The 64293-nt window shown below is 36.6% G+C and overlaps 2 protein-coding genes across 2 annotated transcripts; one reads left to right on the forward strand and one right to left on the reverse strand.

Moving 5' to 3' along the window:
- Window positions 1-10719: 10719 nt before the first annotated feature.
- On the reverse strand, window positions 10720-46469 carry PDHX (pyruvate dehydrogenase complex component X). Its single transcript, XM_072338143.1, has 11 exons — window positions 46193-46469; window positions 38134-38217; window positions 34321-34421; window positions 30211-30404; window positions 29238-29336; window positions 25964-26144; window positions 25179-25326; window positions 20216-20274; window positions 16657-16815; window positions 15250-15314; window positions 10720-13839 (listed from the first exon to the last, which is right to left on the reverse strand). Exons 1-11 carry the CDS (start codon window positions 46329-46331, stop codon window positions 13575-13577), a joined length of 1494 nt encoding a protein of 497 aa, XP_072194244.1. The 5' UTR covers window positions 46332-46469; the 3' UTR covers window positions 10720-13574.
- Window positions 46349-55421, forward strand: APIP (APAF1 interacting protein). Its single transcript, XM_072338144.1, has 8 exons — window positions 46349-46548; window positions 46778-46878; window positions 47851-47899; window positions 49020-49137; window positions 49962-50097; window positions 52603-52770; window positions 53351-53467; window positions 54714-55421. Exons 1-7 carry the CDS (start codon window positions 46492-46494, stop codon window positions 53448-53450), a joined length of 729 nt encoding a protein of 242 aa, XP_072194245.1. The 5' UTR covers window positions 46349-46491; the 3' UTR covers window positions 53451-53467; window positions 54714-55421.
- Window positions 55422-64293: the final 8872 nt, after the last annotated feature.

Below are 64293 nucleotides of genomic sequence, written 5' to 3' on the forward strand. Positions count from 1 at the left end.
TAATCATATTACTTTAGGGATGACGTACAGTATCATGCATTTAGCTATTAAGGATAAGATCTTTCTTTCTCAGTTACCCACCCTGCTAATAATAATTCTGGAGGATTGTCTTCTATATAAGATCCAGACTTTTTTTCTCCAACCAAAAAGACAAATTCTATAGAATAATCTGCCATAGAGAGGACTGACATCTGAATAACAAATTTGACTCTGAAACATCAGAACTGAATAATGTTGCTGAAGAATGCAAAGGTACTGATTTGCTGAAGTGTACTCATCTTGAAAGCAGTGTGTAAGCGCACAGCAAGCTGGCTGTAGCAAGTTTTGATCAAGACCACTGGGGAAGGTTTCCATTCTGCTCTTCTGTTAAAGGAAGACAGGTTAGATGGGCCGCTAACATGGACATCAACAGGTGATAAATGTAGGCAGAAACTCATCGAGGTTCAGCTGCTGTTAAAACGGCAAGGAAACAACGAAGCTAACTCGTGGCTTTGTTAACAACAAGTTGTTAAAAGGAGTGTAAGAAATGCTCACTTGGGAAAAGCCTTGCTATTTAGCCCATGCACAATGGTGTATCAGAGAAATAATTACATCTGCCTTTGCAGATTTGTCCTCCGCTTGCAGTGGGCTGATGTTCCTATACTGCTGACTGCTCAGCGGGGAGCAGAGGGAAAAAGATAAACTCCTTTAAAGCACACTAAAGAAGGTTCTCTATCCTTCAGCACATCACACATGTACAAAGATTTCATAGGTCTCTATTGTTCACACATTTCCAAAGCCTTTCACCCTAACGATACAGGCAAAGGCAACCGTTTATGGCTCTTGAATATCTCCAAGGCATAAAGCCGTGACTTGTTCCTTCTGGGATTTTAATTAAAATGCTTTGGAAACATTTTCCTGTTTATTTCCCTGTGGAAACAGTCCCACAATGCCCGTAATGAATACCACGTGTTCACAGCAGTGCTCAGCAGACAAAGCATCTCACAAAATAACACACTGATTCCTGGAGGAGGTTACCTATTCCCTAGTACAACACTTATGCCTAATGCATTAAACACAAGGCACCAAAAGAGCTGAAGCCTATCAGCCTCCAAAATAAATAAATAAGTAAATAAACCCCTGCAAAATAGCAAATTAATCAGCCTAGATTGGGCATATGTATGCACTGAACAGATTGCCATTTTCCTTTAACCACAAAGTAACCTCCCATAATGCTCTGTAACGTGACAACAGAGGGCTACAATAGTCACACAGTAACACCAATTAATGGGAGAGAAGGGGTACAGAACCAGAGCTACTTCGTAAGAAATCTCAAAAATGTGTTAAATACCTGTAAAGGTTGGAGTGACGGTGATCATACACCTTATAACCTTAATGTGCATGAAAACACAGGATGCAGAAAAGGCACGGCTGGTAAATGCTCTGTCCTGGAAATCAGGGGACAGTTACTTAAACAAGGAGGCAGTCCTAAAACAGATTGGCTACAAGCCAGCAGACAAGTCCCTCCTCCCTCCATTCACCAGACTTGCTCTGCTACTTACCACGCTGCCTGCTTGGCCTGCAGCTCCACTTTCAATACCCATCTTTAATCTCTGGCATATGTTCCTCTGCTGGGAAACTGCATGCCCCTCTTCAGCATGGACTGTGGTCTCACCTGCTGGTATATGTTCCCTCTCAAGCCAATCTATCTTCCTTAGAAAATGCTCATCTGGTCTAATTTCAGGCTTAATTACTTGACTGCTTGTGTGAATTACAATCATATTAACTAACTATTAATTCTTATTCCAAACAATCGGCTGGAATGGGGCTGGGAAAAAAACTACTATATGGCTTTTTATTGCAGTTAATTCTCCTCAGTGTTTGAGATCAAAGGCATTGGTTTGATGATGTCATGCTTTTATTTTAAGATGACAAATCTATTGTGTTGTAACATGTACAACATGTACAAGCAACTCGTTTTCTTCTCCACATTTTTCCTGCTTCAGCGTTAGCCTGCTATCCATAAGGAAACGTTCCTCTTCTGAACATTCTTGTTTCATTTTGTACGTGCAAACAATTTAGGAGATTCCTACCAAATTACTCTTAGGTTGCTTTGGAAAGTCATGTATGCTCTGTAAAGTCCATATCCTTACAATAGGAAGAAGAATTTATTTTTATTGTCAAGGTTGAAGGGTTTTTTTATTTATAAGATAAAAACGTACAGAAGAAGCAACTGTGTCCTTTGCTTCTCTTTACAAGAGAGTGCTTTGCAAACTGACTCCTGACCTGTGCACAAAGCAAGTCTCTGCCAGGCACGTGGCAGTTCTAAGGGCCGTGTGTACCATATGTACCTTTATCTCTGGGACACGCACAGCTGGTGGTGTTGTTAGAAACAAGTCTCCAAGCCTATGGAAAAAATGATTCTCTTTATATCATACACTGCAGTGAGAGCACAAAAGTTCCTTTCAAAAAACAAAAACAAACATCCATTAAAAGTAATCATTCATGCTGTTTCTCTAGGGAAACAAGAAACAGCAAGCCAAAAATGAAGAGCAGTTTCTCTCTGTGCTTACTCATTGATGAGAGTCAGTCATTTACATGCAAGCCTGTTATTTTAGTCACTTTGGCTTTCCCACCTGCCCTCTAGCTTCTACTCCAAAAGAGCAGCTATTGTCCTCTATTGTTTTCCATTGCTTTGGTTTTTTTTTAACCACTTCTTAAAAGCCACTGTAGTACCAACATGTCACTTGAGGGAGAAAAATAACTAAAACCTTAAATGCAAATTATGTAACACTAGCTTCAGCAATACTGTATTTTACATATTCCTCCATAAACAGCTTCTAACAGTGATTTATCAATGGGAACCCTAAACTATAAAACACAGAGAGTGACTTAAATTAATGAGGCCTGCTTCATCAGTTGTTGAGGAACTATAACAGTTTAGAAGTGGACAAAGGAATTCTTTTGAAAGAGTGGCAAATCTTGCTGAATTAGTGAGCAGTTACAACTTCCAAATGAGCAAATACAAGTATAGCATTATTATAATATTTCCTCTTGCCTCACAAACTTACACTAGTAAGCTCAAAATAACCCATTCAAGGAATTTTCTGAGTTAGGCAAATGGCCATAGATTTACATATATATTTGTAAATGCTATCACCCCTTTCTTGACATTGGCCCAGAACACAGGTCATGAAGAAGCATCACTAGCAGGGATTATTCAAAGCCAATGGGAAGACAGAAAAGAGGAAAGATGACCTAACAGCTGAGAAAGGTTGGCAACCAAGGCTTACAGAGAACGAGGCAATAGAGCTGTGGTGTTCCATGGGGTTTTATCGGTTGTCTGATCTTGGTGTAAGCATATGAGTCACAAACTGTTTCAGATGTTGAGACTTCTCACTAACAAACAAGAGCAAGGGGACCCCACAGAACACCTCTACCACACTCAGAAAAAGTTCCTGTCTTAGTGTTTATGTTGGTGGGGAAGCTTATCTTTAACTGTAGAAATCAGAAGGAAAATGAAAATCTAACATTCTTGTCATATTTCTCACCTCCAATCTCTGGAATCTTTATAATATTCCCCAGTAGCTCAACCAGGTGCTTTTAACTTCTGTTGCATGAGTTGTTTTCTTCTTCTTCTCATAATACTACAGCTTGAAAAAGGTGAGACGACGCCAGGAGAAGCGAAAAGCATGAATACAAAGCACCACGTGCTTTCCTCATTAACATTTCAGTATCATTGGAAGCAGATGGCAGCTTTTTTAAGATTACATTGGACTCACTATTATAATCTTTTCAGTCTTGTGGCACGTTTGTGGACAGTTCTAGCAGCATTTTCATTTTATGACATTGGATTCTATTCACATATAAGCAGGAAAAGAATTTTCTAAGAAAGAATATTCAGAAATCTTAAAGTTCTATTTTAATTTAATGCAAATTAACATCTTTAAAATCTTCATAGCAATTCCAGGAAAAGCATTTTTAACTGCAGTTATAACTCCACAGTTGAAAACATTCACCTACTTAAACATGAAAACATTCACCTACTTAAAAATGTCTTTGGTTAAAGAAAATTAAATGTTCTCACCTTGTTGAAAGCCTAGAAAAAAAAGTCTTCACATTTCTTACCATGGGTGAGATGAGGAACCTACCCTAGAAAACATCTAGCATTTGCACACCTTATGGAAGGAAACACTATTTACAATTGCAATCTACAATTGCTTAATCTGTTGTTCACATACAAAAGTTGAGCTAACAGAAAGAATAATCACTAAACACGTGCAAACATTTCCTTTCAGTATCACAAGAACTTCAGAAGAAACCTTAAAAACTCCAGTCAGAAAAAAATACTCCAGAGTTGATAGTTAGAACTCGTGGTTGGTAAGGTAATTTCCTCTCAATTAAGACTTTTTCTGCTTGTCACTTAACAAGGAAGAGTTAAAATTTCCCATGTTTAATTAACCTGAGAAATGAACAACAACAAATTAAGAAAAGTAATGTCTAGGTATACAAGTACCTAGAGTTCTTGTGTTCACCTACCCTCATCTCTCTTGCTTTCTGTCATTAGACAGGCAAGATTTACATCACTAGATTAAGTATTATCCATTATTCTGGTAATTCAGGAATTTTTTAAAGCTGGTATTACATGAAGTACTGATGTCTGTCTACTCAGTTCTCAAATCAGAAGTTTGTAATCATATATAAAACACATCCACAAGCAGACGATCGCTATATTAAACAGCCTGAAAATTAAGTAGGATCCGAATTTAGAAAAGTGCAGAGAAAATAATGGCTAAGACTATGCCCGAATCAGTCCTGATCTCATGAAAATTCTAGACTGTCCTTTCTGGGTTCATAGACTTATCAACAAACCTAATAAAGTACTCTGTAAAAGTTACAATTTCTGCTTAGTTAGTTGTCTTTTGGTATACAGTTGTAACAAAATCCATCTCAAAGAGCACTAGACACTAATTTCACACAAGAATAAAAGGCTCTCCTGTTTCCTCCCTGCCAAGTTTACGTCAGTCCAAAACACTGTGAGAAGATATGTATAAGGGAAAGTCACCTTCTCACATGCATATTGCTTCATAGATTCTTTAGGATATCTCTCTGCCAAGAGTGCCCGATTCTCACTATCAACTTGCTCATCATTTTTGTTTGAGCAACGTATGCAACATTGCAATTATTTTCTTAAACATAATCAGGGCAGGTTTCTCACAGGCCTGCCCAATGTACCAATATACATACATTCACACGCATATATTGTAATGCATGCAGTATCTCAAAATGTATACAGTAGAAATGTTGGAGACTTGGCAGGAGAATTCATGAGCCTGTCTCCCAGTTCATCCCGCAGCCTGAATCCAAAAGTCTTTCAAACACTTGCTAAACAGTACAGTGGCTGGTCCTCTCTGCTAATCCATCTCAGTACAAACAACACATACACACTTTAAATGCTTTAAAAGGAAGCAGAAGTCAAATTCATAAATGTGCTATGGAATAAAAATGTTGGAGATGTATTTCCCTAAGAATTTACTAAAGATAATTCCATAGGCAGAGACCATCTGCTTATGCTTTACAGCTTTAAAAAAATCCAAGTATTCCTTGATAATTAACAAAACAGAGGTACTGTGTTACACAAAGACAGCTGACTAAATTCAAGTGAGAAATACGACTGACTTTCATTCATCTGCTCTACCCTACGCAATAGCAATTGTCTTCCAGTGTCTTCCCACAACGGCCAAAATGAATTATTTGGCAAAAACACCTCTCTCTCTCTCTCTCTCTCTCTCTAGGCTCTAGAACTCACCTGAGATTTAAGTCATATAAATACAACTTAAGACACTCCTGAGAGGTCAATCTAGTTTTGTAAATTCAAAGCAGAGCCTGTTAAAACTGAAATTAATGACTTCCAGGTAAACAGTATTGACCTACACATGCATCATTCTTCCCTTTAACACAGCCAAGTGTGTCACCAAGTACTGATAAATGCAGTTGTCACAGTAACAGGTGGTTGGGAAAAGCTCTCTCCTTTTATAACAGAACTATTAGCACAGCAGTAGTACATCGGTGGTCAAACTACAAGCGTGTTCATTAGCTTTCAGTCAATGAAACCAGCTACCTTGTGGCTACTAACAAAAATCTTATGAAAAGGAGATGATCACATATATTTTCCTTTATGAGTATTTGCTTATTTCAATAAGAGCACCCAGACCCTCTATTAGATTCCTCTGCAGCTGTGAGAGCAGTTGAAGAAGTACGTCAGCATAAGAATACACAGGGAAAGCAGCCAAGGAAGTGTCTTTGAGCACTGCTTAGGATAATCTGGCACATTCCAAAACATGACTTCTGTTCCAGGTTGGGAGTCCCTCCGAATCATTAGCACTTTTCATAAGCTTAATTAAGACATCACCTGCTTTGAAGACTATGAAAACAGATAAGGCTCAAAATAGGAACGGACAGAGGAAGGACTCCTAATCCGCCTGAAAAAGCCATGCTGTAACCTCTGTATTCATCAACAGGAAAATGCAATCTGTTACAACAGCCAATCAAGTCCTGTAAGTGAGATCAACTCTTTTGTGAATTGACTCCAAAATAAGCCAAGTACTACAATCATCATATGGCTGAAAGTTGAAATTTGCGCAGTAAGTGTTACACATTTCAGAAGACTAAAAAGAGTTTCAGAAGAGGATGAAAGTTTCTTGATTAGCCAGAATATCCATCATAGTTTGTATTTTCCATAAAGAACAGGAAACTGAGTGATACTGTCTGCTGACACAGAGAACCAAAGTATGCTGCTAATGTGAAGTGACACAGCAACTATGAGTATCCACACAGTCTTCACAGGTATTTAAGCTTATAATTTACTGGGCAGGGAAGAAATTAAGTGTAGCAAAGCTGCAGAATGAAACGTATTCACACATTTTCTCAAGATAAGCAGCTGAAATGGGAATTGTTTTATAACTAGATTGAGGGGTTCACTTGCTTGCACCTCTTCAAAGTGAAGTGAAAAGCACACTTGCAATGAATGTTACATAGACAATGCAAAAATCATGAAACTAAAGGTGATATCTACAGCACTAACAATTCAGAATACTTTTAACACAACCGTTAGCAAAATAAAAATGATCACAGCTCCTTTTCTTCCTATCTAGTTCTAGGCCACAGGAAAGGAACTTTTTAAAGTATGTAAGAGAATCTCGATCTCTAATCTTTAAGGTGATGACCAACAGTACTTATTGACATAGCATGAATCATCTTCCTTTAGTATCGGTAATGAACAAACAGAGAAGTTTGTCATTTTCCAGCTAATAATTTCTAGTAATGACATGAATGGTTAGCTTGCCAGGGCAATTACTATGGTGAGAGCGAAGAACAATATAGTTATTGTATTTGAATAATTATCCCCCATTACGCCTTCAAGTCAAACCAAATCTGACGTAAAAACAAAGAGCGTAAACTGAAAAGCCATCACTGTTTGCTTGAACCCTGTGATAGCATTTAAGCAGATTCTGCAAAGTAATCACCTGAAGCTGCCATTCAAATCTCTAGCAAACGTTTTGTATCATGGCATAACCAACCAATAGGCCTTCTCTGAAGTTTTTGTTTCCTGGAACATTTACCAGTTGGCACATTTCTACTAATCACCAGCAGGCAACTGTTACCATCCTCCTGCTTTACTTCAACAGGATTACAAAGCAAGAAATTAAAGAAATCAACTTGGAAGTTGTAAACATATGTCAGTTCTGAAGAAAACACCATACAGTGGGCACAGCCTCTTATTTCCATCAGACCAAGATAAGATACTATTTACTATTCCTTCTTTATTCATGTCAGGTGCTTTTCAAAATACTTCAAAAACTGAGCCATCAAGCCATTGCTTAAATTCAAGCATAATGCCTACACGCTAAAATACTTCACTGATCATATTCAGCGACCTTAAGAGAGCCAGTTAGAAAAACATACTGCTGCGTCTGCCCTCTGCTGGCCTTTCTTGTATTTCAGTTCTTCCTCTAGAACAAGTTTTTCCTTGACAGTAACAGTCAGAGATTACACCAAGCACACCTGCCAGAACTACATTGGTACTCTGATTCTTGTTTTTGCAGAATGATTCAGTGAGCAGCTGTATGTACAGAAAAGGATAGACTGCCCAATACAACTTCATGGGAATAAATTTTGCATAAACTTGCACACATTTCTGTTAATTGACAAAATACAAAGTCTTATAAAGCGTACTTCACACACCGTGCTGTTAAACACTGCATTTCATTTTTCATGTTAACACAATAAAAAAGGTAGTAAGAGACACTGTAGTATGAAAGAAATAAAGAAGTTTCCAAAATTTACCCAGTATGTGAAGGGTTGGAGTGTTCAAGTTACTAAAGCAGGTTTATCAAAACACCAACTATAATGTGGCTAATATTTGGAAACTTCAAAGATAATAAAAAAACATCATCATAACAACAAGAAAACACAACAATGAAAAACTTTTCTGCAAATACTTATATTGTGTCCTTTTGCTCACATCGTATTCAATACTTTAAATGTAAGATGCACAGACAAAACCAAACAACAAATAGCAAGTTTACAAATCCATATGGGAGTAGATAAAATTTCAGGTGTCAGGATACTTCTTGAATGATGGTGCTTGATTGCTTATTAGCAATCTTTCCTATTCAGGAAACTCAAATTAACAAAACCATACAGCAAGTTAAATTTCAGTTTTGCTGTACTACTACTTAAGTGGTAGTGAACGGATGTTTCATTTCAAAGCCTCAGAAAAAAGCACCTAAATAGCATGAGCTATTTAGGTAAGACAGACAGTTAGCCAGACAGTTAAGGGAAGGGAAGCCATCCACGAATGGGAAACTTAGCAGAAGCCCTTCTGCAACATGGATGTGGTACAGAACATAAGCTGAAATATTACCTGTGGAGGAAACATAAGTTACTCACAAACTGGCACAATGATGTAGTAAGTGATCTTGTAGGAATAAAAGTAATCATCAAAACAACCTCAATTTGAACAAATAACTGAAGTGTACTTTCATGTGGCCTATTTGTATGACACAGTCTCTTCCTATACTGTGCTACTGTGAATTATTCTCATACAGTTATGGCAGTTCCATTCAAATTCCCCACGTAGCCTGGCTCCCAGAAGTTTCCCTCTAAAAAAAAATAGCACCTGAGTTGCACTAACATTCAATGCCAATTTACAACCCTACATGCAATTTATAAAGAACCACCCAAGCGTGTGAGACAAAGGAACATTGCGTGCATTGCATTAGGCTGCAGATGAGACCACCACCACTAGTACCTGTTCCAAAGAATACTCGCTCTTTATCTAGCACTACCACAACATACAGCTTTGCCACTTACAGGAAGGGTTGACATGGCTCAATAACAGAAGACTGTCATGACAATCCAACTCCTGCATTCTTTCTAGCTTACGCAGATGTAATGGACCATGTGGTCTGGAAACAGATCAAAGAGGGTTTTGAACACGTAGACACAGCATTCCTTGATAAGCAAGTCAATGACGTGTTTCACTGTGAATTCTTGAGACAATACTTCTACATTTTAGGAAAGGAGAAAAAATTCATCATCAACAATGTAGAGCTGGTTAGAAACAATAATAAAAACAGTGAGGTTAAAAAAAATAAAATGAAATCATGGATTAAGCTGCTAGGTTCTGTAACCTATAGATCTGGTCTTGTCATGCAACTTGATTGCTTATGGAAAAAATCATCTGCTTGGTAGGAAGACTCCTTGTAACATGGATTTATTTTCTTTTTTTTTGCTTCAAGATTACAGTGAAACACTTTAGAGCCTTTTCCTACAGCATTTCCAGCTCTATGCTATGGATTTTCACCTTGAAGCAGAGTTATTGTGAAAGATACTGGGTTGTTCACCCAAAATTCTTCTCTGTATAGCAAATGACACATGTGAAATTAAGATACCCAGGGGCTACGTGTGGTACTGCCCATTTTTGGTAAAGCATACAAATAGATTATTCTCTTACCCTGATTAACCCATAACTGGAACAGCCACGATCATCTGAGTGGTACTGAATAGGGGTTGCAACATGTGTATCTGGATGAAAAATCACCAGCTCAATCCCGCTGGCACTCGTCATTGTGCAACCATTATTTCCTGCACCTTGTTCAGACTGCTTTCAAAGAAATTACAATAATGCACAACATTCTGAATGGACATTAGAGAGTAAAAAGCATTTGTTATGATCTGATACAATCCAGAAAAAGATTCCGTGGAAATAAAACACAGTCATAACAGACAAGCAAAGTAAATAAAAAAGACACTGGCTTCAAACCACCATAAGACGATTAATCCTAAAGGCAACTTTTTTTCATTGTTTTCATCTTTGTTTTATGACACAGGAAATCATACCAAGCATGACACTTTAGTCCAGTAATTCCGCATTAGTTTCCCCACAAACTCACTCAACAATCACATATACCGTAATACAATCAAAATGCAGCTTGCTATACAAAACAGTACATAAAAGCATTCATTCAGACTTTATCATGTTTAATGGCTCCCTGTTCAACTTTAAAATGCCATTGTATACAATAGGTATAGAGATAATCTCTTGATTAAATAAAAGCATCTATTGTATTTTGTGTTGATGGAAACGAACATGTGGACCAAAAGATTAGGAGGAAGTAGAACGGTGCGCTCACTTTGCAGGAGTGAGAATCTTTAAGGGATTACACTAGGAAGATTAATTCCAGAAATTTTATTGCAAAAGGGATACATGGAAGAAAAAAATAAAAGCCAAAGATTCTGACGGTAAAATCAGGGACTGAAATGTAACATGTACAGTTCATGGCTTGCCAACAATCACAATGTCCAAAATAGCTACCCTTCAGTTTTTCCAGCTGTGCCTCTTTCAAAGGAAAACTATATGAAGAAAGCAATTTTCACCAAGCATATCATGAAAGCAGACATTTCCCAGCCAACAATAACTGAAATTTTAATTTTTAGTGTTTCAACTCAAGAAAATAGAGTTTTCATGGTATTTCTTGCTCAGGTACCTAAAAGAGATGTTGGTAGATGTTATTCTAAAGAGTAAAACACAAAAGTTTGTACTTTTATTTGTGAAATTTTTACTCTAAGGCAAACTGGCTTCACATGTAAGCATGAACATTTTACATGATTCATTTTCTGGGCCATTTCAACCATTACCCTCATTACCAAATTCTTGAATTCTCCATAGAGTCACTGATTATTTTGATCTGTATCATCTGCATCATCATGAACTCGTATCATCTCACTTTCACTAAAGCTGTAGATGTTGCTGAATGGTACAATTACCTAAGGAGAGGCATTTATTTGGGATCTGACTTACTGTAACATAACTAAATTCCAGAGAGGCCCTTCACAGGCTGATGGCTGACAAATCACACACATCCTTTTTGTGTCAAATGACAAGGCTGGCTAGCAGGCATACGTAAAGAAAACAGACTTAAAACTTGTATTAGCTTTACTGACAGATCTGCCCCATTCAAAAGTTGTTTCAGGTTTACTTAACCTGGAAAAGAAGTTGCATTGTCTTCACCTATTTGTGTCAAATAGGAAAAGTATTAGCACTCACATGAATGAAACAGCACAATAAACGATACGTATACACACATCAGTGCCTTTCAGTGGCTCCAAACAAAAAGAAATACACTGACTTACACTACATGAACACAAACACACAAAATTACAGTTCTATATACACATCAGTCATGCAGCCCTTAGCTATGGTCAGGCAGGAAGTAGATTATAGAAGCGCTGGGGTTCACACACCAGCACTATTGAGAACACAGTCATGAACAGAATGATCAGTGAAAAACTCCTGGAAATACCAATGCATATGTCCATTATTACACAGTAGACTAAACCTGGTAATCAGAAACTTATTTTCCTTCCTACTGTTAGATTAACAATTTAGGAAATTTATGGCATCATAACAAGACAAATCAGTAAACATTTAGTGAAAACGCTGAACTCAGCATTAGCCAAAGTTTTTGTCTTGCAATTATCTTTTTAATTAGGGCAGCAGCTCAATAAACAAGTCCTACAAATATGTAAAATAACCAAAACTTAACAAAAACAACCAGGATAATACAGACTCTCAGAATTCAACTGAATTTATATCAGCAGGTTCTGTAAATGCAGTTACTTCATTACAAACACATACAACAAGTGGTTCCATATTTATCTATAGGAAGAAAACTATCCCTGCTCACTTAAGCTTCATCCTGCTGAAAATACTTCTCCAACTGACTTACCATTCAATATATGACTAACAATGACATATTTCACACCTACATCATTAATGCATTGGAAAAACAGAATTAATCAGCAAATTTTCAGTGTGCAAAAATTGACCTTTTATACTGCAGCCTCTGATTAAAGCCATTTTTTCCATCACAGTAGTGCTGACACCATTGCCTTGGGTTTCATGTTTACAACAGTATAACACTGAAAACCTGAAAATGGTATTTCTCATATTTTGTGGTACTGAAGAAGATTTCTTTTTTTTTTTTTTTTTTTTTTTTTTAATTAAGCCAAAGAAAACCTAATACCAATCAACTGCTGCACAACAAAATTCTGTTTTCCTCAGATGTTGGTGACATCAAACTAAAGGCAATGAAATCTAAAACCAGTGAGATATCATCCCTTTCAGACAAGTTCATTCCCATCTCCTCCCTCTGCATGGTATGAAATAAAGCAGCAATCTTAAAATACTGAATAAAGACAGATTCAGTTACTGCTTAAATGCGTATTAATGAGATCTGATTATATGAATGCAGCTGTAGATTCTATCAAGTTACTTCATATTTTGTGAAATTACATTTTTATCTAAGATCTAATTTAGTCTTTCTCAGAACTTCCTGTCATTTCTCTTCCCTACTCATCTTTACACTCATCTCGCTTTGCCCAGTGCAGCTTTAAAGAAGAACAGTTAAACCTGTGATGCAAATGTAACTACACAAAACCTTTAATTTGTTTGTAACTTCTTTGCTCTTATGTCAGAATTCACTGAAATCTTTGTTAAAAGTTCACAAACCTTACTTCAATCTAACCTGAATAGCAAAACGTGCTAGAAGTCTTGCAAACTGAAAAAACCCACTGCAGCAATGTAAGTTCACTACTCCACAACCTCAGTATTGATCAGGACTCATAGCAGCATATTGTTTAATTACAGTTCTTGCTTACCTCACTGTAAAAGCTAGACATTTAGCCCTTAAAGTACCTCAAATTCCCTTTTAAATTTTATATAGTTGTTTGTGTTTTTTTTAAAGCTTTTTTTTTTCAGAGGAAATTTAATTTCTAAGCACACATTATGTGCTGTTAGTACTAAACGTTTAAAGAAACGTAACATGCTAACTTCAAGGTCTCTAGCTTTACAGTATAAAAACTGGTCATTGGAAATGACCAAAAGCATGAAAATTTATATTTTCCATGTTAATTCAATAAGTTAAATTCTTTAACTATCTATCTCACACTATTTACTTTATTATTACTTGGGGTTGTTTTTCTTTAACAGTATTCTGTGCTGTCAAATCAGGAAGCAACCTTCACTGAGTTCAACACAAGGCGAGACGTATTGGATTCTCAATGTTGGCTTTGAAGGTTTCCAGAAACTTTGAGGCCAGTTCATCATCTACCACACGGCCATCACTTGAAAGAGTCACTGTCATAAGCTGATGCTGCTGAAGTTTCTCATTGCCTTCTTCATCTTCCACAATCTTGAGCTCTGGTCTTGCTCGACCCACAGCTAGGATGCAGGCCTGTGGAGGGTTTATGACTGCAATAAAATCGTTGATGCCAAACATACCTAGGTTGGAGATACTAAATGAAAACAAAAAGTTACTATTAATATCATTAATAAGACCTAGAAGAAGAAAGTCTATATTCAGTGATTACTATCAGCTAATTTCTTCCTGATGTCCAAACCCATAAACTCATTAAGAAGCTCTGAACTTCAGTTTCAATTTCAGTTGGGCACATTCAGACTCTCAGTGATTTGAGTTTTTTTTAATTACAACTAAATTATCTGTTCTCCCATAGGCAATTATTGTTGAAGATGTTATTCACATCTCTGATGCGGCAGCATTTCTATACACTTTTTCTACTGAAGAACTCGCAGATTTTCACATCCACTCCCCTCCAGCACAACACAGATACTTATTCTAGGCAGTTGCACCTCAGGCACTTGACTATATATTATTCGAACAATATTTCTGCAGAACAGACTAATTTCTAGTATTATTCTCATCCCTAACAATCAGTTATAAAAAAACATCAGTAAGGAGTATTCAGACTTAGCATCTGAAAAATGGTAATAGTGAGCTACGCTAAAATCTGTGTAACAAAAACATTGTGATAATCCTGATTATCATAAAATATAGCATATTAATTTTTGGAAATTGAAAGCCTGGAAGGTCAGTTAAGAATTTATTGTGCAACTGTGTCACTACTTTTATGGGTTTTTTTTATTTTATTTTTACACCTCAGGAGACGCTTTTCTAAGGAATGCATTCAAGACAAACAAGGAATCACTGAGTGCTGTGCTGCCTCTTCAACAAACCATTTTAAATGTTTGTTTCAAAAGGGAGCACATAAACAGGAGGGGGAACAGCTGTTTACAAGGACAAGAAGGAATACTTTTAAATTGAGACAGGGGAGATTTAGGTTAGATATTAGGAGTAAGTTTCTCACACAGAGGGTGGTGAGGCAATGGAACAGGTTGTGGATGCCCCATCCCTGGAGGCATTCAAGGCCAGGCTGGATGTGGCTCTGGGCAGCCTAGTCTAGAGTTGGTGACCCTGCACATAGCAGGGGGATTGAAACTCAATGATCATTGCGGTCCTTTTCAACCCAGGACATTCTAGAATTCTATGATAAAAATGTTTTCCTAACTATAGGATGGAATCAAAGTAAAACAAACTAACAAAAGTACATTCTTATGTAATTATGAAAAAAATAGGTGCAAAAGCATAAGTCAGAACTGTATGAAAAACCTGAGTTTCTCAGCAGGCTCTAGCGAATTTAACTTGCTGAAGACCTATACTAAGACGATAATTTTCCCAGATACATGGTACTTGGACTATGCTCATAATCATCCATCATAATCATGCCATGGAGTTTCATCCTGAATAGATCAATATTTTAAAAGGCATTGACACTTAGTAGAATCTCCAACAATAAAGCAGTTCTAAACCCATGCTGCTCATATTAAACACTGCCAGGGAGCATTACCTGAAAGTTCCTCCCTGGTATTCTTCAGGTAGCAGCTTTCCATCTCTTGCTTTCTTTGCTAAAGCCTAAGAAAAACACAAGAAAAAAAGAGAGAATGGTAAGAAATTCAAGTGTTGTAACAAGCTCCCATTCTTTCTACTTCATTAAGACATTTTAAGTATTGTTCAACTACAAAAGAAAAGTCACCTGATTTAAACGAGCAATTTAGTGACACTTCCTGTAATTGCAACGATCAGCCAGACAAGACCAGGACACAAAACTTCATTTTCTTAATTATACTGGGAATTCAATATAAGCTGTCCTCTCATTTGAAAAACCTTGCTATGGCCTTCAAAACAAACCAACCGACTTTTCTCTGTAGCAGTTTTAGTACAAAAAAAATAATCTAGTGACATACTGATGAGACAAATACACAGTATTGCCCTCAACATAACTGTAGGAAAAAATACCATGTAACACCAGAAATTTCTGTTTGCATTTTCCTTCTGGTTCAAAATAATAAAACTGATTAGAATTTCCAAGTGGATTCTATGAATATTTACACACTGTTCTAGAGATTTTTTGAAGCACCTTCTACAGGAATCACAGGTGTTTCCTACAAATACCACCATCCCATGAGGGCATTTCTATAAACTCTTATGCCCCTTCTTCCCTGCAGTGGATCTCAAAGAAATACCTCTCTGCTTCCCAGGAGTTTTCCAAAAGCACTTCAATCATTTTCTAGCAGTCTTCCTCCATCTGAGAAGCCTGTGCTAGCACATCACCACCCTTTGAGTAAAACATTTCTTCTAATCACCTAACCTAAATCTCTCAGGTTTAAAGCCATTCCCCCACATCTTATCACTATCAAACTGTAAACAATTTTAGCCTTCCTGTCACAAAACATTTCTTCTACTGTTGGCAACAACTGCCAAGAGTTCAAGTCACCGATGGGCACTTAACCTATGCAAAATACTGCTTGTTATTATAAGGAGTTTAATGTTATCTTTGGGGTGACATTCTCAGCTATATATTGAAAAGTTGTGGATGACACAGAGTGTAACAGAAGCAGCTACAAACAAATTCCTGGGATAAAGACCAAAAACCTCAAATTCAAAAACTGAAAATATAGAAATTAGCCTTGTGAGGATTACAGAAATACATCAATAGCAATGAAATGCAAAGTCTATACAGGTTTATTATTCAAACATTCTAGCCCAAATGCAATTAAATAACATGATGGTTAAGTTATGGTTAAGTAAAAATAAACAGTTGCAAAATTAATAATTAAATCTAAGAAACAGTGTTAGATCCATCTCAAAACTCCTTTTCTTGAAATTGATGTGTATCTGGGTCACATTTCTTTTTCCACTACAAGAAACTACACAGCTATTATATTCCCCAGCTTACTATACACTCAAGTTCTACCTTTGCAGAGGCAGCAATTTCCTGTATTCCTTTGGCAGGAACATCTTTTATGATTGGTGTAATGAGACCTCGGTCTGTTGCCACAGCAATAGAAATGTCAATGGACTGCAGCTGCCTGCAGCCTTCTCCATCCCATGCTGCATTCACATCTGGCATTTGCTAGAAAAAGAAAAAGGGAAAAAAGGACAGCTGGTAAAAGAACAGCGGTGCAATCAAATATCAAGAAAAAAAGGAAAATTCTGTGAGATACATAGCTAGACAGATACATGCGTGCACCAAATTAATTAGTGCATCAGATCATTGTCTGTAAAACAAGTCACATCTGTCCTCAGGACTGCCACAAGCCAGAAAAGCAGGTAATACAATGTACATTCTTAGTTTGATTTAAACTTACTTTGTCAAGAAGTATGAATGTATACTCCAGGAACTGAAAATACACAATTTCAGGGGACCCAGGATTTTTTTTGTACTATTGGAGAACTAAGAAATTAATGAAAACCTCCAGATTCCTTCAAAAGTCACTGATATCACCTTATAGACATTCAGCACACAAAAACTACAAAGCAGTGTTATTCCTCCCCCTAAATAAATCACAGGATATTGACTTGAGAAGCACAAAAAACAGAGATCGTTCTGTACTCATGTATTATTTTCCAGCCTTATCTCAAGTCTGACTGCTAACAAAGGAAGCCAGAGAATACACTGCAGGTACACTCAGTGTTACTGGGATGAACTTCTCCTAACGTGCATTGGAAGTCTTTCTGTCTAGACTCACAAAGAAGATTCAAATAAAAGTTTACTGATAAATGTAATGAGATTTTTGAGTTTACCATATAAAGACAATTCAACTCACTGGAAAAAACAAAAAGCAAACAAACAATAGAACAAGACACATAGGTGAAGTCTCAAGTAACTGGTCAGAGATACTGTGCAGATAATACAGATCTTTGTGAAAGTAGTAAGTGACCTTGATGAAAATAGGAAACTGAAAACCGACATCATATTGCAGGAGAAAAAGCAAGGGAAGAATCCTCAGCTGAGCTCCATTCATTGAGACACTAATTAACACCATCATGTCTCAATTTCTTCAACAGAAAAAAAAGGAAGAAAAAATCCAGTGCAGAGCTCAAAATGAAATAAAATCTAAACAACATCTTGTCTGTGCATTTATTCAACATTTTCTTCACTTAGAGAACAAAAGCAGTAACTCTCATCACTGTAGTATTATGGATGTTACCTCGTCAACTGTAAGTGTAATACTAAATGACTGAATGAACAATACACATAACACTAAGCAGTTACAAGCAACCTATTTCAGGCTAAGCATCATATTTTATTGAAAGAGGATGAAAACTGTTTCTGTCACAACCTAAGAAAATGCTGGAATCAGGAGATTACAAACTAAGATCAAGTGAAATATCAAGTCAATAAAACAACCTTAAAACCGGTTGACGAGAATTGTGGTGTCAATATTAGAATTTATCTTTTTAAAAAACCAAGATAGCTTTTTGGGGAAAAACAATCTCCTATCACATTATTTCAACTTCAAGCAAGAAAGTATCCAGATGCATTACAAAGGAAGTTAATTATCTAATCAATGCATTTATAAGCAATACGGCTTTATCATTTTACATGAATCAAAGCAGATTTCATATGTAGATTTTTAATAACAAATGTATGCTACTCTTCATGTACAAGTAAGGTCAAGTCTATTATCAAGTTGAATTTTTTTATTTCTTTTAATCGTAATTACTCAAAGATACGCTACTATCTTAGGTTTACTACTTCAGATGCATTTCTAGGGAAGGCTTTTCTGTTTAAAAAATAAATAAATAAAGAGAAAGAAAAGTAAATAATCAAAAGGAACTTCCATGTGGAAAACTGCTGGCTTTCTTTTTGGGATAATATGTCAAATATTCAAAGTGTGTAATATTACAAAAGGAAAAGTTATTGAAATCAGAAAGGGTAAAATAATAATTCTACAAGTTAACATGGAAAGTAAGAGCTTTTTGTGGAACTCTAAAACCCTCTGTTTTCCTTTGTCCGCAGTGACTCATATTCACACCAAGTACCAGCATATGATAAAGCACAGCAGTGTAAAGCGAACAGCAATGCAAAATTACTTGAGAATTGTTCTGATTTACTGTCTGTTACATCACAGCACAGAAATAACCTTTTACAGTGTTATGAGAACTGAAACAGAATTAACATATGTCCAGAATTAACAGATGTCCATATCTCCCTAATTTAGATATCATTTCCTCCTTGAAGTTTTAAATAATTAAAACAGTCCTGTCAAATGAAGAAAAATAGCTCTTGCCCTTTCTGATTTTTTATCTTATTGTGAGGTAATGCAACTGAGAAGAAACCTCACGCGAAAGTTTTAAAAGCTGTTGCTCAAATAATGCAATGATATAAGAAACTTTACTTATTCATTCACCATATGGCTAGAATGTGTGATCACTGTGTAATCAGGAAGCTATGGGGAACAAGTCCACAGCATGACCACATCAAAAGCTGTGTTCATTCATTACCACATGTAAGTATACTGCTTCAATAGCAAGGGCAAACTCCATAGGGATTCTTGAGGATTGTGGATTCTCCCCAAGTTATCTTGCTATAACAGATCTATTTCAGCTATGAGGGGTCAATGAACAATAGTACTGTTTCCTAATGAACCTCACAAACACTGGCTTTCAGATTAGAACTCACATCTCTGACATTCTAAAATTAAGTGTGAACTGAACTCAAACATTCCACATTCAAGTAAAATCATAACAATTCGTTCTTTTCTTAAGCTTAGAAAGAAACTAATTTCATATTTTTCCAAGTGATTTGACACCCTCTGGATCTTCAAAGTATGGGAGATCTTCTGAAGAATCATTTCTAAAACTTTTCGGTTTCAAAACTCCAAGAGGTACTGGGAATTTTTTCTAAGCAGAATAACTGACATAAACTGGAAGGTAACGCATTCAGTTCCACACAGAAAACAGGCAATTACCTTATTGAGACTGTGAAGCTACTATAGCTCAGCATAATAAAGTGTAGGTTATATTGAAACACGGGATCTTAACTTCAGGACACATAAGAACAGTTGAACCTTTACCCTGACAAAAGGAACAAATAATAACTTCCAGAAGCAAGCAAAGATTGGTTCCCTGAAGAACATTTAATTCTAAGCACAGGTGACCATGTACGTCACTGAAATATGTCTGAGCTAAAATACAACACAGGCATAAGACTTCAATAAATATTTGTTTAAAACTTTAAGAAAAAATTAGATGCAAATAATCAGCTATCCTGTCAATTGCCTCAGCCTGCTGACAAAGCATCTACTGCTATATCACCTGCAGTTTCTGCTCATAACTATACTATGATGATCTTTACTAAAAAAAAAAATCTCACTTTCACAGTCCACAGTACAGACAGACTGTGACACTAAATGATAAAGTGTTAGAAGCTTTGCTATGATCACATTCCTATCTCCATATAGTCTCACAAAATACTTGTCTCTTTTGTAGTTTACTATAAGATGTATTAAAGTTAATTGTTCACTTACCTTCAGAGTGACTGCTGCTGCCTTGATAATAAAATCATTTACAGACACTTTAATGTCATCTGCAAAAAGAAAAACACCACTGCCTTTAAGATGTGTTTATCAGACTTGTGTGATGACAAGATTCCAGTAAATCAGTAGATTTGCTCCTTAGAAACAGTGTCAGAAAGTATCTTTATTATCATAAAAGTAAGAACGCTCTTCCTTCTCTCAGAACAAAAGGAATATCAGGAATGAAAAGTCTCCTCAGCATAGAATCATAGAATTACCCAGGTTGGAAAAGACCTTGAAGATCATCAAGTCCAACCGCAGCCTAACCAGAGCAGAGACATTCCTCCTAGTTTTTGTTATAAAGTCAGATCAGCTGCAAACTTGAGTATTACTACACATTCCTATAAGTAGTCCATATGTGGTTTATGCCTTTCATATTTACTTTCCACTTAGAAAAGCACGGTAGCATCCAAATGCACAAAAACAACTGCGAACTACTAATCTTCACATACTTTCATGCATAAACTGGAATAACTGCAAAGATCAGCTTTTATTCAGCCATGATTTAAAGGTATGTCATTCTCCAGTTACCCTTGGGGGCCTTATAATGTAAAAATTATGAAGGTGAAAGCATCTGTGAATCCTTAAATTGAGTTAACAATGTATTTTAAAGCAAGCTGCAAAATAATATGCAAGCAAGCAAGTTAATTAAGTAAAAAAACAATACTGCATGCAAGAAAGGTAGCTTTAGCTAGAAGCATGTAAAATAACCTACACAGGATGGGATTGTATGTAAGCATAAGAAACACCACATATAATTTACTACGTTTGCTTTCTTCCCTTAAAATTCAGAGGAAGGGATAGACATGATTGCTATGTATGTGCTGCATTATTTATTGTGAAGGTTTTAGTACTGAAGTACTGATTAGTCATGACTGGTAACATAGGTAAAGCCTACAGATACAATGAAGAATATTCTATTCTTGCTCTGAAATTATCATGATATATGATATTTACACAATATTAAATACATCACTCTCATACTAAATAAGGTACATTTCTCAGCTGCCAACATGACAGCTGTCAGCTGAAAAAATAAATTAAAAAAAAAAAAAACAAAACAAGAAGCAAAACTACTTATTTTTGAGAATGTTTTTTGGTGTTTAATACACAAACCTTTAAGACTGTTTCTGTGAAGTTAAAATCATTTATAGACAACTGTTAAGTGAATTTCTCTTAAGTGATCATTAATTTCAAGGAATTAACGAAGTGCCACATAATTAAATTGTAATATGTGCCACAAATAGGAACTTATGTGTAAGGAGAAACCTAAAATAACAGCATGGAATTTGCACTGATGCATCTGCATATCAGACAAATCTGTATCTCAGTCATACAGGAGTACCGTTCAATGAATAATATTTTACTCCAAATAATCAAAAGTTCATAGTATGGGTGATTGCTAGATATTTTTACCACAATTGCTATATATTTTGCCACAAAAATCACAGAAGGATACAGCAGGGAGCACGCCCTGGGGAACCTGATCTAGCTGTGCATGTCCCTGCACATTACAGGGGAGCTGGACTAGATGACCTTCAAAGGTCCCTTCCAACTCCAAAGGTTCACCAATTCCATGTTGCATTAAGTTTTCATGTTGTATTTTACTGTGTAGTAGAAACCACCTTTGTTTGCATCAGAAAAAAAGTTTCCCAGGACAGTCCCTGCAATTCAGTTTTATGCTGAGACTTACAGCTCTTTCTTACAAAAAAAATCCATTAAGAATCCACAGAAGTAGGAAAGATATTAAAAAAAATTAGGGACATTCCCAAGACAATTTTGTATCTCATTTTTTATGGCCTGCTACTGTTACTAATGTACCTAAGGCTGATATAATATCCACACCACATCTTTTCTTTGACATTAACTTTTGAGTAAGATATTTAAAAAACTAATAAGCAAAGATCAAATAGAAAAATGCTCTGGTTACTCCTCCATTCAAGACTAGTCATTCTAAACTCCAGTGAAAGGGAAGCAGTTCCTTCATCAACTAGGAAACGTGAACATATCAGTTTAATTTAGGATCTCACAAATGAAAAAGCATGGACTTGTCATATAACAGTAACCCTCCAGTGTCACCATTCTATAGCTCTGTGACACTAACTGTATGAAAATACATTCACAGGGTAGAGCCACAGGAACAGCAGGTGAGCATGTATCTTACACAGTGATGCTACACAGAAAGATCTCCGTACTGTGATAACCATTGGAAAAGACAACGTCAGTTCCAAGAGGTACCTGGATGCTACGGAATCATTCCACAGGAGACTGAAAGAAACAAATTAAATACAAACAACAACAACAAACCACCATCCACAGCTATACGTGGCTTGATTTACCGTGAATACCAGTGAGCCTCTCCTTGAAGGCAAGAAAACTACCCCTTTGAATTTTGCTAGTATTGTCATTCAGAAAATTTACAGATGAGACAGGTAAGATCCTAAAGATCCAGGTACACTGTCTAGGGCAATTATAATATGATTTTTTTTTCAGGGAAAAAAACCACACCAATATCTTTTTTGTTCCTAAGCATCCCAAAAGAAAAAAAAAAAAAATAAATAAAAAATGAAGGAAAAACGAAAGAAAAAAAACCACACAAGAATAAATGAAGATGACTAAATGACAGCACCAAGAATTTTTTTGCTTAATCACTGAATGATTTCCATATGACTTGCCTAAGGAATACCTATTTGTGGATCATCACCCAAAGCTGCAACAATAAAAAAATTACTTTGAGCTTATTAAGTTACAATGCATCACTTTGTGTTGCTGGTTATTTATAAGTATTTGAAACAAGAAAATTTTTAATTGACTTGCCAGTTGTCTGGAGTGACTTCATTACAACTGCAAAGGAAGGTAGTAGTTTTCAGTGCTTGACATCTCAGGGCAACGTACACTTTTTCGTGTCCTTTATTCTTACGTGCAAATTACTCATTGCACAGTGTGCATTAAATAACTTACTAAAAAAATAACATTTTGCTTCATCATACGGTTACTAAATAAAGGGCCTTCTGACACATTTTCTAACTGAAGTAACAAATTTTACATTAGGCTACAAAGCATATGTGGACACATCTACTCCGTCAAACAGAATTAAGTAGTTGTTCATGTATCCTGAACTTCTGCAATGCAGAAAATTAAATTTCATAAAATGGAATGAACAGGAAAATTAAATTTACAAAGCAGTAGAAATATAATCTGAGTGCCTGGAATAGTATCCAAGCATTGTAGGTACTGAAAATTCAGGTTTTGTAAAAATTAAGCTATTCTTTCACAGGTACTATAAGCTGAAGCTATCAAAAGATTAATTAATCAATATGTTCCTGATTTGGTTTGAAAAGGGATTTGCTTCCCTAAAAATGGAAATTAATTTTAAAAGCTATGGCTGATCAGTTTGTCTGCAACTGACAAAACAGATATTGACTAATATCAACCAATTTCCAGTATATAAAATGTATCACATGAGAAGAATACTCCACACAGAAACATAGAGCCAATAGAATCATTTACAAGCATTGAAGTCAATCATACTTCATAGCCATTTTGACTAATTTATCAGGTTCTACCTTAAAAACAAATATGACGGCTGCTCTGAAAGCAATGCTTCCAATTTTATTATGTTGGTACACCACATCAGAGGCAGATGTTGGTAGTATGGCAGTAAAGGTTTAATCTTCTCAACAGTATTCAGCTACATTTTGTTGTCATGCAAAAGATGACAGCATAGGGGCATAGCTAATGGTTTATGCTGTAGTTCCCATTAAAATAAATGAAAGGCATTATTTTTGGAGCAACCTACCGAGAAAGTTATTTCTCCTGGAGCACTACAGCAAAACTTCATTCCTCAATGGATTAGAATTAGATGGAGACAAAAATGAAATGCAAGATAAGCAGGCGCCACTTCCTGCCCCAGCTCTGTAACTGCTTGCTACATTTGTGGCATCACCTTAATTGAGCTCATAGGACTATTTCATTGCTCTGAAGGCAAAACAGATGAGTGGATTGGGACAGCTTAAAATAACTCACTTTGTCAGAGGGAATGAAGATACTACAGAGGCATAAATATGCAACACACATTTTCAACTTCTCAGCTTTTCTGCGAAGAAAAATGTATCTGAAACTTATACACTAAATTTCTGCAAGTAGGTGAGGAGATATGAGAAGATGTGACTGAAAAAGCATAGTGAATTTATTCATTAATTTTTTCCCTTCCAGTTTACCTGATCGGTGTCAAAAATATGACCTTGCTTAAAAAAAAAAAAAACAACTACATAGTCTGATAGCAAAACTATCCAGCAATCTTCTCTCTGATCTTGATTATTCCATTACAGTCTTTATTTTTATTTCACATTAAGAAGTTTGTAAACCTAAATAAAAAGATTTACATTCAGGATTTTTTGTTGTTTGTTTTTACCAAGTCCAACATAAAAAATATTATCTTAAACTTTGACAAGATTTTTTGAAGTCATTTCAGTGAATACAAGTTGAGGCAAAAAGGGAAAACTTTGTTATTTTAAGTAAAAAGAATTGTAATACAAATAAAAGTGCAGACATTATGAAAACTGGGATTTCTACATATAGTAAGTCTTTAATCCAATGTGCATTTCAAAATTATCCATTTTTCTGTGTGAGAGATTTCCATACACCTATCAGCTTAGCATAGTTTTAAGCACATATGCAAATTTCAGTGAAAGATATTCACCATGTCTTACTCACATTAATACCGCTACTCTGCCTTCAAGGGGAATTTACAATGTTGGCTGGTACGGGCTAAGAACTAACACCAAGAAAGATAGTTTGAATATATCATGTTCTGCCCATAGAAAAATCCACACTTACTGCACACAAGATGATGTGAACAGGACAAAGTACACATTAATACCATACGCTATAGTAGATCAGTTTAATCACTAACCTTTGGCCAATTCACTTCTTAATTTCAAAATAGCATCAATGTCACAGTCAGCAGCAGCATATGCATGAGGTATGGTAGTTTTAGACTCTGTTAGTCTCTTCGCAATAACTCTTCGGATGTTGCTAGCTGGTATTTCTGTGAACGTGCCCTGAAAGAAATCATGTGCTACACACTAAATATCTAGAAAGCAAATATACATTTCCCCTCTGCTGCAACAAAACTCCAGCCTGGATGCACTTTGAGCATCTAGAGATCAGATGTACATTCCAAATACTCAAAGTAAAACAGTTAAGATCAGTGAGTGCTCCAGTCTATTACACTGAATTAGGATTAACAATAGAGAAACAATCCTACTCCTTTCTCTGAAAAAGTCTGCTAGAATATGTCCAAATATTCAGGTTTGAATTCTCAGCTAGGGTATACAAACACTCACCTTCACCTGCCAGATCTTACATATTGATCAGAATATTTAAATCATAGAGCATTTCCTAAGAAAACTACTGCTTTTTCAGTTCCCAGAGTAGTCACTTCAGATAGTTTTCACTGCAAATCTTCCTTCTTATTCTTCCAAATAAATTCAGCAATATTTCAATGCAAGCATTTTCTCACCTTTATAGAAGCAAGTATTTTATTTATTTATTTATTTATTTAAATTGACTGAAATATCAGCGAAGACAGAAAGATTTCTTTCTCCAGCTCTGGGAATTTCACATCACTACCTAAGCAGCATTGGCAATATTTACCTCTTGAGGACTTTAACACTGAGGACTTAAAAGAAACATTACCGGTGCAGCAGGTTGTCCTGGCGTGGAAACTGGTGGAACTGTTGGCCTTGGATAAGAAGCCACAGCTGCTGCTGGTGAAACAGAAGGCACCGCAGTAGGCTGAGGAGCAGCTGGAGAAACCACAGGTTTCAATTCACTGGGCTTACCCTTCTGCTTCCCTTGCAGAAGTTTAAGAGCATCCCTGGTGATTAAACACAAGGAAATATTGAGAAAGAAGAACCAACTTCAAAAATCCCCAAAGCATTACTCTTCCAACTCTAACTCTAATTGATTAGAAACCTTCCATTTGCATTGTCAAATCAAAGGTTCAGCACTCCTGTTAATAAAAGGGCCTTGAATATGCAGTAACAGAAGCCATTTGTGTCAGAGAAGCATAAAATTCCTGATCAATAGCAGTCAGCGTACAACACAGTTTGTGAATTGAATTAATATTTCTTGTAAACAAGGCATCAAAATACACTTGCTCATGCTATAAAGTCTCAAAAAAAACAAAAAAAAAAAAACAAAAACAAAAAAAACCCAGTGGTTGAATTTGTTATTTTGGTAATCGCTTCAACTAATTATAAATTAATTACTTGTAATAGGTTTCTAATGCCACTTATAGGGCTCACTGTAAACAAAGTAATACATTCATTCATCATTCATCTGTACTTTCTGACTTAAATGTGTATTAACAGGTACAGAGATAACGTGCAAGTTCACACTTCAACTGCACCACTGCTGTCAATTGCAAGTGAAATAAATAATGCTAATAAAATCTGTCCGCACTAGTGACTTAGCAAAAAAGCTGCATCACCTCTTAATGCTCCAGATCTGATAACACAATCCTGTATCATTATACCCTATGTGATCCTCTATCACTTCATGAGGCCATCATCACCAAAGCACGTTCACAAATGTTTAAGTAAACAAAGGTTTATTACAAACTGGCAGAAAAAATGGAAAAAAATATATATATATAAAAACCAGCCCACTGACAACCCTGGAATGGCTACTAAACTTCAGCCATAGCTACCAAAGAAAAATATTTCCTAATTCCATTAACTACTGCTTAAGCAAGAATCTACTCAAGTAAGAGTTGACAGTTTTTATGGTATTAGATTTTTGTAAAGGGACAGAATTTCATTATATCATTCCCATATTACACAGAATAAATCTTCAATAATTGTTTATATATTTAAAGTGAAGGAAATGTGTTAAAATTACTTCCATTTATTATGTGTATGGCATAAAAAACAGATGGTCCTACCCATCATAACTAAGTCAAAATGCTTTAATGATTTTGCTGGTTGCTAACGCTAGTGAGAGCAGATAGGAAGGTACCAATGGGAGGAACAATGCCACAGAGAGCACAGTTATTGCTGGTAACTAACATGCCCACCTTGTATTTGTTGTATTTACAAATCTCTACATAACCAGTAAATAGGATGAGACAAGATAAAAACAGCCTGAGACAACCAGCAATTTTAAAGTAACATTTAGAGAGTTTAGGAGAGTTACAGTGTCTGAGCTGATGACCAAAAAACAGAATGTAACCTTCAGCACAAGTTAATTTCTGTTAACACATCAGTTTGTGTATTTCTGAAAATAACACAATATATTGTTACCAAAAAAAAATGCATCAGTCTACTAAATTATGACAGGGAAAGCTATCATGTGAAACAACCTACTGCTGATAAAAGTAGATTTTACAGTGCATTGAATCTAAAGATATAAAGTGGATGGAAATGAATTTTGCTTGCCTATGTAGCTCACTATCTTTTTTTCTGGTAATCTGATGAGCTCTGTTCAATAAGGAAACCCAATGTTTAGAAGTAAAAAGTGAACATGCAACACTCCCTCAAAAAAATCAGTCACCAGTCTGCTTGGGAAGAAGACTATGAGTCACTCAACATGTAGCATGTATTTTAACAGGGATCTCAAGTTAGAAGAAGTATTTCCTTAAATATCTGCAGCAGCTCTCTACAGTAAACTACATGTATTTTATTTCAAAGTGTAGTAGCAAAGCCTGAAGGCACCTGAAAGATTAACACCATTTCAAAGTAACAGTTACAAAATGGTAAAATAAAAAAATAGTAAAAATCAGCATTTAAGAAATATTTTCACAGTCAATTTTTTTTTTTTTATTGTTGTTGTTTCTTACAGAAGAGCAGTGTAGAAACAAAATCTTATTTTTTCAGTAAGCAGTTTTCCTAGCTACTGAAATAGCTTTGCTACATCTCCATGACAACTAGGGGATGTTAATTAGGTGGTTCAAACTCCTGGAGGGTTTCCACCTGCCAAAGACTACTAATGCACCAAAGAATACCATAACGAAGAAAATATCTTTGTTGCTGTTATACAGATTATTCTATCCATTCATATTTTAGTTCAACTCAGTCAAAGGCACTGAGAAGAAGTTTTGAAAAAGGAAGCTTCTACTATCTGCTTCTCTGAATTAACTTCAGAGTTACACTAACCTAGTAGTCTTTGTCTGGAAATGGTATTACAGCAGCTTTCAAGGTCTGTGAAAGTGAAGGAAGGATCTGTTGAAAGCAACAATTTCCACATAATAATAATTTTAAAAAGTACTTCTGCTGAAAGCTCTTATCTCTAATACTTCACATGCTAATGCAAAGAAAATATATTATTTCAAGCTTAAGAATACTGGATCTACCACAGTGGGTTTGTATAAGTCTCCTGACTTATAAGTCTCCTGATTCTGATTTAAGGGGTGAATGTCAATCATAAGCTCAGAATATTCAAAAGAAGATTAAATTACTACGATCTCAATCGCAACAAACAAAACAAATTCCTTAAGCCAAAGACAGACACTAAATAAAAAAAATAATAAAGGGGAAAAACAATACAGAGCACTGGATTCCATAGCATTACATTTCATTGCTCTCCTTAGTTTAACAAAGGGAAATCAAACTAAATTCTGACAGACTTCATGGTTGAACTTCAAGGAAAGAAGCAAAACACTTCAATTTATCAAAGAAAAGGAACTGATGAAAACAGTCCAGAATTGTTTAGATTTGGCTCTCACTGCACTTCCGAGTAGCAAAATTCTTTACATCTGCAACAGTAGCTGCTAACACTGCCACCCTGGTGTTTACATCCAATCTTAAGGCTGAGTTGCAGGACATGTGATAGCAGAATCATACAGCCATGATAGGATATAAAGCCAAAAAGAAATTATTTTGGAACTTTAGAGGCTTTTTAAAGCATGTCCGCATCTACTCTCCCTATCTGCTTGACAGTTTTTTCCAGATTTAAGTGGGCAGCTACATACTCTTTAGTGAAGATTCCTCGAGGCCCAGAAGGTGTAACACTGCTTGGATCTAGCCCGTGTGTCTCCACAATGTTGCGAGCTGCAGGACTTAAGCGCAACCTAAAGAAGTGGGGAGAAAAAAATAAACTATTTAAATAGTAAGGTTTACTTACTTACCATATGTCAGGAGAAACTATAAGACATACACTATATTTCAGAAGCAATAGCTGGGAAAGAAAACAGTTCTGTGCAAAGGCTGTGATCCTAATAAATCATAATGTGCCCCTTCAGCAAGCTTTAACATAAGGTTGCATTTGAAAACATAACAGTGACTTAAAAGAACCAAAATAAAGACTAGAAAATCTCCAAATTTTCCTCCTTCAGCAGTTACACAATATACTGGAAAAGGAAGATAAGTGCAGAACCAAACACATCGTTCAAGAGCAGTTTATAACAACATACGCAATGAGCTTCAGGAACTCATCCTATCATTTCTCACAAAGAGCACATAAGCTCATGGTCTTGAGTTTTTCATATTCCTTTGTTATGAAAATGAGAACAATTATTTTCCAATACTTGAAGAGTACAAGAACTACGAATGTTTGGAATGGGTCTTTTTTTGTTGTTGTCTTTTCACCCACCCCTCCCCCCTGAAAAAAAGAAAGGAAACAAAAGCAAGCTAAATGTAAACTGACTACCTGATGAATATGCATTAGTGCACATCATATGTGAACAAAACTTCCTCACCTAAGTTCAGAATCCATCATAAAGCAATTACATGTCAGAATAAAAACCCATGCATACAAGGTGCTTTTTGGGCTCACAAGCAGAGAAATAACCCAGGCAAGCAAGTTTTCTTACGTCACATACATTGACATACACTCTTTAATATCAGTTTAATATTAGGTAAGAAAGGACAAAAGATTCTTCATGGTTCAGCTCTACTAATCTAAATAAATAAAAGTTCAATTTCATAACAGACATGAAAACTCACGGCAGTTTTCCAGGTTGATGTTCAACTTTAGGAGGGGCAGAAACTGAAGGACTTGCAGGAGTTGAGGTAACAGCAGCTGCAGGTGGTGCCAGAGAAGTTTGATCTGGTATTTCAACCTGTTTCCAGTCCTGTCCTTCTTCTACCAGCAGACCAATTAAGGAGCCCAAGCGTACATTTTTGGTTCCTTCTTCTACCTAAATTTAAGGCAATGAGAACATTAAGTTAAATATTGCATTGTCTCGACTCATGACTGAAAAGGATAATTGTAAAAATTTCAGGGATATTAATGACGCTCCTTCAGAAAAATATATCCTGTTTTATTCCTACCATTAATAACAAAGACTCATGACTGTAATTAACTATAGCTGATATTATAAGGTAAAAGGGAAATATTAACTAATGCACCCAAATCCCATACATCTAAAGTTAGTATTCAGAAGTCATCGTGCAGGAGTTGCACACTGCACAATATCTCTAAGAATAAAGCAGCATTAGATGCTGGAAATGAACGTGGAAGAGAGCCTGAAAATTTTGCCAGACACATACAGCAATGTACCTTGAGATGACTACAATGTGTCTGGTAGTAGTACTTATTAAAAAAACAACAACAAAAACAACATAAAAAAAAAACAACTTGTAAATGGAGAAGCTAAAAAACAGAAGCCAAAGTCCCCAAACCCTACAGCAACAGTAACATCTGTTCCCTTCTTTTTGAAGAACATAACATTGGCTTCATGCTAACATCCACCACTGAAATGTATCTAGTTTAATACAGGTGATATCAAATTGCAAGTCTGTCCAAAAAGAAGTGCTAGCACTAATGCAGTAAGTAACTCACTACTTCAAAGAACATCCAAAAAGAAATCATGCAGGAAGAACAGAAAATAATTAGACTGGATAAGTCCAATTATTTCTAGATTTCCTTTTAAAGTTAAGTTGTACCTGTACCACAGTCAAAATAGATCTTCAGTGCTTTCGCAAATAATATGGCTAATACATTAACTTAACAACCTAATGAATGGCTGCACAATTGGATACTCCTATGGTTTTCACAGCAGTTGCAGAAGTACAACTCTCCAGGCCCTCACAAGCATTAACATTTCCAGGGCATCAACGACAGGTTTCAAAGCTCACTGGGACAAAAAAGTAGTTCCATATCACTTTGACTGTACCAGACAAATAGGCAATTTCCAAACAAAGAGAAGACACACTCATTCTCTCTTATAAAGCCATACTGCACAAACATTTGCCTCAAATGGACCTGGTATGTATCTGCACTGCTGATAGCTTTGTGAGAAAATGCAAATTACTATCAAACATTTGAAAAGCCTAAACTAAAACAGGAACAAAATAATGACATGTCTGCTAAGGAATCATATTTTTCTTAGAAGATAAAATCAAGTTTTCTAGAAACTTAAACAGTAATAAAATAAAATGCCGTGAAACAGTAAAGACTGTACCAGCAGATGCAAATACTAGGAGGCTGTTGCTCAGATACACTCACTCTACTAACAGAATGCATCCCATTTCACAAGGTTATCTGCTTCTCTACCCAGAAAGACCAACACTAGATCTAAGAAGGAACAGCAAAGCCAGTCTTGTCTATATTCTCATAAAACATTCCACATTTACAGCTTTGCCAGTCTACTTCTTTTCCTTCTATAAACACTAAGTAAATAATACTTTAAGAGTAAGTATTATATGGAAGAAAAAAAAAACAACCAACAAGAGCAAGCCTAAGACTTAGATGGGTATTTCCTGTTCTGATTTCCTGGTGCACTTTTCTTCATTAGTATTTTGAAAAGCTTTGCCTGAGAGAAGAAATTATGCATCAAGATTTCATCACATTTTATTTTTATTGAGATTAGTTTAAAGTACCCCAGGATAACAGAATGCCAAACAAAAAAAAATCATGAACTGCTTGGGCTAAGGCTGAAAGATCCCATCACAGGAAGGTCCGTTGATAAGCAGATTTGTTTAAGTGTGTATATTGGTGGTATTAACACCACTCATAATCAAATGAAACAGCAGTTTGAAGCAACTGCAAACATAACCTACCTAATTGAGTCATTGAAGCACAAAAACTGGGAAAAACAAAAGAAAATAATGCTAAAAATAGAAAATACTAAAATTATACACTCCAATAATTTTGCAGCACTATTGTATTCAGCACTGAATATGGCATTTAAAAAACTATGCTTGTCAGCATAATACTTGGACATTTGCTATGAATCTTGTATTCAGCATCAACGACAACACAAAACAGATGTCCCACAAGTTCAATGTCCTTTTCATATTAATATGTAACAGTTAATAACAATTAATCAGTTGGGGTTTTTTTGTTGTTTGTTTGGTTGATTTTTTGTACGTCTTCATTTCTTTAAAAAGATGTGCATGCTAAAGCGCGAGCAGCTCTACTTCAACAAAATTTTATGCATGGTACTCAAATAGAATAAGCATTAGTATACATTTGTGGTGTATAAAACTTCATTGCAATTTTGATATCAGAGTGCCTTAAGGATGCTATGATAACATGTAGAAATTCAACAGGGATGCCTGATGATTCATTATCACTTCTCCTATTTAGACTTTGTCTATAAATAATTACACAAGCATTCAAAGATGTCACTGCTCTTCATACTGAGCCTATTGTACTTCTTATATTCTCCGCTCTTCCAGCTAAACAGGTGAAAACTCCAGCATCCAGCATTCTATATTTTCAGTACATGTTTCGAGCACAGATAACTGCAGAGTTTGTGTTTCTAACAGTATGTGTTTAAAAATACTTTAAAAACATAAAAACAAATCTATGCATCCTTTGCAGCTCAGAAAAAATAAATAAATAGTTATTACATTGCTTAACTTTTTACTTCCTGGACTTTTTACATCATGTCCTCTGTGTTTTCAAAATACATAATACCAGAAAACCTGTTTACATAGATCTCAATGAAGCTTGGAACCTATGATGTAGAAAGAATGAAAAAAGTCACTTAGGAATATTTCAATTAGTCTGTGTGTAGCCACATCCATGAAGGTTCTAAAAGAAACCTAATTTTGCTGACAAATAAGCAAAGCACAGGTGAGCCATGACAGGGTAGAAGGGTCAGAGGACACAACTTTAGTTGTACAGAGGAGTAACCTCTGGTGTCAATGCAGAGCACTGGCAAACAAGGTAGATGGATCTTAACGCTGGTTCACTTTACAGTAGAAGTTTTATACAAAGTAGTTTCAGTTCATAGCACTTCTCACTTAGGTCATAAATGAGAAAATAGTAATGGATATTGAATACAATTCTTAAAACAATAATTCACCCTCCATTTTCAGTCCAAATTTACCTATTTTAGGCAAAAAGTCAGTGCTAATTTAAGAATTAATTCTGCTGAAAGAATAATCACTTCTGAAATAACCCTTCTAAAATTTTCATCCACTCATTTAAGTTTTTATGGCAACTTACACTGAACAAGATGTGATCATAAGAAGACAGATTAAGAGAGACAAAGAATATGGGCAGATACAGCTATTCTATTCTTCCTCTGCTTCCTCTTAAACTTTGGATACTTGCAGCATGCAGTCAAGGAAAGCAAAAGTGTTGGAGAAGCTTGAATTAATTTAATCTAACGATTAACATTTAAAGGTGAAAAACAATGTTAACTTCCCTTTATTTACTCAGTTTTCCAAAACGAACTCAAATCAAAATAAAGTTGAAATATAGTTGGCATGAAACAACATAAAACTTCTACCTTTTTTAAGGACATGAGCAAACTTCAGCTAGTTTGATAACTCAGATGTACTAGACACTTTTAATTTCACATTAGCTACATCATAAACTTTGTAGTAGTATTTGAAAGGACAGTCTTCTTTGTATGAAACCATATTTGATTCTTGTACTAACACTGTTATGCCTTTGAGACGTTATTTATTCCCCATTCCAGATTTTATGAACTCTTAAGAAAACACTAACAAAACCGGTTACACAGCTTATGAACCTATGTCCCTTTAAACAGATGCTACAAAACAAAAATAACATGGTTTTTTCTTCACCAGGAATGCAAACAAATGCATTTAGAGAAACGATAACATCCTTCTCACATAGACAGAAAGAATCCCTACCAGTATTTTTGCCAATATGCCATCGTCACTTGATTCCATGGTAACCACTGCTTTGTCTGTTTCAATTTCACACAGTGCATCTCCAGCATTCACCATCTCACCTGCAAAATATAATAGAACTTAATGCATGACCTAAACTGCCTTTATATCTCTTTAACCATTGAAGAGAGACACTTAAACACACAATACAGCCCTTTTACATTCTTAAACACGTGCTACAGCTAGTAGATTCCCTGTTGTGATCTGTCGTATAGTATTGTTCATTTTCATATACAACCAATAAGATTCAGAGATAGAAGTAAAAATAGCAGAACATTGACATAGCAATGTTTATAGTAGGCATTCCAAAACAAAGTACGCACACACAATGAAAACTGACAAGTAGCACTGCCACAAATGCAATCCTCAGCCTTCTCTAGTCATTGCTTGTCAACAGTCTAAGTAATGATACTTAAAGTTTTTGAGACAGTGGTTATAGGCAGCAATGCCTGTAACTAAGTATCGTAGTTTCACAGCTTGTACCCACACTATCAAAGCTTTTCAAACAGAAGTATGAAGAACTTCAATCTCTTTGGAGACTGAAACAAACGCAAAAAACATCTTTTAGAAATACACTTACTTTGTGAAATAAACCATGCACAAATGTTAAAAATTCCTTTTACTATGTTACAGGAATATAAGTAGAATAATTACAGAGTATACCCCTCTGCTTTTCAAGAATACCCATATCTGCTGACATGCAATAAAAGTTACTGTCTGAATTCCTTCAGCAGATCAATACTGACCACGTGGCCTATCTAATTCTGCCTCCTTGACGTTAAGCATCAAAAAATTCCAGTGCAGGTTGTAACCTACATTTTAAAGCTTATAACATAATTTAATAGTTTCTACATTTGGGTATGATTGTCGGAATTAGAATAAAAGAATATCAAGTATTTATTATTTTCGCAATCTCTGCAGGAACAAGCAACAGAGACATTCAAACCTCAATTACATAGCTTTAGAAATCATAAACAATCTCATTATGGAACTCGGCAGGGGTGGTTACAAAGTAGCACCATTTATTTAATTTAATAATCTAATTGCCGCACTGCACTTTGCAATAACTAGAGCATAAAAGGTATACAACAAGAAGCTGAAATTCCAGGCTATCTATCAGTGGCTTAATCCCATTGGATTATTAATTCAAGTGCCCTACATATCAGACCATTAGGTAAGTACCTCATAGCTGTTAAGAAATCAAATTGTTGAGCAAATTCCATAACCTATATAGCTGAGATAAGAAAGGAGCTTAACACCCTATCTGCTTGCTCATTCTCTTCCTGGATTCTGCAATCAGACTGGCAATATTCTGCATCATTGAGAAGATCTCCCACTACTGCAGACTGCCTAGCACTAACTCTAACAGTGCAAGCTAGCCAAAACAAATATCACGCATTTGTCCCTCAAAACATAACTCCTAACCCAGGCACATGAGGCTGTTCATAAAAAGGTAAGGACTCTTACACAGGGAAGGCAAGTGGAAATGTCTTCAAGGAAATGGGTAAATCACTTTTCTACTTGTTTGAGTTTGTATTCTTTTCCCTGTTCTCATTAAACACTGCAGCCAAGAAGTGGTCACAGATTTGAAGGCAATTGATCAAATGCAATTTTAATCAAGAATACTTCATAGCTGGCTTCAAAATCTCACGGGTTTCAGTGACTAACTGTAATAGAAAGGACCATAGTTATTTCCAGTAGAGAGTGCAAAATGTGATAGTTCCAAAATAGGGCCCAATTTTATGTCTATTACAGATCAGCTTTCCCAGTAGAGATGATTGGGATGAACAGTTTGCAAAACATACCTTTGTTTTTACGTTTTTGAATGAGAAAGCAATTTTCGCAATAGGAGTTGCCTTACAAGTAGCTAGTTCTCTGAGATTATATACAATATGCTTAAAAATTCTTTTTATTTTCACATTTAAAAGATAAAAACTTAAAGGAGTCATTTCTTATAGCCAGACTGAATGATTAGTTCTTCTACTGAAACTGACTTTCCCTCTAGGAAATCCCTTCCAACTGACATTCAATAGCCTGAATTCTCCATTCAGTTACTAGCAGACAAGTATCCAAATCACAAGATACAAACTGCATTCTTTGAAGTGCTCTTTGCAAATTAAATCAAAGTTGACTGAGCAATGAAGTCCCTGGAGGTACTTTCTCAGAAGAAGACCAAGTTACACTGTGTGGGGAAACTGCTGCGCTGTTGCTTGTTCTGCTTCCTACCCAGAGTAAGAAGAGGGTTTTCATCTCCAGGGCTGTTAATCTATCATCTTTCATCAACATTAAATTCATACATAATAAATAAAAATTTTTATATACACAGTTTTTAAGTGAAGGACTTTATTACCCACCGGACATGTATGAACAATGAGGAGAAAATAGTAAAGCTGTCAATTAAATTCAGTATTTTTCCTTATGCCCTCCTGAAATCATCTGCTCATACCATGAAAATGTAAAGTGAAAACATTTGATTCTTAAACAAAGAGCAAAAGAATAATTCAGCTAGTATTCTACTGGCCCCTGCTGGTTATTCTGTGAAATACACTTCACATGCAATCACCTTTCTTCTGTCAACTGCTTTTAAATACATGTGTTTTTGTTTTATATGATGTTATCAAACATTTATATTCAATGGTGCTGCTACACATGGACGGTCAACTTACTGGAGGATCACTTAGCCATGAGCAACTCTTGCAGACAGAAGGATTATAAGCATTAAATGACCGTGTTTTTTCCCTTGACTTTGTTTTTTAATGTCATTATTATGATCCTTATCCAGACAAAAAAAAAGTTCAGTGACACATCAGTGCCAATAAATAGATCTTAACAAGGTGATATCCTTTACTTAATTTTGGTCTGGCTTCTAAATAGCAAGTAGAGCAAAGACAATCCTAAAACAGCTTATATCAAAGTCAAACCATTGATCAAGATTTTACTTTCATTAAAATACGTTTTTTCCCTCTTGTGTTGGGGTTGGCACGTAGTGGGAAACCTGTGGAAAAATCACTGTATGGCTGCTGAATCCTAAGACCAATTTATAAGGAAGACCAATTCATTCTTTTTTTTTTTTTTTTTTTTCGTTTTTTCTTTCTTTCTTTTTTAAATCATGGACAAACTCAGATTTTTCCTAGTTGGTTCTGCAGAAACTCTTACTAGAAGAGTTCGTGTCCATTTCAAGAGGACCTCTAAGCTACAAAGCTGCCATCTTTTCACATCCCAAAATATTCAAAACAGATACAAGTAAAGTAATTTGGTAATTCAAGGCCTTACCCGTGCTTTGAAGAAAGAACTCATTTATCCAGGTAGAACAATCAAAATGCAGATTTAGATCAACTAATTGCATCCGATATTTAGAAAGCAAGTCCTAAAGATCAACTACAAAAATGCCATATTTTTAAGGTATTTTATCACCCACCAGAATAACAGAAACAGAGACCCCTCCCCAAACTAAAAGGCTCTCAAACTTCTAAAGCTACTGTTAATCACAACAACACTTGGAATTAAAACCAAACCCACAAATACCTGCACCCTGGAACAACCTAATAAATAGAAAACGTTCAAAATGTGGTCAAAGCAACCTTATGGAAAATAACTAAAGAAAAAATATTTAAAGCCAACAATTATAAAGTGAGGTATTGTCCAAAAAGAAAGCACAGATGCACCAAACATTTTGCTTCAAATGACTAGGATAAAACCTGAAACAAAGATCTTACTCTTACAGAACATATAGCTGAAGTACTGCAACTGAGGACATAGAAAATAATGTCTCACCTTCCTTCTTTAACCATTTCACAATGTTTCCTTCTTCCATGGTAGGAGAAAGCGCAGGCATCAAAACTTTAATTGCAGGTGTAGCTGTAAAATAAGAACATTGTAATCTAGACTTGATACCTTCCAAGCACAAAAGTGCATGAGCCTGAACTAAACGTCATCATTAAGACAAAGCTGTTTTTCCAAAGCTTAAATACAAGCATTCACTTTAAATGCAATTCCAAGAACACCGAAGACAACAAACTACAGAACCTGTTACATAGAAAAGAGTCAAGCTGAGAATGAAGCCATACAAAGTGTTAAGCAAACTGAGTTCTGCCTTGGCTAAAATACCATGCTACAGCCTCTCATTCACTCCAGGACATATAGAAAAATGGAACAAAGACAAGTGAGCAGGAAATTGTGTCTCAAACTAAGACTTGTCAGATATAAGCAAGCCCAAAGAAGAGAAAAAAAGCACACACATCTCAGTCCTTAAGAGAGGCCAATCCTCTACATCACATGAAATTGGAGGAGAGGCATTGCATAGTTCCCTGCTGATGAACCCTGACATATACTCCATCCATAAATTCCTTGGTGGTATTTATCAGTTCTTCTAGCAAGATATGCAGCAAAATCATGAATGCATCTTCTGGTCAGTCTCTACGCATCTATCCTCTGACTTCTATTCTAGTGAGGAGAGAGTGGTGGAACTGTAAGGAACATATTTAGCCAATTGGTAGACTGATTTCTGACTCCTAAAGGCTAGATACTTATCATTAGGACCACTGCCTTAATGCTGAATTGCAACACCAAAAAGTGTGCCAAGAGAAAGCACGTAACTTCACCCTCCTGAAGTTTAAAAGTTGAAGAAATGCATATTCAGAGTCCTGATTTGCAGAACCTTAAATGCCAATGATATTTTCTCGAAAACCACCACAAACACTACATGCTCCTCTTCTTTAATGCAGGTTGTGGAATTTTTTCCAGATGGAAGATTAAAGCATTCTTTTAAACTAGTAAAGCTCCTGTAATCCTAGTAACTCCAGACAATAGTTTTCCAGTGATCAATTTAAGGCCCATTTCTAAATTATTTATCTGAACCTGTATTCAATGAAAACACAAAAATAGGTGCATGAGAAGAACATTGTATAAAAAGGCAAGAATCAATTATGCTTCATATTCCCTATTCTTCATAGCCAGACAGCAGCATTAAGTTTTATCATAAATAGGAAGCAGCAATATACCTCTCTCACATCTTGCTTTGCTTAGAGTAAGCAGAACAGCTTTAAAAACTTAGCAGGTATCCCATTTTATTTTATTTTATTTTATTTTATTTTATTTTATTTTATTTTATTTTATTTTATTTTTCCTGTTACTGAGGATAAAAAGAGTAATGAAATAACCTCTGAAGATTTTAAGACAAGAAGCCAGAACAGAAGTGCTTCTCATCCTTATTCTAAGTCTTAAGAATTATCCTGGTTAAGATCTCAGAGAGGACAAAGATAGAAAGGGAACTTCAATTAATACACAATGTTTTAAAGGAATTAAATTTGTCCACCTTTCTTCTTTAACTAATTAATATTACCACGTCTAATAAATCTGCCCTTGTCTGTCTCATTGCTACAGGACTATGAAAGAACTAATTATTGCACTCATAAAAAGTATTAAACTGTAAACATTTCAGAGGTTGGGTTGAGTTAAAGAAATAAGATAGTTTTCCCATTATTTCTGGACACAAAGCATTTTTAAAGCAAATCGGAAACACTGCAGCAACCATCTGATAGCCTCAGCAAGCATTAATGACCTGCCATTTCACAATGCACCAAGAGCAGAAGGCGAGCTATTTATTCCCCATAGTCCCCAGGACATCACCACAGTTAGGGTCACGCTGCCCATAACACTGCTGTAGAAATGAGCCCAGGGTATATACATGTGATTTGTGTTTCCAGAAGAATGCATGAAGAAATACGCATACTTGTTTCAACCTTCTACTCCCAAGCTAATTTTCCTTGTACGAATCAGCCCTAGAAATCGATCTGCTCTTTCCATTATACTTAAATGCTTGTCACTTTAGTATTATTCATTGCTATAATGCTTAGAAACACATCCAGACAATGTTCTGGCCAACAACAGCAATCTTTAAAAAAAACAAATCCTTGGAGGTAATCCAGTTAAGGTTTCTTTTTGCAATCTTGAATCAACGGACAAAAAAAGAAATAAATGACATTAAGAATGTCTGCTATTCTCTGAATGCCTGTGCTCATACTATGTCTAGTTTTTTCAAATACAGTAGGTTAAAGCATGAGTTTAGAACTTCCTTTATGCTCCATACATTCACTGAAATATATTTATGGATAACCGTAAGTAGAAAATACATGACTCGAAGATTTACACAACAGAAATAAACGTGCTCTGTTTTATTTGCCCAACTTGACAAGTCAACTTAGACAACCAAATAAACAAAAAAATAAGAATAATTTTGAAGTCATATCCCACACAACTCTAGGATTATCTACAACTGCTAAGCACACTTCAAGGAAAAAGAAAGCATTCCATATTTCTAATGAGATTTAGAAAGCATTTTAAAACATGATGGCTCATACGCTTCAATTTAGTAATGAGTTAATTGACCCATTCCCCAGAATATACTGCATCCCACCGCATAAATACAAAACTGAGTAACAAATTTGGGGTACTTGAACATTTTCTGTCACATAACAAGCAGCCATCACAAACCATACAGTCTCTTCCAATCAAGTTAGAAGACAAGATTCAGTGGCAAGCACATGTGATGCATTACAAAAATAAACAGGAGACAAAGCAGAAGAAAGAATCCAAAAATCAAGGCACACATTAAGTCTGAAAACTAGAGACTGAGATTTTCTGTATTACTGTGCCCCACCGCAATAATAATAACTACAATTGAGGAGCAGAGCTCAAACTTAGCATAGAAGGTATACAACTGCTTCTAATCAACAGGAACAAATGCATACATTCTACCATCACAATTCTGCAATTCTATTTAGACACAATAAGAAGAAAATCTTGTGAACAGAAAAGTTTGTGAAAACTAATGCCATGCTCCACTTTCTCTGAAGACAGCAAAGCCCTGCAAGCTGCAGGTGACAAAGTTGGTAACTCCTTAGGAAGTAGCCGACATTTTACTTCAAAACACAGTATGCTACATTTATATGGAATTATGCAATGATTTCATTCTGAAAACAAACAACTGGCTGTAAAATTCTGCGGCTCACCCCTCCAGACTTAAAATGCATTGCTAAAAGACTGCTGGGTGTCATGGATGTTATCTTTTAGATGGTTCACCTTAAAGTTTGACATGCCGCTTAAATTAGAAAACAATTTTCATATGGAAACATCTTGATCCTCAAATGTACCCCAGCAACAAAGAATTTAACAGACACACCATTGCTCTTAATTTAAAAAGAAAACATGAGCTTACTTGTTGATTTAAAAAGCAGCCAAGGTATACAATGTAAAGCAATTAACTATCTAGAAAAACATTACAAACTCTGGATTACCTGCACTGAAGCTTAGAAAAATATGCACAAAACCTAAAAAAGCAGAGAACTGAATAGATTTTATCTACACACTGGACAACTCTATGTATACTTGTATCAATATTTTTAACAGGGAAGAGGTATTGTGGTAAGCAAGCAGTTTACAATAGTTGCAGTGATTTCTCACTCCAACACGCTGCTCATTGAACTTTCACTTTTTTATGTGTACAATAAAAAGGTTAACAGTATTATCAGAGCAAAATGATGTCTTCTTCTAATCATGTTGTCACTGCAGACAAATGTGTTGGCCATGGTCTACCCAACAGCAAAACTGTTTCCCTTCTCTCCCTCCATTCAGTTTTATTTATTTACTTTTAAACTCATATCGGTGAAACTTAAGATGGGTTGCTAGGTTGCTTCTGGTGGCCTACCAAGTAAAAAAGACATTCTAGTTGCTTTCTGATGTCTGGATGGCAGACATGGTCAATAAGTTCACTGAAAAACCTTCCAACATTCACTAACAGTATTTTGGTGTCTTAAAAAGACTTCACAGCTATGAAATCAGAGTGGGTTTTTTATGCAAAAAACACCTGCTTCTTTCATCTACAGTGTATCACAGATCCAGAATCATAGAGGTTGGAAAAGACCTCTGAGATCCAACCCTCAAAACAGTTTTGCAAGGCAGTGAATCAATTAAATTTCAAATTGTGTTAATTTAAGGAAAAAACTTATTAGCTTAGCTTTTCATGACTGCCTCTTGTTCTACATTAGCTTTAACTTGATACCAATCCATGAGACACGTGAAAGAAGCTGTTCAGCCTTCTGACCCACTTACTCATACTTCCAGCAGTGCTAATATTCATGATGCTATTCAGTTATCCAGATTAGAGAATGGGTTTTACTGGTAGTTAATCTCATCACAAGAAATACGATTTCATTCATGATAGCTCCCTGACCCGACTCATCACACAGCAATATAAATAACACTGACACCCCAAATGCCCGCACAGAACGCAGTACAGGACTTAAATCTATATTAAAGGAACTGCTAACTACAAATAAAGTACTTATGGCAAAGGAAAGGAAAAAGGAGAGGCAGTTCCATTCTATTTTCTCCACTCCTTCCTCATCCCTTGGCCTCACTAAACAATCCATTCCATGGGCGTTCACCTAGGGCACAAGCATATAGAGACATTTATGTTCACAGCCAGGTTCAGAGTGCTGCAATTAAGGCTTGCTCTTCCACAGATACACAAGAACAGCAGCTTGAAGAATGGTGACCCTTCAAAGCTATTTTAGTTACTTTAATAACTTTTTACAAAGTTATTTTAGCTCAGTTAGCAATCAGACATCCAAACAGGATACAGGTTAATTGCACTGTACAGCACAGTCCTTATAGGCATTCAGTAAACAGTAAATACTGTTTACAGTAAATACTGTTGCTCTTTCATTATTGGTAAGTAAAGAGCTCAGACAATTCACACAATTTATTAAAGACAAGTGAGGCTCACTCACTCAATAGAATTTTCAACACACAAAACTTCTCAGCTCCCATCACCATCTGCTAATCAACTGCCATCAACTTTTTTTACTGCCATCAACTTTGTGCTGTCACAAACCAATTATTTGAGTTTTAAAAAGGCTTAGAAAACAACAGTTTTTATTTTTTGGAATAGAAGCTACTCTTTATGTGAAAGACAACTTCCTGTGTAGCCAAGAAAACAATTCTTAAAATATAGCATCAATAAAAAAGATTTCTGCCACCTCCTTTGTCCTTTACACTGTGTACCAAGTAAACTGAGAGAAGAAGGGAGATCCCTGGAATAAGATGGTGACTATAATCTGAATACCTCATGTTTAAGCATATCCAACAAAACACCATTTCATTGCCTCACATCTGACCTCCTCTGTTATGGAAACAGCTCCAGCTTTGTCAAAACAAAACAAACAAAACCTGTGATGAACTGAGGACAAACGCTTTCACACATGCCACCCCTGAGGTATTTCGTAATTCCCCAAGCAATACCGTCTGGTTAGTAGAGATTTAAAAGACTTGCTGCAATCTGACAGCAATTATAAGATTAAAGAATATAAGGTTCAAAAAAAAAAGTAATAGTTCATTCTTTTTTTCTTCCTGCTATGAATTAAGTCCATCAGTGCCTTGTGTCCTCAGTTTACTGTACAGCTCCACAAGGTTACTAGAATGTCAATTACCTGCTGAAACCTCAGCATGACATACACCAATTTGCAACTATAATTAAGCAGATCCACACCTTGGTGCTTTGACTACCTATAGATACAGCTGGAATTTCACATATCCCTGTCTACGGAGATGCAAAATGCAATCAAGGAGAGAAAACAGAGCAATGCTGTTCAAATCATTGAAAGTTTTCCCCCAGTACTAGATGCATTTGTATTTCACTGCTTATCTCACACAAATATTTAAGTTCTGGTTATTCCTTCTGTTACATTTTTTGACTGAACTGTCTGACAATTCATTAGATCTTTAACAACTCTCACTGCTCTCTGAAATCTCTCCCATCAGCCCATACCCTTCCTGATGTACAGCATTGAAAACTATAGCAAAACTTTGGCTGAGGCATGATCAGTGCAAAGTAGAGTGACAGAAGAATTACCACGTGCCCTCCTGATGACACTCCTAGCTTATCAACCCACTATAACTTCGGCAGCATGGTGATGATTCACTCACATTCTGTTTCCAATACACCATAAAGCCTTGACTTCTTACTGCAGGATTATGACCTAGAAAACTACCACATCCTATCCTATACTACGCATTTGTTCTTACTATTATGCACATAACTTGCTGCAATTAGTTTGAAGTTTAATCACGTCCTCAACTCATATTTGGATTGACAAACATTTTTCAGATCTCTAACAAATACAGCATTTAAAACTCGGCATCAGGCCTAGTCCTGAAAGGGACCTGAATGATCTCTGATAAATATCCTTCCAGTTAGGACACCTCAGCTTCCTTTACAGTTTGAACAACCCTACAGAGAATCCTTGAGATTATCTTTTTTACAATTTCCTTTTAGGAAAAAACACTGAGAAAAACAAAACCCACAAACATACAATACCATGCCAAAGCCTTACAAAGTCAATCTATAACACAGATAGCACTGTTACACCTTACAAAAGAAAATCTGAGTGGCCTGATGAAACAAAGTGTTCCTAAGCCTTGTCAGTATTTCATAATTTGTTTGGCTGGTTGCTTAACTGCAAGCTCCGAAGACAAACAAAAAGTCAGGAAAGTATTTTCGTGGAGTTTTTTTGAAAACACAGATGAGAAAGATAACAAAGACATCTTTCTGCTTTCCCTCCATCTCACCTGTTCTCTGCAGCTGATAGCTGCAACACTAATTTGTGTGAATGACATCTAACTTGTCCTAAGTTGTTCTCTGAATAACTCGTGCCCTTCACCTAGCTTAGCTTTTGTCAACATGTCTGTGCATTGATTTAGCTCTCAGTGAAAGCTCAACCAATACATACTTGGGTTTTGGTGTATTCTGTTGCGTAACACACTGGGCCTTATTTCTCATACTAACTTACAAGTTGTTTCTTCAATGCTTCTGCAAGATTACAGCTGCATCATTTTACACCTTGATTTTTTCATTTTTGTTCCTACGTGCTCACTCCTGGTCATTTCACTTGAATTGTGCTGTATGCTTTTTTGCTTCCTCTTTCAAATGCACTGATGAGTTTTCTTGGAAACTGACCTTTGCTTTCTCTCCTTCACACTGCCCTCCTTTTTTCAAATGCTCAGACATTTTAATGCTATTTACTCATTGACAGCTTAACATCTGGATGCTACAGATGTTAACCTTACCACCTCCGATATCATACGAGCATAGAAAAACATATTTGGGCTCCTAAAGGAGGAAGAAAACGTTACCTAAAATAATACATACACATGAAGTCTGCTGAATGAGCACAACTTTCTCAAAGTAAACTGAAGAACTGAAGATGTGTTCTTTAGAATGTGACACCAAACTAACAGAAGCTCAGCATAGCAGCCCTCACGTGGATGAGAAGCCAAGAAGCTGCCTTTGAAATTAAGTACAGCATTTCAGTGCTAAACCCTAAGTTTGAACATCTTATAGACTCAACCTCAGACTTCAGAGAGCGGGAGCAACGAACGTGTAAGAACCATTTAGGAACAGAACTGAAAAAAAAATAATATCCAGAGAGGAATCCGGCAGCTACACAGACTAAAGGAATTAATATTTGATGAACGATCAGCTTCGGGCCAAATATAGGAGCAAACCTGCCGAAAAGCACTCGCGCTTTGGAACTCCGCAGACCAAGACAGCAGCATCCAGCCATGCAGGCTCCACCTCCACGGCCTCCCGTTCAATTTGTGGTAGGACGGAACTGCTCCTTTAGTTCTCGATCCACCTCTCGGGCCTTGCAAGCCCCGCACACCGACCGGTAGCACCGGGCGCTCACAGCACATACCCGCACAGCTCCGGCCCACCGAGGCTCCTTGCTACCGCTGTCCCCGCGCAGCAGCAGGCCGGCTGCAGCCCAGCACTCACCCAGCAGCTCCTGAGTGCCATGCAGGAGCCTCCAGCCTCCCCGGGCGGGGAGGGCCTGCCCAGCGCCCAGCACCGGCCGTCCGCCTCGCAACAACCTCAGCACCCCGGCGCCGCCGCTCCGCCACCAGGAGGCCGCCATCTTGCCTCGCCCTCACTGCCGGAGCGGGGCTGTCCCTCGCGCTGCCTGAACGGAAAAGCCGGCACGCCTCCGCCCAGCCGTCCGCTGCGCGACTGCGGGCAGTCGGGGTTACGGCCCGCTCTGGGTTACGGCGGCAGGACCCCGCGCACGCACCGGCGTCATGGCTGCCGCCGGCGGTCACGGCCTGGAGCTCAACAACGGCCGCGACGCGGCGCAGGTAACGAGGCGGCGGCTGCGGTAGCAGCGCTTGGTCCGGAACGAGGCGGGCTTTAAGCCAGGCCGTAGAAAAACGTGTCCTAAAAGAGAAAACAGTCCCCTTGTAATTGAAGTCATAAATAATACCGTCATGCTGAAATATGACTGCCACCCGTTTAAACTGAGTCTCGGAATTTAAATTCTTCGTTTTCTGATCGCTTTTAATTGATCCTTTTCTAATTTATTTTTAGGATAAGTTACATCCGAGAAATCTTATCCCAGAACTTTGTAGACTGTTTTATGGTTTAGGCTGGGTAACAGGAACTGGTGGAGGAATCAGCCTGAAATATGGGTAAGTAAAGATAGAAGAGCAAGAAGCTGTATGATCTTTAAAGGTCCTAAAAAGAGAAACCTTCACTCTGCAAATACCTTTCAGGGTCTGTCACTGCCCCATCATGGACACCGTAACTTAAAAGTTACTAATCTCTTGATTTTCCTGACATACGTGCAGTGTATATCAGAAAAAGAAACAACACGGCTATTAGTAGAGTAGCTTCCAATGCATCTTACATGGTAGGAGTTGTAATCTGAATGACTGTACTCATTTTTATACCTACATTAGCGCAAGGTACGTTTCAGAATGAACAGCCGTGAGGCAGAGAGCAATTAGACTAGCCTAGAATGGTTCCATAGGAACAACTGAAGTTCTAGCAGCTAGTTTTACCTTACATCCTGATCACCATTACTGACTGTACTGTTCATAGGAACAACTCAGGGTGAAGATGCCAAGATATGGCATAGCATTATTAAAATCAGATCTAGAATATTTTATCAGCTGTCCTGTATTTCACTTCTTCTGAACCATGAATTTCATGACAAGAGAGAAAAATATTCAAACATCTCACACTTCTTAAGAGATAAACCTGTAACTTGATACACCTGTAACTTGACTAATTATTCACTAGATGTCTCTGTGCTCCTGAATTTAAAGCACTGCTGCTGAAACTAAAAGTGATTAAGTACGAGATAACAGTCTGATTTTCTTTGTTGTTATTGAAAATATTTCAGTTGCCTCCTTAAAATTATTTACATTTAAATCAACATTTTTATGGATTTTGTTCATGTGAACTGTGGAAGAAAACAACAAAACAAAACCAAAAGACAACCCCATCTACCCGTGACCACATATATAGAAGAGCAATCAATTTATTGTCACAGTTTAGTTTTGCTTTTTCTTTTCAAGTGAATGTAGAGCTCTAATGCTCGTGCTGTTAGAAAGACATTTGTTTTTTAATAGTTTTACCTATCTTCAAATTTTTTTTAGGAATGAAATCTATATTGCTCCTTCAGGAGTCCAGAAGGAAAGAATACAGGTACGTTTAACTGCATTTCTACCTTAGTGCTTATCTTCAGATGGGTAAAATTACCTATGTTTAGCGTTTTATTTTTCCTTAGATAAAGTTGGGCTTACAATACTATGGTTTGCATTCCTGAAATAACTGGATTTCTCCTCTTATTTAAGTTCTTGCCTGCCAAACCAAGCCTATGGCCAGCATAAAAGCAGAGAAGACTGAAAGTTACTTAAGATCAGCTTTTTTTCTTTTTCAAGATTAAATGGCTTTATAGCTATCTGTGTACAGTTTCAGGTTACTGTAGCACACGCGTATTACGCTTTAACGCCTCTTTTCTGTTTCTTGTTTGAGTGACTGGAAATCTTTTTCTTGATCTTCTCAGTCAACAGATGGGCTTGCTCCAAGAAAGGGTGATGTTGGCTATATTATGCATTTCCTTTCCTGGAACAGCAAAAACCCTAAAATATAAGTGCAGGGGAAAATGGTAATTGATAACCATTTTATGTCAATAGGAAAATTGTTATAGATCTCTGAGGGGAAATACAATGAAACATGAAAGGAATCTCTTTGCTGATAGAAACTTGAAGTTCTGCACAGTACTCGCTAGGAACATTAGCAAATACGACAGGAAAAGGCATTATATGGCAAGGCTGTGATATTTTGCTCTTTGCTGGCAGCAGCAGTGGATTGAGCGTAGTGAGTAAGGAGATCTCTTGTAACTGTATTTCCTGTTAACTTTTTTAATGACACAGTTTTACTTCTACCGTGGACAATTCAACAGCTACAGCTGTATACTGCAAAAGTAACATTTCTGTAAAGCTACTCTTTGTCTGTTTGTTTTTAGTAAGTCACTACTTTTCCTTTTGAGCTTCGGACGGTCTGTTATTTAGATACAAGCCATCTCCTTTCTTTGCAAATTTTAGTTTTAGTACTCCTTGACAGCAGTACTGAAAGGAGGTACCAAATGCTCATTTACTTTAGACAGTAATGATAATTAGGGTTAGTGGATAAATGTAGGGCCTTACAAAGTTGAAATTGCATTTGTTATTAAATACGTTGTGTGTCTGTACGTATATATCTCCTTAGAAGGAAAATGAAACTGTTCAGGTAATCACAGGTCAAAATAATTTCTCTGATGCAGCCAGAAGATATGTTTGTTTGTGACATGAACGAGCAGGACATCAGTGGTCCCCCAGCTCACAAGAAACTAAAGAAAAGCCAGTGCACGCCTCTTTTTATGAATGCCTACACTATGAGAGGTATGTAGCAAATCTTTTTGCTTTACTGTTGACTGAAATGCCGTATATACATTGTCAACAACATTCAAATTCAGTACCAGATTCTTTAAAAGTAGAAGTCACAGTGAAAAAGACACAAGCCTGTAAAATAAATAAATTTGTCCAAGCACACACACAACGTAATGTAATCCACAGTAACATCCGTAAGCCTTTTCTACAGCTTCCTATGTAACTACACCCAAGGTCATTTTCAGCACTGATTTTTAGTCCAGTATATTAATAGGTTGTTGGAGGGAATGGGAAGTCTTTGACATGCCTTGGCTATTGTCAAAGGTTCTAAATTATTATGTGAAAGAAATATGAAGCTTTTCCTTACCTTGTAATCACAGTGCCAGTTTTCAGTGGACCATCCATTTCCTTTTCTGGTGTCAGGGATGTTAAAGAAGTCTCTTCTTTATAAGTTTGGGAATTCTTTAGAATCGTTGATTTCTGATAAAATTATTAGAGTGTTTTAGTTTTTACAGCACATAAGAAAACTATAGAAGGAGTGCTTCTCTTTGCTTTTGTGCAAGTAGCTTTTCTCTTGCAATTTGTCACTAAGTAAAAGTTGACATTGCTGTCCTAAAACACTCTATAATTATCCTTTATAAGTGAGCAATTATTTCCTACCTTTATTTAGGCTGCTTTGCAATTTTTCTTCTGATACAGTAAATTACCATTTGCTAAGATGCGTAGCCAAAGAAAATGAATCAAATACAGTAACAATTTTTTCTTAATAAATGCCTTTCAAATATTATAAAATATATAATATATATATATATATTATATTTTTTTCCTCTTCTTAGGAGCAGGTGCAGTGATACATACCCATTCCAAGGCTGCTGTTATGGCTACCCTTCTTTACCCAGGGAGTGAGTTCATTATTACCCATCAGGAGATGATAAAAGGAATCCAGAAGTGTTCTTCAGGAGGCTATTACCGGTACATTTTTAAGAGCAGAGATGTGCTATTTGATTGCTTATTTTCAGCAAAATAGATGATAAGTAATTTGAGTTATGTGTGTTGAAGTGTATAATATAAAGTATTGTAAATGAGTAGTAACAAGACCTCTGGAATAAATCATTGGCTTCCCCTAAGAGGGTCTCAAGCCTAAAGAGATCTGAGATAAAATCTTGCAAAGTCAAGGTTACTGTGGTCCATTGAGCTGTAGAAACAGATTAAATAAAGAGCAAATATCTTGATAAATATATCAAGAAAAGAGCTGTTAACTCATCTGTCCAACATTTAACTGATACTGTAGCCAGCCAACATTAGGTTTGATTGATAAGTGCAAACTGCGTTTGGATGGACTTCACATATCATTACCTGTGTTAGTTTAGGGCAAGTTAAGAGAGTTGAGGATTTCGTATTTTACTTGATGGACTTTGAAAGAAAAATCAGAATAAACAGCTCATTAAAGATAACATTGTTACTTTCCAAGGACGAGCTCTGAGGTAAGTGGTGAGTTATTCCAAATTATGTGTGATGGCTTGTTTTGAGGACTCCACCCACAGACGGTTGAATTGAGACCAGCAAACAATATTTATATAATACGTGACAATTAGATGAAAAATTGAAAGGCTAAATTCTTTCCACTTTTTGATGTAAATTTTTATATATAACAATTGCCCTTTGGCAAGGGAGCAAACAACATGTTTGGCATGTGATTTTATGCCTGGACGTATTTTATTTAAAGTCTTGGTTGACTTGCCAGTTTTACCTTCTTGTTAGCATTAGCATTTGCATTTATTTTTTTTTTGTGGCAGAACTTCCTAGTGAAAACATCCCTTATACTGAACTGCCTGACACTGGCTTGGAAAAAAAAGCAACAACGACAACTTCCTTTTATTGGATTTGCATTGTGGATTTCCAGAACTCCCGTATTTTAATCAGGAAGCACTGTGTCTGTTGCACTCCATATCTACAAATTGTCCTATAGCATCCAGCTAACATATTAGAAAAAGAAAAAAAAATTAAAAGTTCAGAGCTCCAGATCACGTTTGCTAAGTACAAACTTTCCATAAGTTCCATTGCCTTGCCTCACACCAGACTGCACGCTGAATCAAAAAGAAATTCTGGAAGCTTTCTGTTACAGATATTTACTGGCCTAAATACGATCCCTGAATGCTAGAATAGTTTTACCTTTTGTTTCTGTAGAATTAAATCTGCAGTAAGTAGCTTTCAAAATCTCAGACAGTCTCCAAGTATTTTATATGAACTTTTTGTGTCAGTGTAGGCTCCTTATGTTTCAGTAAAATATTTTTTAATCTCTCTAGTTTAACTCTTCCAGAGTCTTTTGTGTGTTTTATAGCTAATCATTCTTACAATAAAAGGTTATGATGAGGAATCAATTTGTGATGTTTATACCTGCTTCCAAACCGATGTCCAAGTACAAAGTAGAAACTAGCAAAGCAATCCCTTAGTTGAAATGTCCTAGCTAGTAGCACACACTCCAAATATAATGTTGATCATTAGAATATATGAGAGTCAAAGTAAACCTACAAACACTTAATTTTCTTCCCCCGCTATTTTGTAGAGTTCCTTGGGAAAAGAATCAGCATTGAGAACTGTAATACATGAGACAACAACATTTTGTTAATATTTAATATGAAGTATAGGCTATATTCATTTTACCTTTGCTTCCCCTCTGTGTTTTTTATAAGTTCTGCTAACATCCAGTCTTGAAATATCTAAGAGATCTCAATGATAAATCTGAACATGAACTGGGGACTTATTAAAAACTATTTAAACAAGTTTCTGCCAGTGTTAATTAAGGTTCAAACAATGCCAAATATCCCGATCTCCTTCACAAGAAACTCTTAGGCAAGTTCCATTGAGTAACATGCATCATCTTGTCTTTGGAACTGGGGCTCTCAAGCTCTCTTCAGATCACATGTAGCCCACCAACCACTCTATCACAGAAGAATTTATTTTTCATATGTTGACACTTTCTATTTATATGCCTTAGCAGGACAATTTTTTTTTCCAGGGGCTTTTTGGACTATCTAAATTCAATTTTATTCTGCTCTCCAGCAAACAGTTTTATTTCCTTCTTTGTGATATGATTCTTTTGAATAATTTAAGCTGAGATCAAGCTTGTAGGCAATGCCAATGCGTGATGAAGAAAGTCTGAAAAAGTTGCAAAGGGACCTAACTACAAAGCGATGATAGGTGAACAAACAACCATATCTAATGCATTAAAAGTTATTTTCTTTTTGTGCCTCAAGTTCAGATATTGCCAGCAGGTCATGAAAGTGGGAGACATTCCTGAATTCATTTGCTGCTGTGTGACTCACAAGAGAAGAGCTTAAAAATCTCTAGTGATGAGAATCTGTTAATACCTTTATGCAAAGGAAAAGCTCTTTCTAATGGAAGAACTGAAGTAAAAGATAGATCACTGTTCCAAACATATCAATTTTAAGATATATATGTCTATTTTTCTCTTAGATATGATGATACACTGGTGGTTCCCATTATTGAGAATACACCAGAAGAGAAGGATCTCAAGGAAAGAATGGCAAAAGCAATGGAAGAATACCCAGATTCTTGTGCTGTTTTGGTCAGACGTCATGGAGTCTACGTATGGGGAGAAACATGGGAAAAAGCCAAAACAATGTGAGTACAATTAAGGTATATTTTGCTATTATACCTCAAAATTTTATAGACTGCTGTTTTCTTAATCTCTGACCATTGTCAGTGACTCAGAAATTCATAAGCTTTTAGCCTCATTGAATTTACAGGTTCACTGGGTTCATCCATGATTTCACTGTTTGATTTTTCTTTCCAATCTATTCTGAATGATAGAGTTCCCAACATTTTCCTTTTACATGGACAAGTGCAAAACATCAAGACAGTCTCTGCTTTTAAATGATACCTGCCAATACTGTTCACCCAGTCTTCTCTAGTCCCTTTTTTTTGGGGAGGAGAGGAAGTATGCGGGCATTGGAAATTCCATTCTTCATTTGCTGCTGGAAGTGCAACACATCGGGATCATGTAGCTGAAATGCTGGGCACCAGGTGTTCTTTCTGACATTTCATGCAGTTGCGATGGAAATAAACGTTAACAGCTATCCAGTCAGACTGTCACACAGATGATGTACAGCTCACAAAATATAACCGTTACCATAAAAAGCAGTAAGACTTGAATGTATTGAGCCTAACTTTACACTTCACCTGTTTCTCCATTTAATTCTAGGTGTGAGTGTTACGACTACCTATTTGATATCGCAGTGCAGATGAAGCAACATGGACTAGATCCTTCAAAACATCCAACGGGAGAAAATGGAATCTTGTGAATGACAGCAATATTCAGGTGTGAGTTTATCTGTAGAAATTATCTGTTTGCAGGGAAAGGCTATAGGTGACACCATCTGTTCAGTCTTCTCTCCCACTTGGATACCAGAACAGAAGCTTCAGTACTCTCCTGCTCTCTTACCACTGCGGTTTGTCTACACCTGAAATCATGCTTCCTTACCACCTAGAGCACTGAAAGGATATATATAAAGTATGTCCTGTGCCTATTTTAACACTTAGGTACAGCTTGGAGTGCAATTGCCTTTTCAAACCAAGGTATATCCAGCATTACCAGAATGAAAACAATGAAAGAAAAAAACCTCATCCTAAAACTCTGATTTTTAGAGAGATGCCTGAACATGCACTTCTGTTCCTCAGCAAGTTCTTTTTTTCAGTCTTTTCTCAGTAATGTTACTTGTTTGGTGTACTTTTCTGCTCTTGAGCAATTTGAATAAGTTGAATTAATTAGTATCACGTTTACATCTAGTGATGCTAACTGTGAATTTCTTTTTTCTAATGCAGCAGTGATCAGTGGTTTCGTTCATAACCAGTATTTTTAAGTAAAAGAATGTATGTAATATGATCAAGCGGTATTTTATGTAATTGAAGGAGAAAGCACTCTGAAACGATTGACACATAAGCTTTTTAAAGTACAGCAGGGCAAAACACAGTGGTAGCACAATAGTTCAGAGTTTGGCATCCCTCTTCCTGTAAATCTAAGCAAGTCTAAAGATACTGCTACTGAGATTAGAAAAGAGTCCCTGGACCAGAGTAGTGGTCTAAATAGAAAGGGCGAACCTGTTGCACAGAGTTGGTCCATCAGATAATCCTCTCCACCCACTGTGTTTGCATCAGAAGAGATGAAAAACGGGTGCTTAGGCAGCATGAGCATCAAACAGCCAAGTACTCAGAGCACTGGCTGTTATGCCCACGCTAGAGGAGGAAGCAGTGGGACAGGACGCTTACTGTCAAATGAGTCCTTGTGTGAACAAGTATTTGGAGTGCTGCCACTGCATGCAAGGACATCTGCCTACCACACCTGCACAGAGCTACCCCATGGCCTCTTTGAGATGAGTTCTAAATTTTTCCTCAGCGGAATTAATCTTCCTTTGCCCATTTCTTATGGCTGAATACCTAATTTTAGAGTATAGAATCATTAAGGTTGAGAAAGAATGCTAAGATCACCTAGTCCAACCTTTGACGTATCACTATTGTGCCCATTAAACCATGTAAATCTTTGTTTATGTCTTGTTTTCCCTACACAGATTTCTTATGTGATTATGGGAGTTCCATTTTCCACCTCTCACTCTTGAAGCCAGAAGGGGGTGCTCTTGTACTCAGCTGATTGACAGATGTTGGCAGCCAATTTTGACCAGACGAATCAAAGAAGAAAAAGAGTTACAGAGATCCTGAATGATCATTGCTGTTTATGGGTACTGGCAGAAGCTACTTTAGGAGGAATGAAAATTCATGTTCGAAGTGCTACAGAGAACTGATGTGACACATTGTTTGCGTGATTTAAAAATTAGGATTTTAACAAATTTGCATTTGCTGATCCTGCTCCACTGCTGCATCATTTGACTTGTTCGAGATATAAGTCTCTGAAAGATAAAGCAGTCCTTATTCGTTGGAAGGATATGAGGACCTCCCCTTAATTAAAAGTTATGTTCAAAAGGATTGTTTAAACTACTGATTAATTTATGCTTCATTAATTTCTGTGAAATTAAGCCTGTAACACGTGCATTTTTTAAGTCATATTTTAATTGTTATTCTGTGTAGGGAACTCACAATTTTGTAGCATGCATTTGGAAGTTGTTGCTGAGAAATTCCTCCAGGTCTTACCTATTCTTTACCTCTTAAAATTCATTCACTTTCAATGCGATTTAAAACACTTTTTTTTAAATGAAGTGCTATTAGCCAGTCTTATGTCAGTTTACTCAAAACAGCTCATTAAAATTTCCTTTTATATGTTTATGTATCTTTAGTGTTTTTATTTCAAAACCTGGAATAGCCCCAGTGGCATCTGTCTAAGCCATGACTGACCGACTTTGTGACTGAGTATCAAGGCTCTCATCCCAAGGAAGAACACCAATTGACAGCTTACATTGCCAGAAATGAGAGGCCTTGTTTTCCCTTCTGTTTTCTGCTAGGGGCCATACATTCCCACCATTTCCCTTGCATCATCTTTGGCACTTGTTTGAGCTCCTGTGAGGTGAATTAACTCATTAACCTAAGAGAAACTACTGCAGGGGGTAACAAGAAAATAATTATATTGCTTCCTAATCAGCCACTGTTAAAAAGTTAACTCAGAGGTGGGTTCAGAGTACCAGAGCTGGGGCAAAAGGGGATATAACTAACATCAGAGACAAAGAAGACTCTATTTGATGAGGATGACTGTTCAGACTTACTCAGCTATTTGGCTAAACCAAGGAGTCGGGAAGAAATTTCTTGGATTTTTTGACCTATGCAGAGAACTGACTTCCTTTAGTTGTGTATATCAGACCATTGATTTTAAGGCAACATATACTGATGGTCCTTCTATTTACTGGTAATGGTGTTATGCTAAATTCATGCAAAAAACATCCTGTTTTGTCTTGATATGTGTGTGCCCATCTAACAGTCTAATGCTGGGCTCCAGCAAAACTCATTTTCAGTAAGGCATCAAGTTATAAAACAAGTGCCTGCTGATGAGAGCTGATCCAGCTTGGGCAACAGCTGATTCGAAGCAGTAAGATGTGGTTACCTGTGCACTGCTGTAGTCAACAGAGTTGTTGCTGCTATGCTGCTGGTTTGTCATCAACCCCATGCCTCATGTTTCCACATCTTCATGGCAACTGCAGCATGTGTTCCTGTGCAGGGCACAAAAGAGCATGTTCAGCATCTGCTGCTACCAAAGTGCAACTATCAAAGAAGGGATCAAGACCTCAAGTGATGAAGAGTTACCATTAGACTGGAATGAGATATTGTAGGGAACAATTTGCCACAGGAAGCTCACCAACTACTTATCTACCAGCAAAACTTATCCTCACCTTGCTGGGAGGCTTCAGGTTTTCTCAACAGGAAACCCTAAATCTTTGTGCTCAAATTTGGCCTGAACCCTGGCTCTCAAATTTGTGTGGTAAGTCAATTACTGACTTAAGAACTTTTACTAGGAATTTTCATATGGATTAGATAGCCTCCCTTCTATTCCCTGCCTGATGATTGGGCAGTGAGACTAATCTATGCCACTGTATTCTTACCTTAAAGAATTAACCAGTGTTTCTGGGTGTATTCACATGTTAGGAACCAGAATAGCACTGACTGTTCTGTATCTTTTGTATAAATACTTTGCTTGCAGTGACCAATTTCACATTCTGTAATTATATGTAGATTGCAGCAAGAAACTGGGTCGAAAACCTGGGTTTTTTGTTTTTTTTTTATCATGACCTGTTGATGTGACAGTTTACCTGGTGAAGTCTATTTGCAGTCTATTGATTGTGACCTTTAAACTGAGGTTTCTGCAAAAAGTGAATTCCTGCAGTATTCTTGCAGGTGTCAAAATACAGCATAATGATATAATTCCATAATAGTGATGTTTGGTAAGGAAAAAGATTATTTAAGTTCTGTTCTGCATGTTCAATAATGACAAACTACAATGGAACAGTCAAGGAGAGCCAAATATTTTGCCAATTATGTTCGTCTGGGGTCATATGTTAATTACAAATATGCACTAGCTCATCCAAATACAATCTGTAATACTACAACCTTCATAAAATTTGCCAAAAAGAAAAAATATATATATCCACATTTTCTGTACCAGTTATGTTCTTCCATAGATGATTTTGAGATATTTGAAATCCCATTCATTCAGTGATACAAAAATGAGCTAAATAAACTCCTCCCACGCCTTTGCATGATCCCTTCAACAAAGAAATTGGTAATTTGACAACGTTGGTGGCTTCACAAGCCTGTTGATTACTCTTCCCCAGAGTGTTCGGAAAGCTCTTACAGTTCACTACCAATTATGCAAGACAAAGATATTAACATTTCCTAAGTCATTTATAGTTTCCAGTTCACATCATTTTGAAGTCAAGTTCATTTTCTGAACTGTAGATTAATAGCCAGTTAGATATGTATATCTTTGCAACAAGTATTTGATCACCACTGAAGCCGATTATCTGGCTTCAGTATCACCAGATAGGATTATGTAAAATGTCATAATTCCCACTTCAAGAGGATCATCGAAAACAGTAATTAAGTTCCAGAATTTCCCAATAAAAATTATTTCCTAACTAACATCCTACTTGCTTTCCAAGAAGGAAATGAAGTTGTGGAATGCAGCACCTAGTAATATCAAGTGATAAAGCTATAACTTATATTGACAAAACTGCTTACTGCAAGTCCTTTATAGTGCCATAATGCCTCAATAACGCCATCCTATTTCCTGTAACTCTGAAATCATCATTTAAATATTAACAACTGAAAATCCCACTGATTAGTAGAACAACACAGCTAGCTTGATATCCTTCCTCTAAATTTCTTGTTACTATTTGGCAAATAGATATCTAACAATTTTTTTGCAATCCAGCCATCTACCTACCACCAGTGAAGACAACAGGAAAGTGACAAATAAACATGGAGCAGTTTATCTATTTTTCTGTTGCTTGATACAGAAACGATCAATATATAGGAAAAAAAAAAAAAAAAAAAAAGATAAGAAAAAGAAAGAAATAAAAACAAATACCAAAACCCTCTGAGCTGTTGTAAGGTACAGTATCGTTACTGAATGGAGTTAGTGGTCATATACTTTACAGATTCACACTTCAGTTAAAGAGATTAGGAGAATGCTTTCTTTTTGAAGCTGATTTGGTACTCCCTTTTCTTATAAGGGGAGGTAGTTTTATTTTCTTTTTCTAAATATAGGGTGAAATAAAACTGTGACCTACAGACCCACGCAGAGCACAAGTACTGAGTCACGGTGTGCTTTTATAACAGGGGTGCGTATGGCTGAGCTTTGAAAGAATTAATCAAAGCTTTCATAGAAGTCAGAGAGCCTCCCTGCTTGGTTTCCTTTTACATCAGCACTGTGCCTTGGTGATTCTTTAAGCCTAATGTTGCACCAGAAATGTACTACTTGATGTGTTTTCCTATAAAAGCAAGCTTCTCAGTCCTTGTGTCCTAAGAAAAAAAAGAAGAAAGAAAAAGACTTTCTGACACTTATCCTGTCAGTACATGAGAGTTTGCATCAGGTGATAAACAAAATCCTAGTGTTTTTGAGCTGATTTCATCAACACAGGGATCTGTTTCTGCTAAATTTGAATGCCAGTGGCTCAGCACACGGGGCACGTCACTGAAAAATTACTCTGGAGGTGAAACTCCCAGTGAAACCGTAACAGTTGGTTCTTCCTCCGGATTTTATTCTACTAATATTTTAAACTGAGTTTGCTCTTAAATACTTGAATTTTTCTATGTCTTCAGATTTACTCATGTCTGATGTGTTTTACTAAAGCTCAGTCAGAAAAAAAACTCGTGACAGGCCGGGCTGCAATACTAAGAATGGACCAAACATGTTTGACTAGATGATATTTAATGGAAAATCACAGAAATTATATTGCCTGAACAGCATTTGCAAACACCCACTCACTCTACACTTACGTATGTGTGTTGTTTTGTTTTGTTTTACTCTAAGATACTGTGCTACTGTACTAGCAAGTTTCTCCCATCTTGACAGATAAAATTACAGAGTTTAATCTCCAGAAACTAGCTCAACAAGAATTTATTTAAATAGCTGGGCATAAATTCTCGCTCCTAAATGAGCCTCAGATTAGCTCCAATTTCTCTAATGGTAATTTCTGATAATTACAAACAGAATACACTGGATATAGAAGAAAGAAGAGGTCTTATATTTAAAGCAAAGAGCTGGAAGTCTAGATTCTGTGGCTGATTCAAGTGTTACCTTAAGGTCATGCCTTGAACAGTTCACTTTGATGGGAGTTTCAAAAGAGCGTGAATGAATCAGATACTACCCTAAATCCCACTGCAGAGCTAGGTGCGAAATTTCACCAGGCTCACCTGGAACTCCCAGGACTTCACTCTGTGCTTCTGATCAGGGGATAACATTTGCATGTTCTGCATAGACGGCAGATGCCTAACGACTATTTTTTTCATAAAAAAAAAAAAAAAAAGAAGAAGCCCTATTACTGGAAACATTTTAAGAGAAAGCTTGCCTGAAATAACTTAGCGTCATGTAGGTTTACAAAAACAAGAAGGCCAGAACTCATCTTTTCTGCTTACCCAGGTACATTGTGACTAATTCCTCCTCTCCCGAAGGATACCAGCCATTTGCCTTTCCAGATCTCATTCCCATCCCTTAATTCCTATTCTCCAGAAAAAGCAGATTATCCCAAAGGTCCCCATCTTGGCACATTTCCTAGAAACAACATTGCTGCAATACATTCAGGTACACATACGCGCACAAACGATGATGGCAAACTACCTTGACCTCAGTACTAAATGTAGTGATTGCATTTCTTTTGTTTTCATGCTTTGTCACATGTGCATGCCTTCCGTTTTAATCCTGCTTTTTCTCCCTCACTTCTTTTTCTGTATCCCCTTTGCAATGGAACGTAAGCTTAATACTATTTGTGTTCTGGTTGAACTTGCAAACTCAGGAATATTTTACTGCCAGGCAGAACTGCTCAGCTCTTCACTGGTTCATCACAGAATGGCTTAGGTTGGAGAGACCTTAAAGATAGCCTAGTTCAACCTCCCCTGCCCGAGCATGTTCTGTTGTGTGCATGCTTGAAGGATGCTGGTACTGAAAGGGTTAACGTGCCTTTTGTACCTCAGACACGGTAGGATTTTGCAAGCAAATGTCTCTTGGTTGCAAGAGCATGCGAGCAAGTACGAGACTAATTTCCTGTTAAGGAGTCGCTACATTAAAAGGATATTTGCATAATCATAGACTAAGATAATGTAGGGAAAACCCCAGAGATCATTCTGATGCCAGGATTAAGCCAAGCCCAACATGTAATTTATTTGAATGCATGAAAACTGCTTCTTATCATCCGCTTCTATCTCAAGTCCCCAAGCACTTTAGTTGGCAGCGGCAAGCTCTCACTCCTCCTGGCTAATTCATTATCCTCAACAACTTTTAAAAGGGTTATTTTAAGTTTAACTTAACAGTCCCTGCAACTTAATTCATACAATAAAAAAATTATTCTTTTTACGATCTGTGTCACACGTTCAAAATCAGGCTACCGCATCTTCTTGGGTCATCATTTCATTTAATGCCCTCGCCTTCAGGTTATGACAACTTCTGAAATATCACACGCATAACAAAAATAAAGGTCCAGGACTACACCTATGAAAAACATAGCCAAAAACAATGAGATTTCATAATGCAGGCTTTTTTTTTTTTTTTTTTTTTTTTTTCCCCCAGCTTGTATATAAATAAAGGAGTGTCCACGTAGGAGTTCAACAAAATGCCCTCAAGAGCAAGTACATTAGCAATTAAAAATCAAGGAACTTAAATGTTTCTGAGCAGATTAATACTTCTCCAGGGCTGGATATTCCTTTTTACATCCAGATGTACGCTTTATTTTTCCATTTAAAGAATCTCATTACCAAACATTTTGTTGTACTTTTCACTTGATGATTCCCCCTGTGCAATCTTGCTTAGTGGCTCTCAGGTTGCTGCAGAGAGGCCTGAACTACTGTATTGTATTTTATTTTTTTGTTACCCAAGTTGGATGGGGAAGTTATATGAATTCTAAAGTTCAGTTGCTGGTAAAAACAAAACAAAATAAAACAAACAGAAACAGGAAAATTAAAGGAAAATAAAAAGAGACAAGAAAAGCCATTGCTGTGACTGCCTGCCAGAGCTAAAATGAAAGTGGATACAAAGAAGTGTGAGGAGGAAGAAGGCAGCTGCTGTTTCTGAAAAGCAACAAGTGAAGAAGCTCCATGGCATTTCAGTGCTTCAAGCCTCGAGCCACGGCATAAGTGGAGAATCTTTCAAACAAAGCGAGGGAAAGACAACCATTATGATAACAAATGATTTAGTTAATTGTAGTAAAGGCAAGAAGAGAATATAATTAAGGCCTCAGACACCTAAATAAGAAAGCATTTAGTAGCAATAGGAGCAACATTAGCAGAAGAGAACCATTAAATGAACAGGAGGATCTGCACTATTTATTGCAAGCACAGCCCTAATAAAATACTTTCCCTTTAGTAAGAGAGAGCACTATGTTTAATTACACTTTAGCAGTGACTAAAAACAGCAAAACCCCAGTAGTCAGAAGGTAGTCCAAAAGTACTAATCCGAAAAGTTCACACATTCAGATCTGAAATTTCTTATGCTTAATGAGAACATCTGGACATCTTAAATAGTTAACACAGGACTCCTTTCTCCCAGATTTTGGAAGTGCTAAAAAAAAAAAAAAAAAAAAAAAAAAAAACACCTATCAAATAATGAAGACAATAAACTAAGCCTAATTAGAACAGAACAACAGTCAGTAGACTGAACAATAGTGGATAACTTTGAAAATTCACACTGCACAAGATCAGTTACCAAATAAAAAGAAATGACAGTGCATTGCAACCTGTTCCTACATAAAGTATGGGAGAGAATCATCCCAGCTACCATTAGTTTTAATTTGTCTTCGTAATATACAGTCTACATTTAATTCACACTAGATAAAGGTTCCCAGGCTTCAACACAGAGACCAAAATTGTGGCATTATGTCATGTAACAGCATTACGCAAGTCTTGATCCCTAATCATGTTTTGGTTTGTGCAGAAATCTGTGCAGAAATCTATATGAAGTAATTTATCAGAACACTTAATCTCTGGGGGAAAAACAAAAGTGCTCAAACTACCTCGCTTCCTTACTCTGTCAATAGTGATAGGCCATTCCCAGCTTCAGTTCCAGAAATCCTCCAGAGCTTTGGACATCTCCACCATGTTCCCATCTGCCTCACTGGTCCTTACACTTCTGATTTTTAACTCATGCCATATTCAGAACTGATCCCAACATCACAGAGAGTAGTTTTACAAAGATTTATCCAAGGAAGAAGTATACACACATGAGAACTGTGCCGGGATAAAAGAAGGAATATATCATCATCTTGTACAGTTAAAGGATTCTGCCTAGACTGCAAGGAATGAATACAGAATTCCTAAAAAATGGAGGATGAAAAAAGGAGGAGGAATCTAAAAACAGTGGGGAATGGGGCATTAAAAATCCAGGAATTCAAAGTTGCTACACCATAGACTGTAATAAAATCAACCTTGCGCATGAAAAAATAATGGGACAAAGCTTACATTAGAGAATATTGGGCATAAATCACTCAGGAAAAGTGTCATGAAGCTGGCAGACTTCAATAGAAAAGTGACCAGACTTAACCCTGCATTGCAGATGTCAGCAAGGTTAAAAGAAGATTTCCCATTACAGGATTAAGTTTAACACACGATGAGGTGTAAGACGCAGATGCAAATTTAACACGCTTGCAAGCCAACAGTGAGATCAAGAACTTTAATATCTATCCCACAAACATGAGCTTTGCTGCATTTGTAATTATCCTCTCCTCTAGAAAAACAAAACAAAACAAAAAAAAGTAACATTATTCCTTTGCACATTCAGCTAAAATCCTTAAGCTGCTACTTTGAATTACAGTTGACAAACACAGATTTGATTTCTTCCTTAGGAAATCACATAAAGATTTCCTGAGGCTTTTTGTTCATTTTTTTGAAACATTTTTCATGTTCCCAAAATTGCATCCAATGGAAATGACAGCTCAGATTCTGCAAATACAACAGATAGGTTTTCAAAGAAACAAATGAAAGAAAGGCAGCTTAAGTATAAGAGGAGCCTTTGAAATGCTGTTAGCCAGGAGAGTTTAAAGTCAGAATAATTTCATGAGTTGTATTTTCAACTTGTCAGCTATGCACTGAAATTGTGCTTTGTAATACTACTAATCTCTACAGAGCAAACTCCCATTGTCTCTTATGTTTTTTATGTTGGGTACAAGGACTAGGATGCCATAAAACTAAGATCATGCCAGGAAAGGATTTCTCAGGGACAGAAAATGATGCAAGTGGCTGACACCTTTCTTACAAAACCCGTGCAAGCTCTCTGATATGGGTTGAGCTAGAGATCGTAGTTTTCAGAGTGGTTCTCAGAGTCTGTAGATGTCCTTGTGAATTAAATTCCATATGCAGCAGTCTCTTAGGACTACCTAAAATATCCCTTTTGGTCATTTCTGTTCTAAATGAGCACAACAGCAGCACAAAAAGCACAGTATCCTCCTCAAACTATGACCTCAATGCTTGAGTTCTGTAGAGAATAAGAATGGGATTTCCCTCTATTTGACAATGTAATTTCTTGCTCAGAGAAATATCTGGTCTTTGACTCACCTCTGATCAACTTTAAGATCCATGGAGGCCTCGCTTCCAACTATTTCTTTCTAGCACTTATGTCCCATCCAAAAACAAACAAATGAACAAATAAACAAGTTGGCTTGTGATGGACTTCTCCATAAAGACTTATTTTTATTCAAAGGTATAAAAAGATTAAAGCTTTTAAAACCAAGCTGTATGTGAAGTAGAATCAACAGCTAATAGCAAACTATAGTGCCTTTGATCTTAAGCCATATCTGAGCGTTAAGTGACTAAACATAGCAGTGAAGATCCTCATTGAGAAATCTCAGCCTAGAATCCATTTCTGAAGAAGGAAGTTTAAGCCTTTGGAAAATGTAAGTGAAGATCATTAGCTTATTTCTGAAAAGACCAGGCAGTCACTGGTCTCATTTAGGATGATGAAAACCTAGTGGTACCTTTCTGGAATGAAGAGACTCAACCAAGTTT

This window comes from Excalfactoria chinensis, chromosome 5 (assembly GCF_039878825.1).
Source record: "Excalfactoria chinensis isolate bCotChi1 chromosome 5, bCotChi1.hap2, whole genome shotgun sequence".
Lineage (NCBI taxonomy): Eukaryota > Metazoa > Chordata > Aves > Galliformes > Phasianidae > Excalfactoria > Excalfactoria chinensis.

Coding starts and splice junctions, on each gene's coding strand:
- PDHX (XM_072338143.1), bottom strand. CDS start 46,331: ATGGCGGCCTCCTGGTGGCGGAGCGGCGGCGCCGGGGTGCTGAGGTTG. Junction 34,422..38,133: donor GAAATGGTTAAAGAAGGAAG/GTGAGACATTAT, acceptor TATATTTTGCAG/GTGAGATGGTGAATGCTGGA. Junction 26,145..29,237: donor CGAGGAATCTTCACTAAAGA/GTATGTAGCTGC, acceptor TTTAATCACCAG/GGATGCTCTTAAACTTCTGC.
- APIP (XM_072338144.1), top strand. CDS start 46,492: ATGGCTGCCGCCGGCGGTCACGGCCTGGAGCTCAACAACGGCCGCGAC. Junction 46,549..46,777: donor ACGGCCGCGACGCGGCGCAG/GTAACGAGGCGG, acceptor ATTTATTTTTAG/GATAAGTTACATCCGAGAAA. Junction 47,900..49,019: donor TCCAGAAGGAAAGAATACAG/GTACGTTTAACT, acceptor TCTCTGATGCAG/CCAGAAGATATGTTTGTTTG.